This window comes from Phycomyces blakesleeanus (assembly GCF_001638985.1).
Source record: "Phycomyces blakesleeanus NRRL 1555(-) unplaced genomic scaffold PHYBLscaffold_18, whole genome shotgun sequence".
NCBI classification, from domain to species: Eukaryota; Fungi; Mucoromycota; class Mucoromycetes; order Mucorales; family Phycomycetaceae; genus Phycomyces; species Phycomyces blakesleeanus.
In genome coordinates this window covers 1-52,154 of record NW_017265151.1, presented here as the reverse complement: position 1 = coordinate 52,154, position 52,154 = coordinate 1, and the positions used below count along the sequence as shown (strand labels likewise).

At 34.2% G+C, this 52,154-nt stretch overlaps 10 protein-coding genes across 10 annotated transcripts; 6 read left to right on the top strand and 4 right to left on the bottom strand.

Annotated features, from left to right (window-relative positions):
* Positions 1 to 11,475: 11,475 nt before the first annotated feature.
* Positions 11,476 to 12,709, bottom strand: PHYBLDRAFT_115321 (hypothetical protein; the record flags this gene model as incomplete). The annotated part of the gene is made up of 4 exons (XM_018428451.1): positions 11,476 to 11,766; positions 11,850 to 12,064; positions 12,213 to 12,376; positions 12,432 to 12,709. 4 exons carry the CDS (start codon positions 12,707 to 12,709, stop codon positions 11,476 to 11,478), a joined length of 948 nt encoding a protein of 315 aa, XP_018288444.1.
* A 2,071-nt stretch (positions 12,710 to 14,780) lies between these two features.
* On the top strand, positions 14,781 to 17,083 carry PHYBLDRAFT_171156 (hypothetical protein; the record flags this gene model as incomplete). The annotated part of the gene is made up of 8 exons (XM_018436530.1): positions 14,781 to 14,795; positions 14,875 to 14,912; positions 15,032 to 15,036; positions 15,213 to 15,292; positions 15,815 to 15,874; positions 15,944 to 16,091; positions 16,706 to 16,827; positions 16,910 to 17,083. The coding sequence occupies 8 exons, from the start codon at positions 14,781 to 14,783 to the stop codon at positions 17,081 to 17,083; spliced, it is 642 nt and encodes a 213-aa protein (XP_018288443.1).
* A 2,451-nt stretch (positions 17,084 to 19,534) lies between these two features.
* On the bottom strand, positions 19,535 to 19,948 carry PHYBLDRAFT_115224 (C2H2-type zinc finger transcription factor; the record flags this gene model as incomplete). Its single annotated transcript, XM_018428444.1, has 1 exon — positions 19,535 to 19,948. One exon carries the CDS (start codon positions 19,946 to 19,948, stop codon positions 19,535 to 19,537), a length of 414 nt encoding a protein of 137 aa, XP_018288442.1.
* A 1,907-nt stretch (positions 19,949 to 21,855) lies between these two features.
* On the top strand, positions 21,856 to 25,494 carry PHYBLDRAFT_70681 (hypothetical protein; the record flags this gene model as incomplete). Its single annotated transcript, XM_018442315.1, has 4 exons — positions 21,856 to 22,032; positions 23,384 to 23,675; positions 23,803 to 24,053; positions 24,160 to 25,494. The coding sequence occupies 4 exons, from the start codon at positions 21,856 to 21,858 to the stop codon at positions 25,492 to 25,494; spliced, it is 2,055 nt and encodes a 684-aa protein (XP_018288441.1).
* A 548-nt stretch (positions 25,495 to 26,042) lies between these two features.
* PHYBLDRAFT_187897 (hypothetical protein) lies at positions 26,043 to 27,453 on the top strand (the record flags this gene model as incomplete). Its single annotated transcript, XM_018439435.1, has 5 exons — positions 26,043 to 26,165; positions 26,290 to 26,378; positions 26,533 to 26,717; positions 26,939 to 27,063; positions 27,148 to 27,453. The coding sequence occupies 5 exons, from the start codon at positions 26,043 to 26,045 to the stop codon at positions 27,256 to 27,258; spliced, it is 633 nt and encodes a 210-aa protein (XP_018288440.1). The 3' UTR covers positions 27,259 to 27,453.
* Positions 27,439 to 30,754, bottom strand: PHYBLDRAFT_70683 (hypothetical protein; the record flags this gene model as incomplete). The annotated part of the gene is made up of 9 exons (XM_018442316.1): positions 27,439 to 27,599; positions 27,760 to 27,971; positions 28,112 to 28,207; positions 28,456 to 28,746; positions 29,070 to 29,346; positions 29,604 to 29,905; positions 30,036 to 30,129; positions 30,268 to 30,351; positions 30,496 to 30,754. The coding sequence occupies 9 exons, from the start codon at positions 30,752 to 30,754 to the stop codon at positions 27,439 to 27,441; spliced, it is 1,776 nt and encodes a 591-aa protein (XP_018288439.1).
* Positions 30,755 to 36,987: 6,233 nt separating this feature from the next.
* Positions 36,988 to 38,979, top strand: PHYBLDRAFT_171150 (hypothetical protein; the record flags this gene model as incomplete). The annotated part of the gene is made up of 5 exons (XM_018436529.1): positions 36,988 to 37,251; positions 37,496 to 37,593; positions 37,680 to 38,061; positions 38,201 to 38,447; positions 38,771 to 38,979. 5 exons carry the CDS (start codon positions 36,988 to 36,990, stop codon positions 38,977 to 38,979), a joined length of 1,200 nt encoding a protein of 399 aa, XP_018288438.1.
* A 2,762-nt stretch (positions 38,980 to 41,741) lies between these two features.
* On the top strand, positions 41,742 to 42,804 carry PHYBLDRAFT_171149 (hypothetical protein; the record flags this gene model as incomplete). Its single annotated transcript, XM_018436527.1, has 5 exons — positions 41,742 to 41,765; positions 41,854 to 42,267; positions 42,325 to 42,528; positions 42,560 to 42,630; positions 42,696 to 42,804. 5 exons carry the CDS (start codon positions 41,742 to 41,744, stop codon positions 42,802 to 42,804), a joined length of 822 nt encoding a protein of 273 aa, XP_018288437.1.
* Positions 42,805 to 43,056: 252 nt separating this feature from the next.
* PHYBLDRAFT_70687 (hypothetical protein) lies at positions 43,057 to 45,935 on the bottom strand (the record flags this gene model as incomplete). Its single annotated transcript, XM_018442317.1, has 8 exons — positions 43,057 to 43,176; positions 43,453 to 43,753; positions 43,855 to 44,316; positions 44,482 to 44,773; positions 44,864 to 45,074; positions 45,201 to 45,325; positions 45,630 to 45,746; positions 45,827 to 45,935. 8 exons carry the CDS (start codon positions 45,933 to 45,935, stop codon positions 43,057 to 43,059), a joined length of 1,737 nt encoding a protein of 578 aa, XP_018288436.1.
* Positions 45,936 to 49,505: 3,570 nt separating this feature from the next.
* On the top strand, positions 49,506 to 50,144 carry PHYBLDRAFT_171146 (hypothetical protein; the record flags this gene model as incomplete). The annotated part of the gene is made up of 2 exons (XM_018436526.1): positions 49,506 to 49,700; positions 49,788 to 50,144. The coding sequence occupies 2 exons, from the start codon at positions 49,506 to 49,508 to the stop codon at positions 50,142 to 50,144; spliced, it is 552 nt and encodes a 183-aa protein (XP_018288435.1).
* Between the last annotated feature and the right edge of the window lie 2,010 nt (positions 50,145 to 52,154).

Below are 52,154 nucleotides of genomic sequence, written 5' to 3'. Positions count from 1 at the left end.
TATTAACATATTAGATTTATTAGCAAGAAAAAGTCAGTATTTAGTTATGAAGTTTATTATCTACTCAATTATAATATATATTATAATTAGATTATATTATATTTACTCCTTAACTAATATTAGTATTATAATTCTATTATTATAGTTATATATTATACTTTTTTAGCTTTTTTTATATTAGATAATTAAAAATTTCTACTAAATTAGCTTTATATAACTTTAAGATATTTTATTTAGTAGTATGATATAATTATTTTATTCATTTTAAAGATATTATTTATGATATTAACTATAAGAATTGTTGATCTGACTACTTAATTATTTGTATATATATATTAATATAATTATAATTACTAAGCTATCACAATAAAACTATTTTCTTGTATATGATAAATCTAATAATATAAAGCTTGTTGATGCTTAAAATAATAAATATTATTGAATTATATTTATCTCTACATAGCCCTCCCTGCTCACTTTAACTTTAGTCTTATCTTGTATTCTTGTCTTATCTTATCTTATCTAGCTCTTATAACAGCTAACAATTTCTTATTATAGTATATAATATTTTTAGAAATATATTTATTTTACTTTAAAGAAAGTTTTTCTATAATTAAATTACTTGTTATGAATAAAACAATTCAATATTTATTAGTTAAAGATAAGATACCAGAGTTTGAATATAGCTAAATTATATACTTTTATAAAGTCAAAAAGAAATTAGCTGATATTATAAAGCACATATTTATCTTTTAAATAATAGTCAGTATACGTACCAAATACTAGAGAAGAGAGTAGTATTTTAAAGCTAAAGTCTAGATAAGAAGATAAAAAAAGCTCAGTATAATATATATTAAAAGTTCTGTTTGAGTACAAGATTTAACTCTTCTAAAAGTTATATATATACATTATTATTATTATTAAACCAATTAATAGCTGCTAATATAATTATATATAAATATGTTGCTTTTAAATATCTTGAAGCTGAAAACTCTGGTGTTTATATATTTGTTTCAAAGTCAAACTTAATATTTAAGAGAAAAAAACTGATTGCAGAGTCAAAATCAGAAACAGCCGTTATATTAAAAACTAAAGTAAAGTAATATAGACTAATAAGCCACGATTTATATCAAAAAATAAAATTTAAATCACTTATATAAGAAATTGAACAATAGATAGAATATCTTATTCAAATTTCAAAGAGACGATGTCAGCTGCCATACTGTAAAGAAATTATTATCAAATTACACTATTTGATTTCTAGTTATTTCAAAGTTTAGATATAAATATAATCAAGTAAAGTCTAAATGCTTTAAAAGACATATATTGAGAGAAAAGAGTCTATTAGTAATTCTTAAGAACTTAAAACTTATAATATCTGGAAATAGAAGAGACTTAATATAAACCATCTCTGTACTACTATAGCAAGTATAGCAGATAGAGTTCAAGCAGTAATAAAAGCTTATTATAATCACTGCTCATGCTATAACTTTCTTTTATTTTTATAAAATATAAATTTATATCTATAAGAAAATCAAGTTTTATCTTATTCGATTGAGTTTTTTTAGAAGATATAAAGAGCTTTATATGTATTGTGCTTTGAAGTACAAAATAAGAAATAGGATGATAACTTCTTTCTCAAAAGTTTAAGGCTTCATAAAGCTATTAATTTATTATCTGACTTAATCGAAACAAAAAAAGTTGTGATTTCAAGGACATAATAATTATATGCATTCATATATCTTTCATATATTTCAACGGTAAACATGTAATTCTATTACACGCTTATATATTATGCTAACTAGTAAATTATGTATAGAGTAATTATTATATAAAATAAAGGAGTAAAGAAAAATACACAAAGACATTATACTGTGTGATCGGCATACATTGCCCATAGCCCTTGACTGATTTTCTCAAGGTTCAGGGTAAGATTTTCATGAATAAGTGCTGGTAAAGTCTCTCGTTTCAGTCCAAGCCATTCAACAGGAGGGGTAGCATCTGCCATAACTTGTAACTGAGGGTAAAAATTAACTGGAACTTTACTCTTGTATTCAAGTTTCTCCTCAGAGTTATCTTGAACTTCATCAAGAAGTTCGTCCTTGTGTACTACAAACGCACTACTTGAGCCAGAAATTGCATCCTTTGATAAAACCTTTGCTGGCCGCTCTTTTGCAGACAGAGTTTCTGATGTCATCGCTAATCCAATTTGAGCACTAACACCAACCCCACTATCAACACTATTCGTATCTTCTGATTGATGCAGCATGTTCGACGGATTTAATGTTTCGCTTATAGGAGTTTGGGGCAGTGTATTAAATTCAGGTTCAAGAGCTCGGTTTAACTGAGAGGTAAACATTGTATGCATTTCTTGAAGATATCGCATCAGCCCAAGATTAAGCGAAACACTGATGCGCCCACCAAATTTAGCTGCAAATACATGTTCAACAAGCCGGTGTACTTGATTAGAGTCCATAGTCAGCGTTGTGGAAGGTATGCCAACGATATTTGTCCCAGACTTTGCAGGCATAGCAATTGGATTATCTTGCAATGTACCAGTTGCTCGGGAAAGTGTCTTTAAATATTCGATATGATGATCCATAATATCCTTCCCGGGAACATTCTTTAATAGTGCTGCCGAAGTTAAACTCAGAACTAGTTTTCGATGAATACTTGATTGACCCTGCTCATCTGTGAGTGGTGTCCGTTCTAGTAGCACCTTAATCATCTGAGCACTGATCTCCACATTATCCGTGTCTTGGAATTGACTGGGGTATATAATAATTCCAATAGAGTGACAAACAAGTTCAACAGTCGTTCGAGCCAGCATAATTTTGTTTTGATGTGCCTTTGATATATTGTCTACATCTTTTTGAACAGATTTCTTCTCGGCCGATTCTGGCTTTTTAAATGCGAGTGGCATGTCTTGAATACTGGCTTCGGCCTTCTTCTTTTTCAACAGCTCATTAAACTTGCTGTACATTGTCACAATAATAGGAACTGTTTTGATCGATAGTCTGGCAAGTAACGGCTTCATATCAATACCAATCGAAAGTAAATATGAATCATTGGATTTTACGGCATTAGATTGGAATTTAACTGTTCCCTGTATAAGGTCTAAGATGTTTTGATATTCGTATTCAAACTTTGCTCGAGCACCTTGCATAAGCAAGAAAGAAGTAGCATTGCAAGTTCTCTCTGGCTTACTAGGATTTAGCAAGTCTACCACCAATTTTATAGAAATTGGAGACACCAGCGCTTCACCAGAGAGTCTCCCTTCGGACGAGATATACACTTCGTCAATGTAAGCATCCAATCCTTTGGACTTAAACGGTAGATTGTATGTGTTGATAGTGAGGTTCTTTGGCTTTAACGCGATTCGACCAATAGCTTGTCCCATGTCAACAGAAAGTTGAATGCTTTGGAAGTGAGCAGCAACGCGTCTGGCAAAAGGAAGCGGATTGACTGTAGTATAATTCTCTTGTAGTACTTCAGGATTTTCCTTATTTTGAATGCTTAGTTCACTGTTTCTAATATCGTCGGTAAATTGTGAAGGTGCAAACCAGAATGTGTTGATGTTTAACAAGTCATTAAGATAGCGAATATTAACATCTGCAACAATCGATTCCACATCAACGATAATCGAGATATCATCCTTCTCGGCCTCCTCTCCTCTTTGAGATCCCAACATAGCATTCAGAAGAACACGATCAACAGCCGCAGTAAGACAAGCTTCTGGAGAGAAATTGTGCTTGACAATAACAGATATATCACTTATATAACCTAGACAGCTCATGGTTCTCGAGGACGTTCCAGTCGAAAACGAATTCATCAAGAACTCACCCTTCTCCCATCCAAGAGAGCAGACTACCTTAGAGAACGGTTGGCAGCTGAGATCAAGCTTAGAACGAGATAACCTTAACAGAAGAGAAGCATTTACGCCATATCCAATAGAATCAGATCCCTCCTTAACAACCTGCTCGCTAGACTGTTGGATTCCAAGCTTGAGACCAGCAACAACCTCATGTAAGAATTGAACAAGAGAAGGATGGAGGGTATTGTCGCTCTCATGGACTAAAATGTCACCATGAAAGCGCTTTGGCATACCCGATACAGAAGATAAAGATCCAAGAGGAGTTTGATATGTAAACCAAGCACTTATTCCCGGGAGTTTTATAGTGACCATATTAGTTTCAGTTGCCCTTCCATAGTACAATGTTTCTGGCTTAGATCTTAAAGACTTGGATACATCTTTTTTGCGCTTGTTGTCACCCGAGTGTCGCTTCGGATAGAGCCTTAAAATACCACTGAGATACTCAATCTTTCCTTTGATATCAACATAAATCAACTCAGTGACTTCTTGTTTCACAATCGGTGTATTCTCAGGCGATAGATCCATGCTTGTCTTAGCAGAAAATGCATCCACACGGTCCATACTCTTAACGTAAATTGCCCCAAGTGTGTTGATATAGTCCGTAATTGTACCATCAATATCGACCTCGAATCCGCAAACTCTTGCATCGATTGTAACAAACTGACGAGGTTTTTCACTGCGCGTGTACAGATTGCAGCTGATAGACGGAAGAAGCATTCGATTCATCCGAGGATGATTCTCTGCCATAAAATGCTCCTCTTTGTTCTGATCAAATTTATTCACAAACTGCAAAGATATATTCTCCAGCCCAACCTCACACTTTTCAATGTTTTGGGTGTCGAGACGGAGGGAGGTAATTGAAAACAGAAGAGCGTTTATCTCCCTAGGCTTGTACTTGGTAGAACTATCTGAATTTTCGAGGGGAATTGCCACACCAAGGCGCTGTAAGTATATGGAAAGTCTCTTTCCTCTTAACAGCGATTGTTCTTCATCTTCCTTCACTGGAGTATCACTCTTAAAAGACTGGACCAGAAGCTTTGTGTTGTTTGCTAATCTTTCCAGATCCATTTTCTTCATTTCCTTCCGTTTCTTCAACTCTGTTTCATAATATATATACATTTCTGCAAGTTTACCAAGAGCAATTGGCTGCATAACGGTTTGAATCTTCGGGAAATTAATATGATATGATTCCAGATTGTTCATGACATGGTCGTCGTTTGCTTTACACTCTGTCTGAAGGGGATCTTCGGGATTATAATTACTGACATCAAAGTCGATCATAATATATGCTAGTCGATTGCGTTGATACTTTTCTTCTTCCTTTGACCGCGGCTTGTCTTCCACTCCAACGCCACTGTTGTGGTCCAGAGATAAAGCGAAGTCATGTCCTTGAATCTTCCACACAGGAGAAGCGTTGCTTTCAGAAGAAGGACCGCTTGAAAGTTTAGCTTCAAGCATATTGGATTCAAATATACCGACTGCAGACGGACTAGTAGCTGCCACACGCAGGCCATCCAAACAGATCTCAATACAGTACGTCAACTCTTTATCATGTTTTCCCGTCAGTTCTGTATCAACTACATTGTTTGCCTCACGCCGTTGTTTGGAGTATGAAAGAACTTCAAGCAATTCACCAATCTCATTTCCAAGCAGAGAATGGGCAGTTAAAAGAGAGTCAATCATCCCCACGTTCAATGGAAGAGAAATAAAATCAATTGATATCTTGGATCGTAATATAAGCTTGTATTCTCCAGAATCTTGCAACTCGCTGTAGATACTTCCGTTGCTTCGAATACCAGGAATACTGAATATACCACCAGCATAATCTTCTGAGCCAGCCAAAGTAGCAGTATGTGGTGGGGGTGACTTGGTAATTATGTGCAACGTTTGCTTTGATATCTGAAACGCATATTTTCTTAAAGGCGCACCTTTTTGCTGTAATTCATGGACCATCACAAAAAAGTCTTCAATATTGTATTCGATACTCAGCGAGGGAAGTAAATCACTTCGCGCAACAAATTGGTTCAAAAGAAACTGAAGCTTGATGTCGTACTTTGGACCTGGTGCTTTTGTAGGCTGCAGAGGAGATGAATCGAATTTTCGTTGCTCTTCCCACTCCTTCAGCAAGTTTTGATACATAAAGTGATACGTTTTGCCTTGCTCTGTTCTCCAGTCCTCAACGAAGCCATACAACTTTAAAAGACTTTGAGGAGCGTGTACATGGAATTTGTGAATATTTGAGAACACATTCAAGACCTGTTTGCTGTTTTCTGTACGAACATGGCGCTTGGAAATACGCGGAGACTGACTCATATTAGCATTCAAGTTGACTCCGTCAAGTATGATCACCAATAGTTTGTTTGCAAGAGGATGGCTGTGTCTTGCCATATCATAAACTCGAATATCAATGACATCAAGACCTCCGCCAGCCTCAAAAATAATTCGATTGCTCAGTCCACCCAGGTTTCTGCGCGAGGCCTTGTTGGAACTTCTGATCCCAGAGCCGGTGTCCGAATCTGCTTTTTCCGAAGACGCTAGAAGCGAAAGTGTAGTAAGCTTTGGATTAGAAAATAAAGCGGATGATTGTAAAGCTTTGATAAAGCTTTGCATTCGAAGTTTTTGAGCCATTGCACAAATATCTATCTCATCAACTGACACCAAGACCTGGGCAAGAATGTCTACTTTAGCCATAATGTTGTGCAAGCTGAACGAGTCTGGACCGTCTTCAGAAAGGAGGCCGCTGTCTCCGTAGGTTAGATGGGCAGTATTATTACGTTCAAGAATAGGATAGCTACTGGCATGGGACAGACTCCTCAATTTTCCCGTAAACATTCGTTGAACCATTAGCATATGCTTTGCAAAAGCAAGCAATACCGGATTTGCCGTAATATTTATAGAGCCTATGCTGGCTTTGGCGACCAGATCCAGATAACCGTCTTTTACGGAAAGTATCTTTTTGGTTGTACCATCCACGACAGTTTCCACAACAGAGGATTGTTTGTACATGCTTTCGAGCACAAAGTCAAAGGGACCAATAACAAGACTATTGTGGTCTTGCTCTTTTTCTTCTTCATAGATGTAGAATTCCAATCGCTCTACTTTAATTTTCGCGAGGTTTACGGAAGATATCAAGAACTCGACAACAGGATCTGTTTTGCTCTCCGTTATTTCGAAATTTTTCACCTTTTGCTTGAACGGTTGAGTTAAAAGACGGCAGTGGGACACCGCATTGGATCCAATTTCCCAGTTTCTCCATCGTGAAAAGGTGGTGACTACATTGACAAACATATCTCTAGAATCAACGTTCTCAATCGCACCGCCTGAAGTCAGCCGGTATTGGAGTCTTTCTCGTTCAGATGAAGGCATAGAGCGCAAACAATGACGCATACGTGCAAGCAACTTCCAACCCACATCGTTTCTGAAGTTACGTGACCCTAGCCGAAGTATGTTTGTCGGCTTTGTCAAGAAAAGAGGATCGCTCTTGACATGGGTACGAGTCGAAAAGTTGGCAATCTCGTGGATGAATACTTGGATCTGGCGTGAACGACGGTCCTGAAAACTGCTCATAATGCTTTTGAGATCATTTACAAACACAAGCCAAGAGTACACAGCACCAGAAAGAATCTCTGCAGATTCTGTAATGATAACGGCAGAGATGTTTCCTATGGCGAGATTCAGATAATTTGGTTTGGTTGCCCCTAACCATTTCAGCCCAAGGTTGTTCAGTACAAAATCAATGACAATCAGCTCATTGATAAGATCGTCTTCACTTGACTCGTTTTGTGGCGAATATTGGTGTTTGCGTTGCCAATTATGAGGGATTCCGAACAGAATAGGGCGGCTGGATTCACGTCGACCACTGATATAGCGTACTTTGCAATCGAGTTTACCGATATCAATGTGTACTCGGGATTCCTGAAGGACAAGTTTTGACTCTGCAACAGATTTCTGTTTTTCATCATACGCAAAATCCTGGAATTTGAAGCTGCAGATCATGTACAGTTTTTCGAGTACAATATCTGCCGAGCAAAGTAGAGCATCCTCTTGATCATATTTAGTATTAATGTGTGATTGTCCATGTTTGTACACTGGAAGGTCGTCTGGAATCATAACGTCTTGAATAAAATGTAGGTAGGTCCGTGGCATTAGGATAGCAACCCGACTACATATAAATTGATCAGTGAGGTAACGGGTAAGCTGTGCAATATATTCAATTTGCAGAGAGTCCAACATTGTTTCAAGATCCCAATCCTATATAAACAAGAATATACACACCAAAGAATAAAAAACAAGACAGGGCAAATTAGTTAAATATTCTTGCTCTTCAAATAATGCACTATCATTTATTTTTCTTTAATAGATAACAAAAAAGGAAAAAAGAAATCTCACTCACATCTTTATTGATAGCCTCCGTAAGTTCTTGAGCAATTTTTACAAAAATTGGGGTTAGAAGAATAGTTACTGGGCTCGTGGCTTCTATGATAGTGGTCGCAGTTGTTTCGTTTTCCTTTCGATTATCGTTGTCATTATCTTCCTGGGGTTCTTGACCATCGTCTTCAAAGTCTGCAAATGTGGAGTCCATCTTTTCACCTGTATCAAAATTTAATCCACGTCCTCGACTATCTTCATTATCCTATTAGACACACATACACACATAGAAAAGAAGAAAAAAGATAAATAAAAGGGTGATATAAATATTCGTTGTTGTTTAGCAAACAATGTCGAAAGCAAGTCATACGTTTTGGGGTATAAAGGATGTCCTCGGAGGAGGAAGGTAAGGATGAAAGAAGCTGTGACCATGGTTGCTCGATGTAGCCCTCTTGACACGGTATCGTTTTAGATACCCACTATATGGAATTGAAGGCGGAATCGATGCTTCTGCTGTGCTGTTTTTGGAAGCATGATACTCAAAGCTTCGTCTTTTTATTTGTATTTCTTCTTCTAATATAAGAATTCAGAACACAAGCTGTATATGCATAGAAAAAAATACCTTCACTGTCGATTTCACCAGCAGATTCATTGCTAGCATCTTCATAACCATCTGATGCATAGTCCAAATCAAAATCCATATCAAAGTGTGTTTGTGAGTCAGGATACTGTGAATATGAAATAGCTGTGTGAAACGAGTCATCGTCTCGAGAGATGCCACTTTGGGCTGAGTGCCGATGCTTAGACGACCTAATACATCCATTGATTAATTTGCACAATTTTTGGCTTTCAAAGAGCCCATACCTTGCATCTGGTTCATATACACATGATTCCACATCAGAGTCAGAATAGTTATCACCATACGATGAGGCGCTTGGGACACTACTTCCTTTGGCGTAGTGGTATGAAGATTCAGGATTGCTGGTTGATCTGGTTAGATTAGATTCAGCATCACAAGGTTCTACAACTCCTTCATTGTCTATATCATATAAAAACAAACAAACAATGTATACATGTGCGCGTATTTTTTTTTTTTGAAATTATTAATATGTTATAGTATTATATATATTTCTAGATTCTTTAGGAGTACAGATAATCTTACTCACCTAAATAAAAAGACCTGAAAGGAGGAGCATACAATACACCAACATGGTATTCTTGAGACATTCGGGTAGACACACGCGAGTTTTGTGAAACATTATCGGTATCATATAGATGAAAGCACCTTCTGGTAGGGTTGTCTTGAGTTCTAATAAAGGTTTGTTGTTCACTTCTTTCTTTACGCCAATTCTTTGTTTGGCGGAAGATAGTTATGTTGAGTCCAACTTCTAACTTGGCCACTTCTACCCATGAAAACTCATTTTCCTGTATATATATGTATTTGCCTAGAATTAGTGGATGCGTGTCTTTTTCTTTCTTTTTTAAAGTAAATAAATATTACGAGCGTTAAGGTTTACCTGGGCTAATCCAAGAGATGATTGTTCTTGATTGGCAAGACATATGGTTTGTATAGACGGAAGCTGTAGATTAATACGTTGACTGTATTTCTTATTAATCCAGTTATCAAACTCGGCCGTAATTCCGTCTTTTAGATATATTTCAGTGGCACCACTGTGGCTCATTAGGTAAACGTCAATTTCTTTTACGGTTGCTTTTACAAATGTGACATCTGGAAGTGAAACCATATCAGCATCTTCGGGCGCAGCTGGTACGGCGTTGTCTTCATCAATCAAATTGTAAATAAAGGTTTGTGCAAAGCATGTTGTCCCAAGGAGAAAAGAAGGTTTTAGTTCGCCCATAACTCGCCCAATATCAAAGTTCCAACGCCCTAAATACGTTGCTATTTCTGGCAAAGGACCATACATCAAATGCCCATGGATATTCATTTCTGCCAGAAAATTTAAATGGTAATAATAATGGTAATAGTAATAATAATAAATATATATCCCAAGCATAAGCGTATTTTTTTCTTTATATTTTTTGCACAAAATGTGCACAAGTCTATTATTTCTTCTTCTTTACCATCAATATAAACATGGTTCCGTGGATCTCTTCCGTTCTTCATTCGAAAAGGCCCACTCTTGGTATTGGGGCTAGGATTGCTATCCCGTGTCCAGGTTATTGGACTGAAATTGACATGTGTATCTACAAGGATTCTCATTAAATTAGTCAATTGTGTATATAAGCGCGTGTATATGCTTTATAAAACAAACAAATAAACCGAACACGGGTTGATGTTTACCCATATAAATATCAAGGTTTCTTAATTCTAGTTGGAGCTCCTGAAACTCCATTTGTGAGTATTGAGTACAATCGTAAAGGTTTTCTGGCAGGATAAATGCACCATCTTGAACTTTTAATAATATGTAGACCTCAAGTGGATCCTGTATTGGCTACAAGTTTGTAAGATAATCAGTTAAACCTTCAGTCAATTCGGTTATGAGAGAACTTTATAACTGAGTTTGATCGTGCATTACTTTAGAATCGGCTTGTTTCTTCCTAATCTCTTTCCATTGCTCTGGCTTGACTCTACGTTGTCGGTATTCTTCAATTGTCGAAAAGTTCACCCAGCGACCAAAGTAATTTTCTTTCAAAATAACAAGGTAACGAATGACGGTTCCAAACAATTTAACAGTAATTCCATCCAGCTAGATATATATGTGATCAATTCGTGGTAATATATATATATAAATAAAGATGGTTTTTTTTAAACAAAAAACTAACCTTTATGTCTAAATTCAAAGACTCTATATGTCGTGCTACATCAACAGAATTGTAGTATTCATATGAACCATCCAACCTCAAGTGAACACCCACACCAAACTGTGCATTATCTTCTTCCAAAAATGCATTGAGAGTGTGAGACGTTTGTAAAGATATACCAGTTCTAAATTGCTCAATCTATTGAATTTGTTATTTTTTTTTAAAAAAAAGAGCACACAAAAATATAAGTTCTTATATATATATATTAATCAATTCATTTGATTTTGATTTACCTCTAAATCAAACTGGATCGAGCTCACTTCTGGTTCAAACATAGTAAATGGCAATGTCGCATTAAAGCGAACCTTACGAGAGTTGATCTTTATAAACGCTATTAAAATTGAAAATTAAATATTGAAATATACCCACTTCATTATCCACTTTTTTTTTGGTCCCCCAGTATTATTTTTCTACATATATATCTTACTGTTGTCATCGATTGCATTGGGATTGCTGATAATGTTATGCTCATTCACACAAAGATATATAAACGGGTCGTTGATGTCAAGGTGGAATTTGTATGTGGTCGGTATAAAATAAAGAATATCCGATAGAGGTTCTGACGATAGGTCTTTGAGCATGTCTTGGAAAAGAAATATGTGATCTCTCAAAAGAAAAATACGGGGGCGGTTTGTATATGCCTTGATTTCCCACACCCGATGTGCATTCCATTCGAGAGGAGAGTTCATTAAGAGTTTCATCTATAAAATATAGGCCGACAACCAGTGCACCAGTAAATAAGTTAGAGTAATCTTAATATATATAAAGTTAAATCGTGTATTACCTCGAAATTACTTGCTTGAAGAAAAGAAGCATAATTGATACTTGTAGACACATCTACATCTTTTAGATTGATGTCAAGAGTTGACGCACACCCTTGTTGCCCCAAGACATAAGGAATAATTAATTTTACAGAAGAATCTGCTCCAGCCTTAATATCGAGCCACCCATAAGGACGGGTGTAGTAACCATCTGCACCAATATCTAGATCATCAGAATCTTCATCGTATTTCCAATCCTAAACAAAAAAAAGCAAAATCAATTAGTTAGATAAACAAAAAAACATACTATTATATTGTTGTTATGATGATGATATTTGTATGTATCTATAAAACAAAATATGATTCAATCCAATTCAATAAAATACATGCCTTTGACCTTTCCCGAGTCGGAAATCTAAGAGTAGCTTCTGTCATGAACTCAAGATGGAAATCAAAGCTGGCTGCAGCACGTTGTTGCCCAGGCAAAAGGTGAGGAGTCGGGACATTATTTCGATACGAGCTTGGAAAGAAATAGTCTTGGATGACAGAACTAAATAAAGTTTGAATTATAGCCTTCATTTCTTTGTATATATGTGTAATATTACCGTTGCCTATCTGTCCAAGGACCGTAATGTATCATTGCAGTCCAGACAGAGATTCGTACCCCCCATTCTGGGGGAAGCCCGCCGTTTCCAAAATGAACATCATTTGAATTAATCAGAGGCGGGGGTGGTAGTGTAGAAGGAACAAGGCCAGGAGAGTCAGAGTAGTAAGTGATTGCCATCTTACTGCATTCGATCATGTTGCTGACCTTGCCATATTCTTGGTGGTAAGTTGTTCCTCCTGGATTGTTGACTGGAGTTTCTCTTTTTTGAGAGTTCATTAACGTGTGGATGTGTTGCATCCCGCCATACTGCCTAGCCTTTGATGAAGGGATAAACCATCGGAGAGGATGAAGTAACATTCTACAGAGTCTACTATATAGATTTTAAAAATAATCTTTAGAATTCTTGAACAAGATTACATTGCATTGAATCAAATTGAAATTGCAATTGAATCAAATTGAAATTGCAATTGAAATTATTTTCTTTCTTTCTTTCTTTCTTTTTATCTCTTTCTTTCTTTCTTTCTTTTTATCTCTCTCTTTCTTTACTTTGTATCAGATGTTTCGGGCACTACGTTTACTTTACTGAAATCCATGTTTTCCTTGACATGAACTTGTAGTTTTCCCAAAACAAGATCCGTAATTGTCTTGAAATGGTCCATTGTTGTTCGCGAAGGCGCAGTGCTAACAATCCCACTTGCTTGGGCCACCTGACAAACCAACATGGTCTGAAGCTCTGCATTACCGATCATGACAGCACCTGTAGTACATTCAAACTCGATTGGAACAAGTCTTTGAAAAAGTGAAGTTTCAAAGCCAACTTGATCATGACTTTCAGGATCAATTGAAGATTGTAATTCTTTAAAGAAACAGAGAAAAAAAGAGAGAAGAAAAAAAAATGAATTTAATGGAGTTAAAGAGATATGGTAGAGAGGGGGATTTATTATTATAAAATGGAGGTAATAATAAGGATTAATAGATATAAAGAATTGTTTTGTATTATAGTGATTATAATATCTTATTTTACCTTGCATGGTTGGGGTTTGTTTCGCAGTGTTCAACCTTTCTAAAGGGTTGATTCCCAATACATCTTTTAGGCCTTCATAGACTGGTACATTATTGTACATGAATACTTCTAGGCCTTCGAGACTGCACACAATTCTACAGGGTAATTTACTATTGTTCTCTGTTATGTGGTAAATAGATGTATAAAATGTATATACATATAAAGGACCAAATGATAATAATTAATATTACATATTATATATATATATATGTGTGTGTGTACTACTAATCTTGCCTGTCTTTTTATCTTGGCCTGTCTTTCTGACACTCATAAGCCAGTATCTAATGGTTACATGACCTTTGACTATAGAGATTGATTGATTTGTAGAAATGTAACGTAGATTCTTGAAAAGTATTCGAGCACCCAAGACTGTAAAGCGAATAGAGTCTTTTGAATGCCAATGCCAAAGCCAATGCCAAAGTCAAACCAAGGCCCCGCCAAACCAAACCAAATAAAAAAAAAGATAAAATAAATAAATGAGACCTCTTTCTGTTTTTTTGATTTGTTTTTATTTATTTATAATCGGATCGAAATGATGATCCTACCGACTTCAATGTAAGCATTAAACTGACGCCAAGTGTATTGGTTGATGAGCCACGTAATCAATAGAGCAATGACACGATTGTAATAGAAAAAGAAAAAGAGAACGACGACAATGACAACAAGACAATATACGACAAACAACCAAAAGTCTGAGCTTCCTTGATAATCTGTTCCTGATGCCAATAGAGCATCCATGATTAATTAAGAGAGATTAATAGCTAAAGTAAATAAATATATAAATTAATTAATTATATACATATATATATATATATATAAATTAAATATAAAGCAAGTGCAAAGAAGAAACAAAACACACAAATAAAATCTGATAAAATCAAATGTACTAAATAATTGAGGTAAAAGAAGTTGGGTTAAAGACAATTGTGATGCCAATTTTCTTTATTGCTCAAACCCCACAGAAATTAAGAAAAATCAGGAAAGAGTACAAGAACATGAGAGAGGACAATAGATTCTGTATTAGGCTTTTTTAATAATAATAACGCTACTAATATTGATACTAGTGAGATGTGATGTTGTTCCTGATGTAATCTTGTACGGGGTGGAGTAGTCAATTTTGTACCAGAATCTACTGATATAGAAAAGAAAACAAGGTCTGTGGATCCAACCTGTACATCATGTTATGTATATATATGACCTTCATAGCATCTATTTTCTGCCGTTGCTGTTGTTGTTATTGTTATTTAGGGATGGAGGCTGCTGATTAAAATTAAAGATTAAAATATGCGAAAATATACAGTTAGATATGATTTTTTGTAGGATTATATCACAACTATTTAAATGTCAGAAAAACTTAATAAATCATAAAAATTACTAGCCACAGATTGTGAATGAATGGGCAATGAAAACAAGCCAGTGAGTACAGTTATTGTGAAGGAAATTAAAAGAAAAAAGAAAGAAAAAAAATGTGATAAATAAAGGGGTGAAGAAATGAAGAAATGAATTATTATTAATATTTTACTACTAACAAAAAGTTATAGTAAGTATTTATAATAAACTATTAATACTTACACGCACACACATTCATACATTTGTGTGCGAGGTTGTATGTGTGCATGTGCGTGCAAGTGAATAGATATACATATAAATAAAAAAAAGTTTATGAATACTCCGTTGAAAACCTTGTTTTTTTTTATTGTTTTATTGTTTACAAAGAAAAGGAAATATTAAACACCAAAGTTGTGTTTTACAACCCACAGCCACAACCAGCCTCAACTCAATTCATCAATGTTAAAGTAAAATAAAATTAATATTAACTATATTCATTAAAAGTATACATACATACTTGTTTAACTGTAATGGTTAATGAGCTATAATAGCAACAGAAGTAACGAAGTAGGTTTTCTTGATTTAATTGTTTTTGTCAAGCAATTCAATCTCAAGGCATAAAAGCGAGAGCGAAAAAAAAAGAAGAGCGAAAATAGTGACTTGAAGAGCAACCTGAGAAGCAGCAAAAAAAAAACAACAACGAAGAAAAACAAAGAGAGGATTGAAGAGAAAGAGCCAAAAGAGAGGCATAATAAGCGTAGCATCGTGTGAATATATATTTATTTTAAAATACAATAGTTTTTTTTTAACACCAAAAGGCCAATTATATATATAATAGACAGCCAATAAAATAATCCAATTCTCAGGTTGTACATAATAAATAAGCTGGAACAATACAAAAAAAAAATAATCAGTAAGTTGGTTGTACAAATCCCAAAATGAGTTTTTTTTTTAAAGAACCAAACAACGGTTTTTATTTTTATTTAAAGATGAGTACTTGCTTTTATGCTCTTTTTCAGAGTCAAAGCTATATGCTTTTATGTATCAGGGTAAAGATGTATCAAATTATCTGAAGCCTCAAATATATCGATGTGTCTAAATTTTGCTCTACTATCGAGAAATTTCGGTCGGTTGTTGAGAGCAAAGTTAAGCGCCGTAAGATGTTGGAAAACGAGACATCGATGATACGAATTGGTGAAGCATTCAATAGCATAAGGCTGAGTGCTTCAAAGGTCTATTTTTTTTCTAGTTTTTGTAGAGTCTTTGGTATGTATTGTAATATATAATAGCTATGATGTTCCTTTTTTTTGCTTTACTTTACGTAGTAAAACTAATGAGATATCTAATAAAAACTTTAGCCGACGTTTGCTTAAAACGTATAATATTAATTTAGCCAGAAAGTTAAATGAAATGTATTCAGCAAGAGAAAACCAAGGAACTTAATGATTTGGAAAAGGTAGATTATGAAAAATAAGAAAGTCTTATTGACACTTTTATGTCTTTGTTGCATTAAGCTAGTATTTCCTAAGAGCGAGACCTTTTATGTTATCTATTCGGTATAAAGACTCATACCTGTATACCATACGAACAACAACAAAAAACATGAGAAAAATAGAAGCTTATTTCATAAAACATTTGTATAGGAATAGACAAATTGATTTGATAGAAGAGTATTGTTAGACAACTAACGTCTCAATTGTTTTACAGGTACATTACAATAATCAAATCCCAAGATAGCCTTGCGGTTATTTAGCTCCCCTCAATTTTCTTAAAATAAGGATTTAATATAATTTTTAGATACAAGGATGTCAGCTCAATGCAACAAAGACATAAAAGTGCCAATTTTTTTTTTCATAATCTACCTTTTCCAAATCATTAAGTTCCTTGGTTTTCTCTTGCTGAATACATTTCATTTAACTTTCTGGCTAAATTAATATTATACGTTTTAAGCAAACGTCGGCTAAAGTTTTTATTAGATATCTCATTAGTTTTACTACGTAAAGTAAAGCAAAAAAAAGGAACATCATAGCTATTATATATTACAATACATACCAAAGACTCTACAAAAACTAGAAAAAAAATAGACCTTTGAAGCACTCAGCCTTATGCTATTGAATGCTTCACCAATTCGTATCATCGATGTCTCGTTTTCCAACATCTTACGGCGCTTAACTTTGCTCTCAACAACCGACCGAAATTTCTCGATAGTAGAGCAAAATTTAGACACATCGATATATTTGAGGCTTCAGATAATTTGATACATCTTTACCCTGATACATAAAAGCATATAGCTTTGACTCTGAAAAAGAGCATAAAAGCAAGTACTCATCTTTAAATAAAAATAAAAACCGTTGTTTGGTTCTTTAAAAAAAACTCATTTTGGGATTTTAAAAAGGCGCGCTTTGGCATTGGAACGACTGCACCTGAATAAAATAGTCAAAGTAAGCACACACACACACATATATATATATATGTATATAGAAGTTGTTGATGGCTTGACATCATCGTCATTATAAAGCAGTAATAAATAGATAAAAATATTTAACTCTCCTATCTGTACGACTTTATTGTTTCATCTTTTTCCATTGTATTTTTCTTTTTAAAATAAAGAAGGTTGGTTTCAAGGTACACACGAACTACACATTACACCTTGCACACACGCACACGCACACGCACATACATACACATACTCGCACACACATACAGAGAGAGAGAGAGGGAGAGAGAAAGAGGAGATAAAATTATAGATATAGATATAAATACAAAATATTTAAATATAATAATATTTCCATTTTAATAAACCAGATCAATTATCTGCCAAAACGGCTATTTTCCCTTTTGTATATCCTATTCTTTAAATATACATATTATATAAAAAATGGTGCCATCTGGTCTTTAACCTTTTTTAAGCCCCAAGAAACAAAGGCGACGATCTAATAGACAATAAGATGTTGGTACTCCTCACACTAAAAAGAGAATCTACTGTAAGATTAAGAGAAAGAGAGGTAAAGAGAGAGAGAGAGAGAGAGAGAGAGAGTACACAAAATCTAAATCAACTTACAAAGCCTCACCTACTAGTATAACTACTGTTTTTATTGTTATTATCAAGGATTTCAGTAACGTATAAAATATCCCCATACTTAATAGATTGGGTAATATTAATACTTGATATATCATAATTAAAACTACAATAAGTATACCTTGAGTACTCTGTTATCCAGTGATTTACTCCATTAGTTGCTAGGTTACTTGATTGCTTAGTTACTTATTGTTCTTTTGGCGATCTTGATATAAATCATTACAAACCCAACCTTTTGTGCTTTTTTTACTCACAAAAGCCACACAGTCTATTGTGCGTGTACTATTTATTTATTATTTATGTACATGTATATTTTAATAGACCTGTCAGAATAGTAAATAAGAGAAGTTACACTGTATCAGTCACTATACTTTGTCAAGAAAAATAAAGAGAAAGACAGAGAGATCTTAATCTCGGCAATCTGACCAGAATATCCATTCATAATTCTCTTTTGATCTAAATACTGCACAATAGAATCTAATGTGTCAATGGTGTGGCTCATTCATTCATTCATTCATTTTTTTTTAAAAAAAAAAAAAACAAAAAAGAAATAGCAAGAAAAGTCTATCTTAAGTTTCATAATTGAATTCTATTTCATAAATGCATTCATTTTCGTTTTTTTTTACTGTTATACACACTACACAAGTACACACTTACACTATACTTACACCAACAGTACACAAGCTCATCCAAAATAATAATACTAATGATGATAATAATAATAATAGAAAAATACTTTCTCTTATTATTATTATTATTATTATTATTATTATTATTATTAGTTATTATTACTATTGTAAAATAGTCAAAACATCACCTCTTTTTGTGGTTACACTGTATCTAAGCTTATCCTTCTCAGCTTTTGGTCTCTTTACCTTTCTTTATATTTCTTGCATTTTTATTCGATTGGCAGAAATACAATAAAATAAAGGTACAAGCCCAGTTTTGGATTCCGTTATGTAATAGTATCGAAAATGAAGAAAGAAAAAGACAGACAAATAAAAAAAAGATTGAATATTTTGTGTTCAACAAACCCAAAAATATAAAGAAAAAAATAAAATAAAAGCTGATCGCATTGTATTCTTGTGTACAGGAACATGGCTGTGCATTCAAACCGGGTAAATAATGATGTTATCTATCTATCTATTACTGTATGTAGACTCTCCACTTTTTTTTTTAAATATTTCACAAGTCAAAAAGGGGCAAAGAGGAAGATAGATATGGAGAAGTTTCAAGCAGAATGCAGGCTATTTATTTATTTATTGTCGTCTGGCTGATATAATAAAATACATGAAAAAGAGGGGAAAAAAGCATGAAATGTGGGAATAAGAATAATAAGAACAGAAAGAAAAAGAACAAAAGAAGAAGAAAAAAATAATAATCTACAGCAACAATAGAGAGGGAAAAAGAAGAAGAAAAAAACGATTAAAAAACAAAAAGAAAGGTAAAGATAATACATATGTGAATGTGTGGGAATATATATATATATAAAAGAAATAAAGGGAAATAGAGTAAAAGAAGTAAGGTGAGGTTAAGATAAGGTAAAGTAAAGAAGTAAAAAGAGAAGTAGAGAAAGACCTCCAGGGCATGCGACGCTTTTTGATTTTTTTTGTTTTGACCGTTTTTTGTTTTACTTTCTCTTCTTGATCATACTGGCTGGTTGCTTGCAAATCTTATCAACCTTCCAATGTCTCTTGAGAGCATCTCCACGCGCAAATCTCTTTGGACAGCTAGGGCAGGCGTGTGGTTTGAAATCAGAGTGCTGTCCAGAGTGACGTTTGAGATCATGGGTCCGTGCAAACTTCCAGGTGCAGCCAGGGTGGCGGCATGCAAATGGTCGCTCGTTTGTGTGTGTACGCATGTGAGAGCTCAAATTGTACCGACGGTCAAAGGGTTTTTCGCAAACTTCACATTTGAAGCCAAAAGCAGGCGCTGGTTTTTCTTCGGATTTACACTTTAAGTGTTTGTCACTAGCAATCTTTCTGGTGTCAATCTTTGCGAGACAGTTATTGGTGTTGGTGTTGCTGGTAGTATTTATGTTCATGTTCATGTTCATGTTCATGTTTATGTTGTGACTATTGTGGTTGTGGTTGTCCTGGATATTGTTGATGTTAATGTTCGAATTGGTGTAGATGGTCGGAGAGTAAGAAAAGTTCTGAATTGTGTCTTTGGAAAACACCTTTTCCTTTCCAGTATCCATTCCAGACAAGAAATCTGTCCAGTTGGGTACCTGTACTTGCTCATGCCCAAATTGACCAATAGTAGCAGTATTAGCACTGGCAGTGTTATTCGTTGTTGGAGCAGTCTCGACAGTAGTAGTGGTAGGCGTAGTGGTAGAGGTAGTAGTGGTCGGCAAGAAGTTTGTATGTGTGCTGTCAAAATTGAAAGGTACACCGCCGCCACCAAGTGGCTGTGCAATTTGGATGTGGGGTGTAGACATCTGACGCTCAGCAATATTCGCGCGCCATTGCTGTTGAAACTGAATAATTTCCTGTTGTTGGCGGCAGTACATTTCTTCAAGATCTCTGTAAGTTTACAATAAAAGTAAAGCAAAAAAAGAAAAGTATTATTAATATTTAATATTTCCCTCAAGTTACTTGTATATATATATATATATATATATATATATCAGCTTCTTTTTTTTTACCTTTCATAAGAACGTTGGTCTTGGACTGACCAGCCACTAAAGTCAACCGAAAGTCCATGCATCATCGAGGATTGGCTCATAAGATCGTTATCCACACGAGGAGTGGGTGGCAGAGAAGTTTGTTGTTCGTACGCACAGTTGAGCTTTGACTCCTGTGAAAACGACCAGTTAAGGTCTGATTCGGTTCCCCACATGCCATGATCTTCTTCATTGGGCTGGCCCAGGCAGAGTGAACCAGGCGCTACAAAGGGCGAGTAAGAAGGGACTTGATTAAGTTGGGATTGGAAAGAAGATATTTCTGAAATCATGTTGTATGTGGCAGATAGTTGTTGGGAATTTGGCATTTTTTGTTTTGATTTTGGTTTTGCGTATGTATGTTTGTATATTATGGTTTAGTGTAGTGTAGTGTAGTGTAGTGTGGTGTAGTATGCAGTGTGTTTACAACAATAATATATATATATATTCTTTTTAAAAAAAAGATAGATAAAACGTATCAAATCAAATAGAATTAAATCAAATCAAATAAAATTAAAGCAGTAAGATAAATAAGAAGAAGAAAGAAAGAAAGAAGAAGAGGTCTCTTGTGGGGTACTCAAGACAAACGCTTGTCTTTATATATAAAAAAACTTGTAAAAAAAAACTTGAAAGAATTACACAAAAAAAGTATATATATTTATATCTATACACACACTTTAGCTTTCTAAAGTGTTTGTTGGTCAATACACATACATACATACACGCACACACGCACACACACACACACACACATATATATAATAGTATATATATATAAATCCTCTACTCACCAAAATGAGTATACCGTCAACTTCCACTTCTAATGAGCTCGTGGAACGACTCAAAATAAAATAATAAAATAAAAGAACAAAGGAATCTGCTGTACCACTAAGGGCTGCGCTTCCAGCCATATTCGCCCGAAGTACAAAAATAAAATAAAAACTCAATATGGTTGTACCGATATTTTGGGCTCGAACATTGTGACTATTATTACTTTTTCACACCAGCCATCTAAAAAGTGCTACACATTTTTTCATTCTTTTGCTTTTTGTCTTTCTTTTTTAAGTCGCCTTCCATACTTGTGCCCTTCTTTTTTTTTGTAGCAGCAGAAGCAGCAGTAGCAGCAGCAGCAGAAGCAGAAGCAAAACAGAAGCAGAAGCAGCAACATATACACACACACACACACTTACGCACACTCACGCAAACGCACAAAACCAAGAAAACATATTTGAAGAGACCAACAACCACTCTCATTCCAATCAGATCATCTACTACTTAACGACGAAACCATGACTTCACCTAATATACCTTCCGACCTTACAATGCCAAAAAACGATCTTCTTCCTACTACAGCTGCGGCAATCGAACAAGAAGAGACGATCGAAAATGTTACAAAGGAGAAACTCGGATACATGAAACTGATGATGAAAAGCTTTATTCAAGGAGCACTGAGAGAAAAAGATCAGGTAAAAAGATAATAATTCTATTACTATCATTGTTTTTTTCTCTATTATTATTTCTATTCTATTGCCTGTATATGATGAGAGGGGAAGATGTGTGTATGTGCATGTGTTTGTGCTTATGTGCACGCACGCTTATGCGTATGCGTTTATGTGTACGTATGTTTATATACTACGCCATGTTGCTTTATACACGTACACGTATACGTTCACAGATGTTACGAGAAAACAATCAAAGAAAACATATCAGATGTGTGACTATCTGTGTGATCTGTAAAAAAAGAAAAAAAAAACTCTACCCTATCGGAGGAAGCATCTCTCCCTCTCTCCACATATCCCTCACCTTCTCTCTTTTGTTTTTTTTGGTCGTTCGTTCGGTCGCTCTATTCATTTGTGTTTTTTTATTTTATTTTTACAATATCGGAAACTGCTTACATATACACATGTACAAACATGTAAACTACACCAACCAATTTCCCCGCATAAGCATCTAAAGCTATGCGTTCGGGTGTGTTGACGGGTCCAATAAGAAGCGAAAGAAGCAGAAGAGGCGAAAGAAGCGAAAGAAGAAGAAGTATATACTTTTTTTTATATTACAATCATCTACATCTTTTCTCCATCATTCTCTCTTTACATCATTCTACTGCTGCTATCTCTCTCTCTCTCTCTCTCTCTCTCTACCTTTTGTCTCAAAATTTGCGTGCTTGTATTGTCTAAAAAAATGAGAAGGGTAAAATAAAGGTCAAAGAAAAAAACCATGAAGAAAAGAGATTGAAAATGGCTTTTTGGGTTCAAGTCACAATCTTACTATAATTATTCTGGTTGCCTTTAAAACCCTTAAATAAGAAGAAAGGAGAAGAAGAGGGTGAGCGATGATGAAGAAAGAAGGAAAGATGATGAAACAAAAAAAAAAGAACAAAAGAGTTTCGTGTGGGGATAATGGAAAGAAGAGATAATTCTATTTTGAACCTCTTTTGAAAGAAAAGAAAGAATAAAGGAATTGACGGAAACCGAGCAAAACTATATACATATTTATATATGAAAGCAACAATACCAACGTTCTTTTATACCAAAACACACCGTGATACATGCGCATGCACATACGTACATAGCAATACAATATCACTGTATACATCCTTTTCATTTATATTATATTATATATTTTTTTGCTCTATCTATTGATCCAATAATCATTCCTTCCCTCTCACGATACCTCTTTTCTTTTTATCTTCTTTAATTTTAATTCCATATTCTTATTCATATTACCGAATTCATCAAAACCAACGAATAATTTAACCCACACATTATATTGTTTTGCATTGCATTGCATCTTATTGTACTGTATTGTCATAATTAGGGAAATCTGACACGTTACAATGAACTCATCAGTATCCTGTCAATCGATCCATCTAATCCTGAAGCACCTTCAGCTCTCAAGCTCTACGTCTGGATCAGTGTTTTATCCCAATCTGTTTCACAACTCGACAAATCATGCTCTGGCCTTATCGAGGCAATTCTCAAAGTAGACTGGGCAGTAAGAACCCGCACCTTTGTTGATGCCTATATCGATTTACTTGAAAACATCGTTTCTGCCCATGCCGTTTACGTCGTACCTGTCATCAACACACTTGTGTCAGGCCTCAGATTCCGTAAGTTACACGCTCAAAGAATATATACATACTTTAGTCACAATTACAATTGAATACACAAAAAATACTTATTGACTTGCTCTAATTCATAATGTTCTTTTTCTTTAATATTTATATATATGTTTAGGTTATAATCTCCCCCCTTATAATTGTGTATCACGCACTGTCATTTATGAACGTAATCATGAGGCTATCCGAAGCATTCTTCAACTCATCCCAACAAGTGCCAATTCTCTGTTTGTCAGTATCGTGCGACAGACACCACATCATCGTCTCAGCTCAGCTGATCAAGCAGCATTTGTCAAGAATGCCCTTGAAATTGTAGAGTATGCCCCAGTTTTGAGAAGACAGATCCTCAGTATCCTCATTGACCACATTGTTCAAATTGACGCAAGTATATTAATTACACACACACACAAATACAAAAATTTATTAACAATTGTACATTTTATTTTTCTGTTTCTTTTTTTTTTGTGTACAACAGGCTCACATTCAAATTGAATTGGACGAGTTGGAAGAAGACGTTGATTTCGAAACTTATAATATGGATTTTGACGACGATTACCAATCAGACAATAGTGACAACGAAGATGAAGAAGACGATGAAGAAGACGATGACGATGACGATATCGAAAGCATGTACTCGGACGACGACCAAGAAAATGGAAATGTTGACCTCAAAGAACAGATGAAGAAAATCAAATCAATGGTCCGCAAACTCGATGCCATGATGGTTCTTGTCTTCCGTTACTTTGCAAAATGTGCGGTACAGCAGCCCGCCCATGTCAAAAACGAACTCTACACCACTCTGATCGATATCTTTGACCGCATGATCTTAAAGACCCTCAAGTCTCGATACACCCAGTTTTTGATTTTCTATTTCTGCTCACTCGACGTCAATGCCTACAGTGATAGCTTTGTTGAACATCTGATCAAGAACATTATGGATCCTCTACGCCCTGGAGTGACACGCATCTCAGCCGCAGCCTATATCTCGTCGTATGTTGCTCGTGCAAAGTTTCTCGAGCCATTAGCAATCCAACGAATCATTGGAACCCTGTGTGCCTGGTGTGAGGAATATGTCGCAACTCACGACAAGAATCTACAGGCAGATGTGATGAAACACGATGTGTTTTATGCTGTAATGCAAGCAATTATGTACATTTTCTGTTTCCGCTGGCGTGATTTGGTACTCGAGGACGCACTCGATGTTTCTCTCGAACAAGAGCAAGAAGAAATCGATGTCGAGAAGAATAACATCAATATATTTGGACAATCCATCACTACCACCACTACTATCAACACCAACACTAATACTGCAACCACAAACAGTACGAGCTCGCCGTCTGGCTTAAATGTTCACATCATGAGTGCTGCAGAAAGTGGAGGAGTTGTACGAAACTGGTGCCGAGGTCTTCGTAATATGCCCTACCTAGTGATGAGCAGACTGAACCCACTCAAAGTGTGTTCTCCCGCAGTCGTGAAGCAGTTTGCCAAGTTGGCGCATGATACCCACTTTATGTACGTCTATCCAATTCTGGAGAAGAACAAAGATCTGCTGATTACTGGTGTGAATGCCGACAATGGTTCTTCGGGTGGCAAGAACATCTTACAGACTGTCCAGACATTCTTCCCATTCGATCCTTACAAGCTTGAGAGCAGCAAGAACTTTATCAACAATATCTACTTTGAGTGGATTGCAGAGGATGACGATGAAGACAGTGACGAAGAAAGTGAAGATGAGAGCGATGGTGAAATGTCGGCTGGATTGATGGCTATGAGCATTAGTCCAAGCCCTATACATTACATGCCACAATAAGCCCACATTCTTTCTTTCTTTTTTTCTTTCATCCTTCTTTTATATTTTATATTTTATATTATATTTATTTCATTTTAACTACACTAGCATCATCCTCATTATATATACATATACATATATATAGATATGATATAAATATTATATAAATCTTCTGCATTTATTATTCTTATTCTTCTTCCTCTTCCTCTTCCTCTTCTTTTGCATGTTGTGCTCTTGTGTTTCTTCAAGCATTTCAATGATATAAAAAACAATAATAGAATAGAAAAATAAAACAATACTTTCATATTTTATACTATCTTAATTTGTTTTATATTTTCTACAAACATTTACACTGGTACGTGTATGTGCAATGCATGTGTATGTTGTATTGATAATGTGCGTGACGTGCACTCTGATATGTGTTCCTTTTCTCTCTCTTTCTATTATGTGTGAAATTATTCTTTTATATATATATATTAATAATAAAATAAAGAATAAAAGGGAATAGAATAAGGTCTAATATATATATACATAAATATAATAATATTTTTTTTATCTTGTGAATCATCATGGCCGACCCTTCTAATCCACCTCGTACATCTCTCACGACATCGACTTATGGAGACCAACGTACCATCAGAGCTAACAAAAGCATCCTTGAACGTAGTCTGAATAAGACTAGAGGTGCAGAGGTAATGTTATATATATATACAGCAATACTAATAATAAAGTAAAAGTAAAAGTCAAGTAGAGTGGTGTAAAATAGATCGACTTTATTTTTATTACATCTAAAAGAAAAATATGGTCAACATTAAGGTCAGTCTGAATGCACAATCGTACATGTTTTCAGAGATGCTCCAATACGCACAAAAGAGAGTAAACGGTATTCAGGATTTAGAAAAAAGGTAAGAGTTATAGCCATACATATACATATACATATACATATATCTACAATGTATAGGAATAATATTAATAATAATATTCTATTGTGCTGTATTGTATCATATTAACAAACAAACATATAAAACTCATATACACATATCATATATTACACTGCAGAATGAATGAATTTGGTTACCGTGTTGGTACAAGACTCTTGGAGCTACTATCTTGGAGAGAAAAGGTTCCAAAGCGTGAGACACGGGTATTGGGTGTCCTGTACTTTATTCACAGTGTGGTTTGGAAGGCGTTATTCAACAAACAGGCCGATTCGCTCGAGAAGAGTACAGAGAACGATGATGAGTGTAATTATCTTGTGGCTAAAACAAATCCCTCTTCTTCATTTTGCTCCAAAGATTTATTACTACTATTATTGTTTGTCGTTCAAAAGGGACGGAGATTTTTGAAAGACAAAATCAAAAACAATAAATATAAACTGATAAACTTGATAAGCTTATGAAGGATGAGTATTTTTTTTTTAAAAAAAAGGCATTGTTTATTTATTTATTTGTTCTTTTGTTTGTAGACATGATATCCGATAATGAGCCTCTTTTGACTCGTTACATTTCTGTTCCAAAGGAATTGTCCCAGCTTAACTGTAATGCCTATGTCGCTGGTATTGTAGAGGCTGTTCTGGATGGCTGTCAATTTGTAAGTTAAAATAAGATACTTAGCTTTCCGCCCTTTTCATTTATTTATTTATTTATGTGCATATATATATATATATCTGTTTAGCCTGCTCGAGTTACTGCTCATACTGTTCCTATCGATGGGTTCCCTCAAAGAACAACAATTTTGATTAAATTGGAGAAAGAAGTTTTACAACGAGAAGAGCTTCTCAAATAAAAAACCAATACAAAAAGAAGGATAAGAAGAGATAGTCAAAAGAGAGGAAAAGTAGCCTTTGTTTCTTTCATATATATATATATATATATATGTATATTCATTTTAAAGAAGAATCAAATGTTTAATTAATATTACGGTTTTTATTGTGGTTGTGGTTTTGGTTGTAAATTATTATTATTATTATTTCTTCCCTTTTCCCTTGGCGGTCTTATCATTCACACAAACAAATCGCTTGGGTACGCCCTTGTCCATAACCAATTGAGATACATTTTTGATTTGAGGTCCTTGAACCATAATCTCATGCATTGGATTTTTTGGACTTGTTCCATGAATTGGATTATCTGTAATACCAAAGATAAACAACAGTAACAATACCAGTAGCAACAGTAGCAAATAGTAGCAGCAACAATAAGAAATCAGTCAATTAATATATATATATATATATAATATAGATATAGGCAATAGAAAAATAAAATAAAAATAAAGCAAAATGATACTTACGTGTTACACTACTTGCACACAACTTGGTCAATTCTTTGCATAATTCATCCATGTCCAAACCAAAGCCTTCAAAACCAGCTAGTTTTGTCACAGTTTTACGACCCTGACGGATTTCCTGAGTGATCTCGATTGGTTTTGGGTTTCCTTTGTGCACAGTAGGATTCTTTCCTGGAAATGCAATGGAATGAAATGGTGCCATCTTGTCCAACAATCTATTAACTTATTCCTTTAACAATAATGATCATGATAATGATAATAAAAAGAAAAAAAAAGAAAGCAAGCAAGGCACTTGAAGAAGCATAAAAGCAGAGCATTTTTTTGAAAAAAAGACAGATATGATTCACTTGTTTACCTTGAGACAATCTGGTCTCTTGTCAAAGCATCGATAGTATTGTATTCAGATGGGGTTAGAATACAATCACACAAGATAGCGTCAATGGTAACCATTCTGCAGAATTCCGAAACATATAATAATAATACACAAATACACACATAGACACACACAGACACACACATATATATATAACGCCAATACAATACAATACATGACATGAAATGACAGCGAAACCAATCAGAATCCGAGTTTGAGAGAGAGAGAGAGAGTTGGTTGGTTAGTTAGCCAATTAGTTAGTTGGTATTATTCAAAGTTTTCTTTCTTTCTTTCTTTCTCTTGGTTATTTTAGGTCCATTCCTTACTTTTGGTTACGCTGGTTTACAAGGTTGTTTTGCTTGATGTAGTCCAAAGTCAGTTGTCTTACTTGAGCTGGACTGTACATTGCATCCTTCGGTTGCTTGGCGGCATCAAAAAAGGCAACGACAGAGTTACCCAGAGGCTTATAGAAGTCTTGAATCTCTATTGGACCCAAGGCTTGCGGCGTGGCTGCTGGACAAGTGCCTGAAGCGGGCCTAGAACCCAAACTATCAGAATTTGTCTGTGTTGCTTGAGAAGAGCTTTCAAGAGTCTTGTATGACCTTAAGCCTTGGAAGCTACATGTAATTGCATGTATTTGTGTGTATAGTATATGTGCATATATGTTAGCGTTAGTATTAGTGTCAGTGTTAGTGTATATATATAAAAAATAAGGGTATGCATTAATAGTGAGTCAAGTTTAGCACAAACACAAATACACACAAAAATAAATAAATAAATAAAAAAATGTAGGCTTAGTAAAAAAAAATTAAAACAAAAAATTCTAAGCCCAAAGCCCAACGAGACACCATACATCTTTTTTTTTATATAAAATATATAAGGGAAAAAGAGAAAAGAAGAGATATAAAGATAGACAGATAGATAGACAGATAGACCTTACCATGGATGAGACCAATTGACAGAAGCAAGCATTGTTTCTCCTCTTTGTTCCTTAAGTTTCAAGACACCTTCCTTTTCGATTGTCTTGAGGAACTTCTGTACCTTTTTCCAGCTCGATTTCTTTATGTCCACCTCACCAGAGTCCCGCGGTCGACTTGGCAAGACATAGGACGCATAGAGCATTGAAGCTGCCATGGGTAAGAGATCAGCCGCACGTTCTGGTGTGATCTTGAATTGAAGTGCCTGAAAAAGAGACTTTCTCAAAAGAGCATCAATCTCTACAATATAAAAAAAAATAAAGAGCGCGATTTAATGTATGAGGCTGGTGTTATGTTATGTTGTATTGTATTGTATGTCGCTTCGTCCTTAATCCATTGCAACTGAGCCCATACAGACAAACACAGACAGGCATACAGACAGGCAGACAGAGAGATAGATAAAGTTACAGTATCATTTCTTACTTTATTATTACTATTATTATTACTACTACTACTATTACTATTCCTATTATGACCATTATAAACTGGAATCGTACCGCTTGTGCTTAACGTCTGAGCGGGTTCTTCTGTCTTTGTCGCCGTTGGTTCAACTGGTTCAACTGGTTTAACTGGTTTTGTTGGTTTTGTCGATTCGGTTGGTTCTCTTTTAGCGTCTTCCGTTTCACTTTCGTACTCATCGTCTGATATCGATCGCATATCTGGAGGGTCTGATTTGTCACCCATGGTCCACAGATAGTCTTGATAAACATGGATAATATGTACAGCCTTTCCTTTCATCCCCGATCTTGGTTTGATCTCACTGGTTGGTAATGCCATTGTACCCACTGCCAAAGGATATCTTTATAAAAAAATAAAGATATATCATTTGTACAACAGAATTAATTTTATTATTATTATAAATAAAATAAAATAAAAAAAAGGTTAATATTATTGCTATTATTAATAATAATGTAATGACTTTTTCTTACTGATATCCTTTGATTGTAATTGCTACCAAATCACCTTTGGCCAGCACTGGTAATGTACCATCGGGCCCAGCAACTAGTCCAGGGATCATTAAATCTATTGTTGTTGTTTTATTTTTAATGATTCATAATTTATGATTCTTATTTTCAATTTAACAGTTGTCTTTCACCTGTCAATTTCTAAACCGATTCAATTGATTGATTGATTAATATATATATATATATATAACTTTACCTGCGCCTTTTGTCAGTTTGTTAACCACGGGGCCCCAGGTGTACAATATGGGAAGCATATCAGGATGTTGCCACATTGTGTAAACTACAAACAATATATATATATATCACGTTTAGCGATTTAATTTTATCTCATTTTTTTTTAAAATATACACATTTACACAGTATATAGAATAAATAGCTAAATATCTATACACATAAGACATATTCCTTTTTTGCTTTTGGTTACCGGTTGGAATAGGTACAGACTGATCAAGCTTGATCCACCAAGGAATTTTGTCTGCTACATATACTATTCCAGGTGTTTCGATATGTGTAGAAAACTTTGCTGACTGAAGCGGGTCTGGCATCAACTGAGATGCGCCTTCCTGAGAAGATTGTTCTTTGAGTTTTGGATATGTATCATATGCCTCATTCTGGAATCGTCTTCTATCTGATGATCGCAATGGACTGAACGACTTTAGATTCGATAGTGGTTTTTTGAACATGTCTCAATCGTGTATTATACTGTATTGTAATGTTGAATAATGTGTAAATGTGCTGTGGTGTCGTGCTGTTAATTATGCTGTGCTGTGTTGTACTTGTGGTTTTTATATTGCAATCAAAATAAATAAATAAATAAATGAAAATATATCTACAAATATATATATATATTCCCAGGCATAAAAGACTTTTGTACCAGATTTTTCCAAATTGGTTTCTTTCTTACTTTTACAATGTGTGCTTAAAAAAAATTTTTTTTTGCTCAAAAAGCTTTAATTGACCCATTTTTTTTGGGTCATTTTTTTAATAGATAGTTTTATTAAGGATTACGATCAATAATAATTGCTTTTTAAATTTCCTATCACTTCCAAGAAGTCCAGAAAGTTTTTATAACCTAATAAATGAATATATTGAGTAAATAATATATATAATTTTAAATAAAAAACATAATGAGACTTAGAAATATCTTGTGCTGTGAACTTTATAAAACTTATTACAACCTTGAGACGCATTCTGAACAATTTTTTTCCCAAAAATTGTATGGACAGATACAAGCTGCTTTGATTGGCCAGATTTATTCTGAACCCTTTTTCTTTATTTCTTTTCTAACTTTTCATACCTATCATTTTATTCCCAATATTGCAGTATTCGATATTTTATACTGGATATTTTATATGCAAGAGAATAAGAAGATAAATGCATAATTATATCTATATTTGAATAATTGATCAATTTTCTGGCTAACTAACTAGTGATTTTACTTGAAGGCTATTGAATATTAACCGAATACTTATTCATATATATATATATACAATCACACGTATTTACTCATTGTATAGAATATACAAACCCAGTTGGATTTTAGTGCAATAAATGCTTTTTTAGACACAAAAATTCACATTAAAAAAAAAGTTTTTTTTCTTATTAATATAATAATAATAGAAAAATATATACATATCTATTGAGAATATGTAAGAAAAAAAAAGTACTCAGGATAATACTAATGATAATAATAATAATAGTGCTACTACAACTACAACTACAACTACAACTACAATTAATATTCGACCTATTTTATTAATTTAACTTCTTTCTCTTTCTCTTTTTATTTATTATTCTTTAACCAGCTTGAATTATTATTCTATATTTTATTTAATAATTTAATAATTACTTAAAGAAGTCTATATTTTTTCCTGTCAAACCCAAATAATAATAATAACAATATGTCTATCAAACAAACAAGCAACAGTAGTAAGTCAAGAATAAAACGCTCAAGCAATAATAAGAATAAGCAGTCCCTTCCTCCCTTCATTCCTTTCTTTTCACTCTATTTTATTTTCACTCTTCTCTTCGAATAACAATCAATGCAAAACTCACTGACAGATCCCAATGCAGCATCTCTTGACTTTGAGGAATGGCCAGTAGAAACGCGTAGTTTGTTAAACTTGGATCCCAAGGAATGGAAGGTATATATATATATATTGTTTTTTTTATATATGTCAGTATTAAGGTTTATTATGTTTGTTTGTTAATTTACTGTGTAGAAACACGACCTGTATGCTATTCTTGGTTTGGGAAAATTAAGGATCAAGGCTACACCCGAGCAAATTAAGCTTGCCTGTGAGTTTTATTAAACAATAATACATTTATATATATATATATATATATATTAGTAAATATCTAACAAAATCATGTATATATTTGTGTGTGTGTATGTATGTATGTGTATTTATTTATTTTTCTTTAAAACATATATATCAAACGTTAGATGAGAGAAAGGCCGAAAAGCATCATCCTGACAACAAGACAACCGCAAAGTCTAACACCAACGATACCTTTTACCAATGCGTCAACAAAGGTAATACATACATATGGGATAGTAATAGTAAATGACCGGTCATTACAGATATTTACTTTGCCTTTATTTATACATATGTTTAATTAGCTTACGAGATCTTGTCTGATCCTGTTCAGAGACGTCTCTATGATTCTATTGACTATGGAATGACTGACTCACAGATCCCAAAGATCGGAAAGGATGATGACTTCTTTGCTACCTATGGAGCCATCTTTGAACATGAAGCACGGTGAGTAAACACTAAGGATAAGTCTGTGCTATATGCATTGTGAGTGAATGCGTTCTGTGGATGGGCCAATTATGTGAAAATATTGCATTTATATTAATAATATGTCTGCATTATCTTTTTTTTTAAAAAAAAACCAGCTTCTCGAACAAGGATGATATTCCAGATATTGGAAACATGGACTCTACCCAAGAAGAGGCAACAAAATTCTATGACTTTTGGTAAGACAAAATATTAATAATCTTAATATCAATAATCTACGAACAACATAACCATCATAAACCAGATCAACTAATGTCATCTTTACAATTATTATATAAAACCATAAAGGTACAACTTTGACTCATGGAGATCTTATGATTATCTGGACAGAGACGAGGCAGAAGGTGAAACGTAAGTAAAGATATCCAGAAGTATTTTTGTGTCCAATAGAGTTTGTTGTTCTTGCTGTTTTTTTTGGAAGGCTGAGACTTTGGTAGAAGTATTTTAAATTCATATTTCGTCATTTTTTTTTCGAATCTTCCTGGTTTTGTAGTCGTGATGAGCAGATCTTGATTGAGAAAAAGAACCGCCTTGAGCGCGCTCAGAAAAAGAAGGAAGATACTATGCGTGTCCAAAGCATTATTGGTAAGAACAATCGAAAGGAAAAGAGAAAGAGAGAAACGGAGAAGCAGAGACTAGAATGATGGAACTAATATATATATATATATATATATTGTGGGCTGCGATCATTAGAGCGTATGCAAGCCACTGATCCTCGCACCAAACGATTCAAGGAAGAAAAGAAGCGCGAGAAGGAAGATAAGAAGCGCGCAAGAGAAGAGGCTCAGCGTATTGCAGAGGAGCAGAGAAAAAAGGTAAGAAAAACAGTAATGAAATTTGGTATCTTTGGTAACTTTGGTTCGATATAATTCATGTATATATATATATATTTGAAAAAGAAATTAAACTAATATTTTTTTTTATGTAGGAAGAAGAAGAAGAAAGAATTCGTAAGGAAGAGGAAGAAGAGGCCAAGCGTAAGCAGGCTGTTGAAGATAAGAAGCTGAAGGATAGACAAAAGAAGGTCCTTAAGAAGGAAAGAAAAGCAATCAAGGCACTCATTGATGTAAGTTGAAGGGATACGAACCATTTTAGAAATGATAAGGGTATTAATCCACGCACACACATATACTATCTCTCTCTCGTGTATATATGAATTTGCAATATATCTTATTTATAATTTAGGAGCGTCTTCCTACCACAACTGATATCGCCGAAGAAATCCAAAACACTGAATTAAATGCTATATTTGAACCTATGGATCTCGAGGAAACTGTTGCGTGGAAAAAGGAACTCGAGGCTGTTTCAAAGGAGCAGACTCTTGCCAAAATCCTAGAAAAGGTCTTGGCTCTTGTTGTAGCAGGAAAACTCAAGGCAAGTGCCTTTTCTCAGTTCAAGGTTGAAGGTAAGAATAATATAATGGTATATTAGCTATCAAATAACTACAATAAGAATAAGTAAACAAACAGAGTCACATATGTTAATATTATGGTATACTTTTTCATTTCTGCTTCATAGAACCAAAGCCTGAACCTGTTAAAGAAGAAGCAAATGCTCAAGACAAATCATCCTCAAACGATTGGGATACTTCAGAATTGTCGTTCCTTATAAAGGCCATGAAGAAGTACCCAGTTGGTACTGTCAACCGCTGGCAAACTGTTGCAGACTATGTTGTTATGCACAGTGGTATGAAGCCTCGATCTGAAGAAGAGATTATCGCAAAGGTAGCTGAATTGAAAAAAGGTAATGTATATACATATACACACATAAATAGATAGATAGGTAGATAAGTAATACAAAAAAAGAGAATGCTCAACAAAAAATGATCTGGTAGGTGCTTCTTTGGATGAGGATGAGAAGTCTCGTTTACAATACAACAAAAAACACAACGACGACCAATACATCAACGATGTCCCTACCTTAAAGTACGAAGCCACCAGCGAAGCCAAGCCAGCAGCACCAAAGGTCGCCAAACCTGTTGCAGCCAAACCTGCTGGTCCCAAGATGGTGCCCATGGTTGTTAAGGTGGGAGGCAAACCAGTAGCTGCAAAGACTGTTCCTATGGTAGTAAAGATGGCCACTAAACCAGCAGCTGCTGCCAAACCGGCTCCTGCCAAGCCTGTCGCCGCTCCTGTCAAGCCTGCCGCCGCTCCTGTCAAACCTGTTGCCGCTCCTGTCAAGCCTGCCGGTGCTCCTGCTCCTGCTGCCGCTGTCAAGCCTCAGACTACTCCCGCACCTACTGCTGTTAAACCCGCTGTTGTACTTACCCCAGTTGCTGCTGAAAAGCCTGTCGAGGATGCTGTCAAGCCAGGGGCAAAGGTAAACGAGTCCCCCAAACCATGGACCAGCGATGAGCAGACAATGCTTGAAAGTGCTATGAAGACCTACCCTCCCAGCTGGTCCGGCGAGGGTGAAAGATGGGATAACATTGCTTCCATGGTCGAAGGACGCACAAAGAAGGAGTGCAAGCAGCGTGTCAAGGTAAGATCGCATTACAGACTTATATTGCACATGTGTAATTAGTTGCTTTTGTTTAAATTATTACTATTAACTAACTCGATATATTATTCTGTAGGCATTGATTGAACTTATTAGAGCCAAGAGAAATGGTAGCCCAGAATAGAAGGCTAAACATCTCTTTTCTATTTTGTTTCTTACTTGCAATTGAATTATTTTATTTATTGATTATTAAAAGCATAAATAATAATAATGATAATAATGATAATAAAAAAAGACTTGTTGAATGTAAACCTTTTAAAAGGTTTTCATCCTTCTTAGCGTTGTACAAATAAAACCAAAAACCAAAAACCAAATAAGACACTAGTTGTAGACTTAAAGTCTAGGTCTGTGGTCTGTACAGGCGTTCTATATTCCAAGATCAGTGGTCTCTTTTTCTCTCTTTAAAATAAATAAATAAATAAAATGAAGCAAACTATATAAACATCTAACTAAAAGCTTTATCTGTACTAAACACCTTTTGATTATTCTTATTCTTCTCTTTTTATTTTATTTTACCATAACTTCCATCCCAAGATACCCCAGCCCAAAGCTCAAGTAGCAGAAAGAAGACCAGAAGAAGAATGAACAAAAACAATTCAATTCAATTCAATTGACTTTACATAAGAGAATTATCGACCTGACTATAAAAAAAGGGGGTTTATGCAAATCTCAAAAGCTGCATCCATGTTTGGTCTTCCTAGATCTACCGTGGATAACATAAAGGACAATTTCAGGGATACTGAAAAAGTCATAGTTAAACAAAAAAAGGTCGCAGAAAAAAAGGAATGTACAAAGACCATGAAAGCGTTTAATATCAGATTTTTGTTGAAAATATCCAATAATAATATAGAGACTATTTCTGCCAAGCTTGTCCCAAAAGGCACAAATGCCGAAATATTCACCGATTTTCTGAAACTACTGATAAAGTAACCGGATGATACTCATTTTGTTCCCCATTGGTTTGTCCTGGATAATGAGCCTATCCATAGATCAAAGTTGCAGAGATTTTATGGCAACAACAAAGCACCATATCAAGTTCTTGCCCCCCTTTACTCTTCACTCTTAAATTCAGTAGAAGAGAGTTTTTCTAAGCTGAAGGGTTTGACCAAAAGAGAGACTGGACTAGATACTGACAACATCCTGGAATACTTATCAGAGTGCAGCGTGAAAATCACAAAAGAGAACTGTAAAGACTAGGTCCAACACAATATTAGTTTCTTCAAAGACTGCCAATATTGTAGAGAAGTTTTTTAAAAATAAAAACAATAGTCATCGATATTACTTTTTTTTATTCTTTATAATCTACATTGATATTACAAGTAGCATTCAAAAAAATCAACTTGGGAGTTTGCTTAAATTAATTTGTGAATGTCACTACATTAAAAGGAAAAGTCATTAATTTGCACTTGAAATCCTGTACCATGTATTGTTCGTGAAAGACACAAGATTATGAGAAGGAACTACTTGCTCCTATTTTAAAATTCGACGTTATTATTGCTGGAAGTGATGTCGGAGGGGGGGTAGTCCAAACACTACGTGCTTTTGATTAAATAGAAACACTTTTATCTATCTATTTTTCATTTAATTATTTACTTGTACTCACATATACGCATATGTATATATGTATATATGTATATATATCCAATCTGAAATCAGACATATGTGCTGCCGAGCTCTCACAGGCTGGGTGGTCTGTTCTTGTGATTGAAAAAGGAAATTACTATCATGAAAGTGAATTGACTTCACACGTACCGACTGAGTACAAGAATATATATTTACAAGGAGGAAGCTTTGCTAATTGTAAAGGAGATATCAATGTCTTTGAGGGAAGCACTTTTGGCAGTGCAACAGTTATAAGCTTTTTAGATAGCTTAAAAGTAAATAATAGTAAAGTTAGCTGAGGCTATGTGTAATATCAATTGATCATCTTTCAATGTTCTAGCATCAGCACTTTGTACGAAAAGAGTGGGCAAATATGGGCTTAACCCATTTTACTTCATCAAAGGTTGGGTTGTTGCGCTCAATTTTTTTTATTTATCTATTAAAAGAGACAAAAAACTAAAGGTAAGAGGAACTCATAATATTCAGTCTATTTATTCTATTTATTCTATACACAAATAGTTCTCTGATAACCTAGACAAAGTTTACAAGCGAATTGGTGCTACCACAGAGGGAATCAAGCATATTATACCAAATCGAATTCTTATTGATGGATGCAAGTAAGTCTAATTATGATCTATGTGTTATAATCTCTTGGTTACAGGAAATTCGGCTGTCCCATTACAAATATTCCTTAGAATACAAGCAGAAAATCGCACGAGTATGACTGGTGCCTTACTGGTTGCAAAGACGGTATAAAAAATGGCACTTCAACTTCGTGGCTTCGTACTGCTGCTCAAAATGGCGCACATCTTGTTGGCCAAGCCAAATTCAACCGAGCTATTATCGTTGATGGAAATGCTACAGGAGTAGAGTTCCGAATCAATAATTCAGATCAGATTATTCGTCTCAATTCATTTCGGACTGTCATCTCTGCTGGATCCTTGAGAACCCAAGAAGTTCTTTTCAAGAGTGGATTAAAAGACAAGAGCATTGGACAAAATCTCCGTTTTCACCCATTGATGGTAGCTTATGGCTTTTTCGATAACAGTCAGACCAACCCTTTTGAAGGATCCATAATGATTGCTGTCAGTTTCATACAAAATATTTAAGTTTTTTTTTTTAAAAAAAAAGATGAGTGTTAAACTAACTTTTATCTTTTTCACAAATACAAATACAAATACAAATACAAAAAATTGATATATATTCTTTGAATTTACTTAATAGATAAGCGGCAGTATTGAGAATTTATATGGCGAGTACTATAGATCAAAGCTCGTCGTTCTTCATCACACTACAGATATTTTTATATTTGGTACGTCATGGCAAGGACAGAAGGAACACAAGGAAGCAATACTGAAATTCAGACAGTCCTCATCAGTCCCAGCCCTTGTTCGGGACAAAGATTCAAAAGAAAATGTTGGGTACAAAAAAGATGACAAGATTTCGATTTCCTACGAAATCTCTAAGATAGGTAAGCTGTCTATCGTAAAAAGAAACATCCGGACGGCTATGATACTTTGCACCGCAGGAGCTACATAAATTCACACAGGATCCTTTGGTATGAAGCCATTTGTCTTTTCTCTAGATGAGTCTATTGAGGCCAGCAACCCCCGATTTGTCAAGTAGCTTGTTGAAATAGAAAACACGGAATACCCGAAAATGGCATGAATTGTTTCTCTGCATATCAACTGGGATCTTGGGAAGAGAAAACATAAACTAGAAGTAACAATACAAGATAGTCAGTGGATATAGAACACATTTGCTTTACTTTATTTTTTTCTCTTATATCAAGAGTATTAAGAAATAATTCATATTGTCGAATGGGTGTTTCTCCAGATACTTCAGCTACTAAGCCAACTGGTGACACATGGGAGACCAGAAATTTATATGTGTGCAATGCCTCACTTTTCGCGACTACAAGTGGTGTCAACCCTATAGTTACGACAGAGCCCATTGCTCTTCATGTTGCAGACTCGATTATTCAAACAGCAAATTTAAATTAAATCATGTTTAACAGTATATCCGTCTATATCATTTTATATAAAAACCTCTCATTCTCAAGTTTTTCAATAAACAGTAAAAAGTATATATATATATATATGAGCTCATGCCAGAATAGTCATCCTAAAGTCTTCTTCATTTTTCAAAAAAGCAAGAGCATAGTCTCTTTAATCTTACTATATTTTATTTAATTTTTACTTAAAATTCTATGCATGAAAACATATAAATACAAAGATATCGCTTTTAAAAACAAGATCAAATAAATATTATAATAAGAACAATAGTGTGTTAATCTTTCCATGTGTATTCTCTTCATCTCATATATGTAACTATATATTCTTATACAACGAATTTTGTAAAAACCTCAATCAGAATATTTATTCTATTCTACATGAACAGCAGTGTCTAGCTCCCCAAAAGTTTAAGATCTAGGGATATTTATGTTAATGTCTTTAGAAATAGTATAACATAGATGTACATTAATTGGTAATATTACAATATATCTCTCTCTAAAACATTGTTACAAAAAAGTATCCGATTTTATCTGTTGGTAATAAGTGGATCGTATACTACATATTAAAACCAAATACAACTCTGCCACTTGTAAGTTCTCGAGTTTTTTTTATGATGATAGTAAGATTAGTTGTTTAAATTTACTAAGAGAAAGAACGAGAGTTTGCTATGTTTTTGGATTTTTCAAGCTGCATCGTATTTATCCAAGCAGAAATAGCAGCACTATAAATGATCATCATTGACAATCTTCTTCATGTTACTAATACTAATTTCCTTTATTTTTTTTTCTAATAGTCTTGCTGTCATATAGTAGAGGAGATAGCCTATTTTTTTTTGGGCAGCAAAGAAATGAAAAAAATATTTAGCCAAAATTGTAATAAACGACTCCAGATAAGATAATGGTATCTTTGAAGACTTCAAACAATTTTATTTAACTATTGCTTTGTTTTTTCTTCATCCTATCTAGCAGAAAAAATATAACGACTAGCATAACTTTTCGTATGTAGAGCTTCTTACAATCGTCTTGATCTTACAGCTTTTTCTGAAGCTGACTGTTCTCACCTTAAAATCGTAAGCAACTTGCGAAGACCGTATACAAATAGCGTAATTAACCCCCCCGTATAATACTTTTCTTTTTCCTATATTATTTCTTACTGGGAGTTGAAAGAGCTTTATTTTGTAAATAAGCTGAAGTAAAGTAGATTGGAAGAAAGCTTCTTTTACTTTTACCAAATTTACGGATAAATATTTTATAATATATATATAAATGCTGCTAACTTTGATAATATAGCGTTTACTTGAAATACATATACATATATATTATCCTATTCACTGGAATACGTTCCTGTGCTAGAACTATTGTGGTTGAAATTGGCATAAATTGCTCTGAAAATATTCTGAAATAAAAGCAAAAATAGCAAGAATTCGGGTAATGTAGACTCAAAAATGTTTTTAGAATTTATGTTTTCAAAGGTGCTTCGTTTGATCCCCCTTTCTGTTATACAATTTACCCATCCCAAAAACTGAGAATTAGAAAAAACCAAGAGGTTCATTTACCATAGGAAACAAACCATATTTATTGAGTGCTTATATAAAATAATAATAAGAGAGAAACTTCCCATTCCTCGCCTTTGTGACTTATAAATATTCCCTCTATTACTTTTATGAGAATCAAATTCAATATAATTGGTTATATTACCTCAACTAGGCCTATTTCTTTACGTAGCTCACAACAAATCATCGAAAAGAAGACTTTCTCTCTTCAGCGTCCATAAGTATTTCAAGAGTTTGCAAGCTCAATCCAAAAATAATCCTTTGATATCACAGCCCTGGTATAGACCGCAAAAACAGTCAAGTAGCTCAAGCTATTACATTCCAATGGAACTGCTTTGGAATACTACTGGGGATATAGAAGATGCCAACTAGACCTTCATGTGACAAAATTAAAGACAATAAACACTTTTCCTGATCCTGCCCGGAAAAAACAGAATATATGATACCAAATAACCATACGATCTCTAGAAGCTCCCGAGGTATTAACATTTTCCAATTTGAAAAAAACCATGCCCACCTCAAAGACTTCGCCCCCTATATCCCAGAACTTATATCTAAATCCTCATAGGGTGTATATTGTGTATAATTTGAAAAGGCCACCTTCGATTTATTTTCAACAATAATCCATTTGTTCCAAATCAATTAGTAGCACTTTCCACATTAAATATTATATGCCTCATAACTAAACATACCTTAGAGACATTGTAATTATAAATAGATTCGTACAATCTCATTGATCCAAATAAACAATGCAAAGGAAATAGATCGTATAAAATACTGTATCTACTATGATTAAAACATAAAAAAAAACAATATATATAATTAGGTTCTGAACAGCTTGCTGGCTATAAACTTATATACGTATATATCCCGCAAATTAATATAGATTATTACATTTATCATCGCTATACACTCAAGCTTAATGTGAATTAGAATTAAATATTACTATGAATATAATAGATATGAAATTTTCTTTACCTGTCTTAAATGGCAGTAAAGGGAAAATAATACTTTGTTTAAAGGTCGGGTTGTGCCTTAGAAAATGCGGGTGGCAAAAAGTAATATTCCAAAAGATGATCACCGTATTTTTTTATATCTACAACTTTATGCCGGATTGAGTTGGAAAGAGCGTTGCTCAAATGTTAATCAAGAGATTGAGTGATGTGCTTGAATAGCAAAGAAGAGGTAGCAAGTTAATATGCACAGCGTATTCTCTTTACTAGTAAGTACATTCAAGAATAATATAATGAGCTTAGTAAGTAAGTAATGAATTATTCGTTAAAAATCATTAATATTAATTTTATGAGCAGAAAATGACAGCATATACCCCTCCCGCTCCCCATCAACCTAACACAGGCCTCAATATTACTCGACATAGCGTATTGACAGGTGTTGCTATCACAGCTACTGAAGTTCAGATCACTGTGAGTCCAATTGAGCACATCCTTACCTTGTTGGCCGCCAATGATGCGAGAGTAGAATCCTTAGATGCCAAACTAAAAACCACGTCAGAGGAAATGACCCATTCGAAGGGTAGTATAGACTTATCCAACAAAACAAATGCTTTCTTGAAGGAGTTGGTTCTTGAGATCAGGGCTGCGATTCCCGAAATAAAAAATGTAATGGTTAGTGAGAAGTCCATAGTATATTCTGCTGCACTGATAGAGTTTTCGCCTTTGATGGATGGTAATTTCACCCCCGGAAAGATATATCCCTTGATCTCCGTATGTAGACTGATTATAGCTATTATATGTCAATGTATTTAATAGCATCTTTTATAGCACCCTGTCAACAGTTACATGAAGAAAAAAAACTTCAAAAGCATAGATCTATTAAAATTTACTGAAAATAATGCCAGATCAGTGTGGTCGATAACTGGTACCTTTGGCGATGACTGCAATAAGTCACTTTTGGTAACTATCATCAAATACTTCAAAATTCACAGATGTTGTGAAAACGTGCCTAATTGTGACATTATTAAGATAGTAAAAAATCACTATCAAAACCAAATTCGAGACTTCCAGACCTCATCAGAGAATATTATGGCTCGAGATACAGCATGAAGAACACACAACTGAAAGAAGGCTGTAAGCTTAAAAAACAAAATTAATTTACTATTTATTTAATGTTTTAATATAGCATTTGTTGGTAGGTCCTTAGCCGTCGTATCACCACGTACAAAATGTACACGGATGCTATCCATGTACATTATGAAACAACCTGAATGCGGAAACATTCTTTCTGTTGATGTGATGTCATGATGAGTCGGACGTAAATAATAAAGTGCGAGCATATCGTCCAAGCTGGAGAACCGATGAGATAAAATTAAACACCGGTCTATTTTTTTTTAAAGAAAATAATAATATATTATTAATACTTCTTATTTTTGAAAATAGCTCTAGAAGTTTACCGATGTTGTTGATGGCTTCCGCATCAAGCATTTACAGAAAAATACAAACAGCTTGTTTTTTTGTTTGTAAGGAGCCGTAGCTCAGATTTATTGTGGTTTCTTGTCAGCGAGAAAAAGATAGGTCACTACATTTTTTTTGGGCAAACAGCTTGTTAACGCACATCCATGATGAAAAGGAAGCGTGCATTCCCAAGAATTTGGCAGTCACTTTGCCGGAATAGTGCTTTTCAAAATAAATATATTTTTTTTTTGGTCATTACTTTACACTTTTTCTACTTCTTTATATTTACAGATGTACGTATGGGATGTTAAGTACAAACGAAATGTTATAAAAATAATATATAATAAATGTGTATTTATATATAAATTAGCCTGTACTAATTAATATATCTTTTTTTTGTATGTATTTTATTTTTGTATTTAAATCTAGATAAATTGTTCGTGACAAAGGAACTACACACATCTGAACTTCGCCTTCTAAGCCAAGGTGCTCACCTACCACAACTGGATAGCAGATTCTAAATGCAGGAAGAATACTGTTCATGATAGCATCTTTGAATCCCACCTCTTTCACCTCAACCCCTTCTCCTGCTCTGGGCTGAAGCATAATCTCCTTGTACCATCGTACGCATGCAAATACATGCTGGCTCAAATAACTGGCAAACAAGTTTACAGCAGTATTGACAAAGAAATATTGAATCTGGTCTACATACGGCTTGGTACTTCTACCATCACTTGTCTCAAACAAGGCTTGCATAAATGACCCCCGCTGATTCCTTGTTTTGCTCCTGTATATTTGGCTGAGAAGATTGATTGATTCAAATTTCTGTATCCGATTGTAAACAAAATTATCGGAGTGACCAGCATGACGACAGTGAACAAGCGTTTGATCATCATATACCTCGTGATAATTGACGACAAATGCTCATACTCGGATTCTTCCATGGAAATCTCTCCCTTTAGAGCTAAAGGAAGTGCGGAAGGCAGCAGAGGCTCGTTTACCTTGACGATAACAAATTTGATCTCATGAGAACCAAGAACAGCATTGATATGGGATAGTATGGCGGCGGCAGTAGATGTAGTGAGCTCAAGGATGATCGCCGAATGCCCAGATTGAATTACAAGCAAAGTTTGTCGAATAAAGTCTTCCTGGTATGTATCCTCAAGACACTTCTTCATATACATTGTTTCGAACCCGTCTCTTCTATTGGTCATATAATCCTTCGAAAAGCCGTTGCATCTTTCGAGACCGAACAGCCAAGAGCGGTAAACCAGGCCAAAGCTAAGGACGCTCTCTCGCAAACGTAAATGCAGATGCATCTTTGGTGAACCAAACGGAGCTTGATATAACACCTCACACTCTCTGCAGAAAACCTCCAATGAGTTATGGACCTTATTAAGATGAGCCATGTATATGCTTGGCATTGAGAGGTACAGGCATGCATTCACGAACGTTGTTCATTTAACAAGATGGACTTCACGCAAGCGGCCACACAGGAGAACATGAGAGTAAACCAAGCACTAATACTTCCACTCATTTGCCTTCATGAATGGGAAACCACGCCCAATCCTTGTACCCAATGATGTGTAGTATTCTGACAGTAAAACATTTTCAGCATCAACCCGTGTTGCAGCCAAGTGTGCATCTGTGATGAGACCAGAAGATCTCCATTTCGCCATTACCCTCTTCGCTGTACCGATATACAGGTTGTGCATCGGATCGATGACAGTGCATTCAACGAGGTGGAAGTAAATCGGGTCAAACAGTTTTTCCAGGCAGCAAGAATAAGAGCACCACAGAAAATAACACAAGATGGAAACTACATAGTAGGAATCACCACACCACTACAAAACTAAACGAGTTCCACGACGAGGAGACAGAGATAGTGATTGATCCCGCTCGCCTTTACTTCCTTGGGTCCTGGAATGAGACCAACGAAGACAGTATTCTCCTTTATTGTACCGTTCTGGTGTGGGCAAGTTGTTGATGCAAAGATATATCGCACTACAGGGACAACTGACACCATCGAAAGGCTGAAACGAATGGATGTTCATGGCAAGCATAATGGAGCACTCGTGATTCACAGATAGTAAAGCATTGCCGTCTTTCGGATTATTCCACTATGCACCATCATGAATCCCAAATGTCATGTCTGGAACGTGTGATCTGTTTCTCCAATAGTTTATGATGTCTTCGAATCTAGGGCGGCAAAAGGTATAGACAATGGTTTGATTGTGGAGCTTTACATGTAGATCCTTGTTGGGATACTCAAGGATCTTGATGTTGCAAAGAAAAAAAGTATTTCTACATTCTCTACCAGAAAGCGTCTCGAAATTACAACACCCTGGAACTATATCGGACTCTCCGTATACTTTTTTTATAATCGCCACATTTTATAAACCACTAGACATTTTGAGTCACGTCGCCAAGACCAGTCATAGACCTTACACCGTTTGTACTGAGGGAAGAAGAAAAGAGTGTCCAAAATGCGCCAATACCTCATTGAAAAACTTCAAAGGGACAGCACCAGTGGAATTGACAGCATATTTGGATATGAATAAGACAGCAAACAAAGCATTGAAAGCATGGATGGGATCGGCTGGCATATCAGATGGAGAAGCGTGTTTTATATATATATGTTGTATTTGTCGATTTCATATACTTTTTATACTAACCCCTAACATCTTCAGATTCACTGTCAGAAATATCCAAAATAACTGCTCCAATGACATCGTCATCTTCGCTTTCAGAACTAAACAAGGAATCAATGGCCAAAAGAGGTAAGTCTTTAGCTGTATTGTCGAGTAAAAAAGAATCAAATTATTAGATATTATAAGCAAGTATACAACTTTAATAAAAATACTATGGATACCTTCAACCTGATATTCAATATCAACATCGTCTCCAAAGCCAATCTTCATGTCATTGTCATTCGACATTACCTCTGTAACTGAAGCTGTATTATATGAAAAGAAACACATTTAATTAAAATTCTCTTGATAATTATTTTCTTAAATTATAACCCACAAGAAGATCCCGACTGATATATTGTCTCACATCATCATCTTCTTCTAAATGTACTCTGAGTGGTTGTTGTTGTTACTGGAAGTGTTGGGTGCGTGTTACTTTTAAAGTCTAGAATCGGTAATAATGGAGAATGGTTCGGAGACACAATTTAAGAGCAACTTTAGTAGTTGTTTTTTTTTGTATTTAATTGGTACTGCCAGAACTAAAAATGCACGGCGTTGGATCTTATGTAGCTTCTATAAAATCATTGCTTTTCTAAAAACAGGGGTTTGAAACTGAAAGTTCAGCCACAATATAAAAAAGAAAATTTAGTAAATGATAAAATCTGTGTGTAGAAACTGATGGACTTGCTCTATTCAAAATGATACACCCATAACCACCCAAAATTATTTATATGTATATCTATCCCACATTTATTACCACATTTCTACTTACATTTATGCTATACCAGTATTTTATATCCTTCCCAGCATAACTATTATAAAAAATCAGACGTTATTCCTTAAAATATTATATTAGATCATTGTACCACAAAACCAAAAACGAATAAATTATAACCGCAGCTTGAATTGACCAAAATTTATATCCTTGTACTTTATATAATTCAATCAAATGTTTGATTAACTTGCGTTCTAGTACTTCGTTTTTGCTGAAAACAAGTGCGTTAAAGAGCTAGAGACGATAAAAAACGAATGGGCTAAGAGACGCGGCGGGCTTTTAATTAAATCGAATGTTCGGAGTGTGAATTAGCTCGAAAATGGAAATCCGCCCATTACTCCTGCAGTGGGAAAGTGATGTTTTCAGTCTCCATTTGAGTGGTATTGAAAGACAGAACATACACCATTTTATAAGGCACGGATTTGATATGAAATGTTAGTTGGGGCAATATGCTCCCTGATCAGGAATAATAAGGATAGACCGAGAACAGAATATATCTTTATTATTACAGCTGTATCTTGTCAGGTTTAATAAAATATATATTTCCTTGATTTATATGAGATTTTGATATAAATTTAACTGAAATATAACAAACAGTAAAAATCTTATCAACTATGAATTTAATATTTTTAGTTGATGTTGGAATATCAAGATTTATTGAAAAACAAAACAATGAAATATTAATATATAAAAAAACACATAACTTATTGAAAACTAGAAAACATTCTATTTAAACTATTATAAATATGTCATATTTTATAAATTATAAAAACATATGCCGATAATAAAGATAGATAAAATAATGAATAATAATAACAAAAATAAAAGCTAAAAGGATGATATAATTTTTATTTTTATTTTATTAAATTCAATCATTTTTATATATTTGTTTTATAAGTACATAGACTTTATTTATTTAATTATCTTTGATATTTGTTTTATTTCCATCAAAATTATAGAAGACATTATTAATGCGATTTAAATAAATTGGTTATTATAATACATGAATGTTGTAAAAGCGAATTGACTACTACTGTAGTCACAATTAAGTTTGAAGGAATAAAACATATATTTTTATTTATTTCAGCCAAAGATGTCTACACGCTACTATATTATCTGACACAGATATTTTTCATGTACATGAGTGATTAAATTTTATATGATGATATCACCGTAATAAGAGATACATTAACAGAATATAAACAGTATAATTATAACTCACAAGCACATTGTTTTTCTATGTTAATACTTCATCGCGAATACACATATTTATATAATTGATCACATATTAATTATTGTTATATATAAGTACCTGTGATATTCTTTAAAAAATAAACAATACTCTTACAAAAACAATTTATTCATTTTATATTATTTATTAATCTCACTTAGCATTTAACTATATTTCAAATAAAATATATTGCTTTTATTGAACTCGATGTAATATATTCTATATTCATAAACACTAAAAAGTCAAAATTAAATACTTAAATGCAAAACACATCAAATTTTATTTTATATTTTATTGTCAAATATTAGAATAAACTCTTTTACTTCAATCACTTATATCTACTTATGTATCAAGTGTAGTAACTATATGTCAAATATTAAAATTAGTATGTAATTCTGATACTTATTCTTTTATTTCAATTATAGTTCTTTCCGAGTAATCAATATATTTAAAAAATGTAAACATTTGCTTCTTAAAAAATATATGTACCATTAAATATTAAAAGAGAATAATTAGAAAATGAATTACATCTAAAAAACTTATATTATAGTAACTTACTTGATTATATTTTGCTTAATTCAAATGTTCATATAAGATGTCAAATGAAAAAAATAAAATTGTGTAGAACATATAAAAGCCAAAGTAAGATATTAATAAGAATAGCTCTGGTTTAAAGTTGGTAACATTTTATAAATATACTTCTTATGTGCTATTATTGTCTCTAAATAACATTGGCTCTTCTGTGTATTTTAACTCTAATTAATAGCCTTCGGAGGCTTTGGGGATACATGCCTACAGCATGTATCAAAGCCTCTATTATATATATAGACTATTATAAATATAAAGTTTGTACTCATAGTATAAAAATTAGCCTATTTATACAAATAAAAAAAAATTAATAATGTATTACATAGTCATACAAATATTAAGCTTTTATATAATACTTTTGTAATATCAAAATAAACACAAATATAAATTGTATGCCAACCCAAATTGAAAATTATAATAGAATATACGATTATACTCAGACCTTGTACTCAGACATGTATCACAAAATATTACTCTTGTGTTATTTAAGATCTTAAAATATGACGATAGATGCCACTTATCTAAAAGAAACGAAAACTATATATATATAAATAAATACACTAAAATAATTAATGTATGTGGGTAGAAAAGAGACCGAGTTTATTTGACTAAAGTGAAAGGCACAAGAATAAGAAGAGTTTGGTGTGATAGTAATTTTATTATAAAAAAGAATAAGAATGTTTTAGTGGTAGAATATTTGTATTATGTTAAAAGTCGGGGGGCAGTGGAGTAGAGGGGGGTGGTGTATGAGAAATAGTTTAATTTTTTTATATTGTATGGTGTGTAACAGATAATTTATATGTATATTGTAGTGCTGAGAATTATGGTGCGTACTGATTAAGAGAGATTGAAACGATGGGACTTTGTGTTAGGTAATGAAACGTTGGTCCAGAACAAGATATTTCAAAATATATAGAAATACGAAGTGTACTTATGAAAATGGTGGTATATGACACTACAAGTATAGTAAAATATAATGTGTGATTTTTGGGTGCTGAATTTTTATTATTTTGATTTCGATTTTACAGAGGTAATAAAATAAAAGAATGCTATTAGTATTTGTGCCGATTTTGAAAGCGTTGTGACGTTGGGTTTGGCACAGGTAAAAAAAAAAAACAATATTGTGGTTGCCACCGCCGATTTTGAAAGCGTTGTGACGTTGGTTTTGGCCCAGGTCAAAAGATAATAGACAACTATGGTTGCCACCGCCAATTTTGAAAGCGTTGTGACGTTGGTTTTGGTCCAGGTCAAAAGATAATAGACAACTATGGTTGCCCCCGCCGATTTCGAAAGCGTTGTGACAATGGTGTTGGTACAGGTTAAAAAAGAAAACAATGCTGTGGTTGCTCCCGTCGATTTCGAAAGCGTTGTGACAATGGTGTTGGCCCAGGTAAAAAAAGAAAACGATAGTGTGGTTGCTCCCGCCGATTTTGAAAGCGTTGTGGCGTTGGTGTTGGTGCAGGTAAAAAGATAATAGACAACTGTGGTTGCTCCCACTGATTTTGAAAGCGTCGTGATATAGGTTTTAGCCCAGGTCAAAAGATAATAGACAACTATGGTTGCCCCCGCCGATTTCGAAATCGTTGTGACAATGGTGTTGGCCCAGGTAAAAAAAGAAAACGATGCTGTGGTTGCTCCCGTCGATTTCGAAAGCGTTGTGACAATGGTGTTGGCTCAGGTTAAAAAAGAAAACAATGCTGTGGTTGCTCCCGTCGATTTCGAAAGCGTTGTGACAATGGTGTTGGCCCAGGTAAAAAAAGAAAACGATGCTGTGGTTGCTCCCGTCGATTTCGAAAGCGTTGTGACAATGGTGTTGGCCCAGGTAAAAAAAGAAAACGATGCTGTGGTTGCTCCCGTCGATTTCGAAAGCGTTGTGGCGTTGATAAGGACACGAAGGTTTGAATGAGGGTTTGTTTTATTTTCAGAGTCGTATATACAGTGAACGCGCGCAGAAAAGAAAAAATAAAGAGTGTTTGGGTGGTGTTTTTTTACAAAATAATATGCTCTTTTTTCGTATTGTTCCGAGTTCGGCCTATTGTGAGTTGCAATATTCTATGAATGCCGATTCGTGAAAAGGATGACGAGATGTATAGAGGAATCGCAATTAGCCAAATGAATGACGGGATGTATAGAGGAATGCCGATCCCCAAACCGAATGAGGGGACGTAACCAGTTTATTCAAGGCGTTGTTGAAAAGATTTTTTTTTTGTTTTGGGCGCGTCACAGTAAAGACTGGTTTTGTATACAGTTCTGCTTGGACACTATTGGGCGCGGACCAGACGGTTTTGAGACTATTGGGTGCGGACCAGACGGTTTTGGAGACTATTGGGTGCGGACCAGACGGTTTTGGAGACTATTGGGTGCGGACCAGACGGTTTTGACACCACTGTATGCTTGACAGTCTCATTTTCAATCGGTCATGCTTAGTTCTATAGTAAGTTTTGATGTGTATGGGTGTATGGGTGTTTGTGTGTATGTTGAATAGGAGTATATATATATATATATGACAGCATGCCTATTATAAATTAACAATAATATATATAAAAACCTATAGTAACTTATAATATGTGGGTGGATCCGTGGGTGTTGAATAAGAGTATATATATAGTAGTGCACCCAAAACACAATGGCAATATATATAGTTCTAGAGCAGCTTTGGGTTTGTGTTCACAGTCTATTTTCAAGTAGCTTGCTATTATTGTTCTATAGGATTCTTAGTTTTTGAGTACAGAGTGTTTGGTATTTTGTAATAAGAAATTGTTATATGCGATTATAGAATAGTGATTATGGATCTAAACAGTTTTATATCTTTTAAAGATCCAAATAAAATAAATCTAGTGATTATTACAATATAGATCCATATATTCATAAACACATATGAAGTTATATATTGTTTGGTAGTCCATAGTTCGGATTTGTGAGATTTTATATATGATACCAATTTGGTTTTATTATTGCACCCAGAATGATTTTATTTTTGATTCTATTTGCTTTTGCTCTTGCGCACGATATGATTTTATATATAATCCCAATTTGGCTTTATTATTGCATCTAGAATGACTGCATTTCTGATTCTATTCAATTTTATTCTTGCATTCGATATGATTTTATATATGATCCCGATTTGGCTTTACTATTGCACTAGAAATAACTTTACATCGTGTGCCAATTGGATTATTTTATTGCCAGAAATATAATTTTATATATAATCCCGATTTGGGGTTTTTTTTATTTTAATCCAGATTTGGTTTTACTTTTACACTTGAAATAACCGCATACCTGATCCTAATTTGATTTTATTCTTGTACTCAATATAATTTTATATATAATCCCAACCAGATTTTAGTTTTGCACCCAAAATATATTTATATCTTGTTTCAGTTGGATTTTATTATTGGCAGTTATATAATTTTATATATGCTACCGACTTGGTTTTACTCTTGAATCGAAATTTACTTTTATTGATTTATCACATCGACTTTTGTCTTCGCACCAATTATTTCTAAATCAAATATATACGGGTTTGTTTCTCAAACATATATGCTAGAGTCTATATATATAGACTATAGATATATTTATATATGTTACGTCTATTTTTTTTGAATAATATTAAAATAAAATAAATTAATAAATAAAATAAATAAAATAAATTCTGAACTATAATGAATGAAAACGTTTTAGAGATAATATCTTGTATGTTATTACTAAGTATATACTATATTACTAAATATAACATTCAGTTTGAGTTGTAGAGTATTTAAATTATTTTTTATAAGTAGAAAGTACGATTTCTACTAATGGTTTATATGTTGCAAAATAAGGTTCTTCAAAATAAAAAAGGAAACTTGTAGTTCTGATAGCTGCTGCACTGTATTAGCCTAAAAAACAGCAGAAAAAAGTATATTTTTCATTTTCA